At 33.1% G+C, this 72,089-nt stretch overlaps 2 protein-coding genes across 2 annotated transcripts; one reads left to right on the plus strand and one right to left on the minus strand.

Moving 5' to 3' along the window:
* Nucleotides 1–4,009: 4,009 nt before the first annotated feature.
* On the plus strand, nucleotides 4,010–23,687 carry LOC123562426 (uncharacterized). The gene is made up of 10 exons (XM_053550298.1): nucleotides 4,010–12,446; nucleotides 13,794–13,863; nucleotides 14,289–14,393; nucleotides 14,983–15,095; nucleotides 15,557–16,288; nucleotides 16,699–16,882; nucleotides 18,861–19,103; nucleotides 19,548–19,719; nucleotides 20,443–20,588; nucleotides 21,009–23,687. The coding sequence occupies exons 1-10, from the start codon at nucleotides 12,006–12,008 to the stop codon at nucleotides 21,221–21,223; spliced, it is 2,421 nt and encodes an 806-aa protein (XP_053406273.1). The 5' UTR covers nucleotides 4,010–12,005; the 3' UTR covers nucleotides 21,224–23,687.
* Nucleotides 23,688–24,134: 447 nt separating this feature from the next.
* Nucleotides 24,135–25,831, minus strand: LOC123562435 (P2X purinoceptor 7-like). The gene is made up of 2 exons (XM_045355075.2): nucleotides 24,774–25,831; nucleotides 24,135–24,387 (listed from the first exon to the last, which is right to left on the minus strand). The coding sequence occupies exons 1-2, from the start codon at nucleotides 25,016–25,018 to the stop codon at nucleotides 24,231–24,233; spliced, it is 402 nt and encodes a 133-aa protein (XP_045211010.2). The 5' UTR covers nucleotides 25,019–25,831; the 3' UTR covers nucleotides 24,135–24,230.
* Nucleotides 25,832–72,089: the final 46,258 nt, after the last annotated feature.

The following is a 72,089-nucleotide window of genomic DNA, read 5'->3' on the forward strand; positions in this document are numbered from 1 at the left end:
ACTAGGTCAAATTAAAGAAAAATCTTGTGTATGCGATAGAGGCTGTATTTTTCAGTTGATCTTCATGAATTTTGGTCAGAATGATTGCCTTGATAAAATCTAGGTCGAGTTTGAACATGGGTCATCTAGGGTCAAAAACTAGGTCATATCTAAGAAAATGCTTGTTTTATCGCAAGAGACCAAATTTTTGGTCCAATCTTAATGAAAATTGGTCAGAATATTTGTTTCCATGAAATCACTAGGTCAAACATGTTTTACACTGTTATGGAGTGTTTCTTAGGTGAGCGACCTAGGGCCATCTTGGCCCTCTTGTATCCAAATATTTCCTATTATTAACATCATGCCTTACTGCTGTATAAGCCAACGTGAAAAGATAGTGTGATACAGTTTATGAACATTATGGTAAAAACCTATGTACGTTTAAAAATACTTGCGAAATCCTTGATAAATTTAGAATCAATAATTACAAGGGTTTACAGTAGGTAGATGCGATGTATTTTCTACTTAGTATACCGTTTAAACACATAACCTAAGAACGGAATCAATTAACTGCCTTAATTCAAAAGACTTTTGCCTGAGAAAATGCTACATTTGTCATTTGCAATTTCGATAAAAGCATTTTTCACCTATCATATTAAAAAAAAAAAATTTGGACCTGTGATGAACTTTGTAAAGCCCTTGCCATTTTATTGGACAATATTTATGTCAGGTTTGGAAATGCAGTTTTCAGACAAGTCATTTGTATTCCCTTGGGAACAAAGTGTGCACCCTTTGTTGCACATTTAGTCTACATCCCATATACAGTTAGACGATAAGCTTTCCTTTTTGATGTTTGTATGGCGGAACAGACGAAGGACTCTATAGTTCTTTGTCTTCACCACAACTGGTTATTATAATATTTGTCTCTGGCCTGTTCATCGGGCCCTAATAAGTGGTTATTTACTTGTTGTCCTGTTTTCTTCAAAGGCAAAAGGTAAGGACGATTTGCATGGAAGTTCAGATTACAGCAAATACAGTCAGAGAGCCATGCATCGCAGAATAGACCCGAAACAAAAATAATCTATAACACATAGCAGAAGGATTGCTTAGGAAAACCAACAAGTACATATTAATGAAAGAAAATGATTTACCAAAATAACGTCTATCTTATAAATTATAATTTACCTTCAGGGTAACAAAATACTATTGAAAAAAATAACTTGTTTGATATATTAATATTGATTTGAAACGTAGACTATTCTATTTTAAACACAATTGCGTCATTTTGTAACATTTTCACTAGTATTCAACATTTTCAGCGTTATCAGTTCATTAACGAACAGTTGCCATGAAACACTGAAATTATATATAGTTCAAAAGAGATTTTCAATAGAGACATATATATTACACGTATATTATATTATTTTATATTATATTTAAGATATGCATTCCTTAAATAAAACGCTAATTCTGATACATTGGCAGGACCAAGGAATAAATAAATATATATATATATAATAAATAAAATGACTTCACATACCTTTCCAACAGTATTTTATTATAAAAATACAAACTAGTTTCGCCTATCGGCTCATCAGTGTACATACAATGTAATATGGTCCTGCCAAAAAAAAAAAAAGGTCAAAATAATGTAGAGGAAGGGTCCATGGTATATTTTTCTGGATATTATGTAGTTTACCATAAATTGGCAACGATTCAAATGTGAAAGGCAAGAAGGCTAGAATAAGGCTCCGTTTCCATGTGCATTTTCTGTGTATTTCTAGTAACTGTTTTATGTAATTTGATTTTCTTGTTGTCCAATATTCTTTCTTTTAATCGGTCTAAATAAACCAGTTGATATGTAAACAAAATTTATGCGATCAGTGATACACATAATGCTCATAAATACATTTTGGTAAATTTTCCAAAAGTACTGCGTTAATTAGTTCTTGATTTTGAAAGCATGCAATGCCATATAAATTTATTTTATACATATACATGAATTGCAAAAGTCGTTCGTTGTCATTAAACCGATGTTGAAAGGCAAGTATAATTTAATGAGTTTTATATTTTATAATGGATTCCTAAGATGTGAAAAGGTCTTTTATTTCGCCCTTTGTAATGCAAATGATTTTTCGAAAGAGTATATATATGTTAGTTTTGTTTAAAAAGTTTTAATACGTTTCAGTTATATGCATACTATATTCAATTGTAAAGGAAAAGCCCAGACTTGCGATTCTCTTTTTTTCTAAATTTGATTTGTACATGTCGTTTATTTTTTTTTTGCGCTTAAATTGTCACACTTATTTAAGATATGCAATCCTTATATAATGTTCTTTTCTGCTCATGTCATTCAATTCAAGGTATGTGTATGGTAATTGTTTGCCTCACCGCTAGACTTAACAATTCAACCATGATGTATTTTTTACAAAACTATGTTGTGGTATAAAACACAGATCCAAATGTATAGATGGAGGCATAGCCCTGCCGTATGCAATATAAAAAAATATGTTATATGAAGTTACACTTTACATACATTGTATTCCCATATTGGTGAATCTTGTAATTGTTAATCAAAAATACCGGAAAATTGCGCAAAACACAATATTTTTCATAGATATTTTGCAATCCAAGAATGTATGATATCAATATACTTTTATAATGTTTCTGCTAAAGCATGTCAGACATTCTTCTTGCAATGAAGCTATGAAAATGAGTGTAAAATGTCAGGTATGAAATACTATACATATCACAATTTAATTGCAGTGACACATCACTACCATATAATTAATAAAGTTGGATTTTTAATCTATAGAAAGACATTACATTAAGAACCTTAACAGAGAGAAACATGTGTAGTCATTCTGTGCTTCTAACCCGGGAACCATGGCTTTCAGAATTGGGCTCTTTTTACTGAGCTAACTGCATGTACTATAGCATCCTCTGTGATACATAGTCGAAGAAACGCGTTTTCGGATATTTTGATAAACAATTATGTTTAAATGTAAATTTAATTTTTGTCACAATTCAGTTTTTTCGACCTCTATATAAGCTACAAATCCTTGTTATTACTCAGACGAAATTAGCATATTCAGATCCAGACTGCTCATGATTTATGCTAGATATACATTTTATGTACATTTTGGTGGTACTGGAACATTTAAGCCATGTTGTTTGAAATGAACAAGTTCAAATATATCACAACGCCAAATCCCTCCTGTTGACTGTTTCAAAACATTTCAATGTGCAGGTCTATGTCAAAACATTTCAATGTGCAGGTGTATGAAATAGTGTCAAACTATCGAAAATACATCTATTGTTATGCATTTGCTTGATACTATATATCGGTTTCATTACTATAAACTGAGCATTTCCTGAAATCAAGAAGTATGTCGCGTATCGTATCTGTATGTCGTTTGGTCTTATGAGTAATGATATTATTCATGATATTGCTGCAACAAAATCAGTCATTCAACAGAAAAGGTTTTCTTTTACAAATCTGACATAAAAACATCAATGCATCACTGGTGTGCGCAAAACAAATATTGCATACCTCGTATGACGAACCTATCTGAATTGTAACTTTTCGCCAAATTTCAAACCTCAAATTTTGAGAGAACATTTCGTTTATTTGTTGTTCTTCTCGCGACATCTCACACATCAAGTGTTACTGTAAATTTCTGTCATAATTATTTTGTACATTGATGTTATAGGGTGGACGGATAGCTTAGTGGTGTGCACACTGGCCTTCCAATCCTGAGGTCGGGAGTTCGATCCCCGGCAGCTACTCGGGAATTTTCAGAAACGCTTTTCAGTGTTTCCCACCCAATTAGAGGTGTACTGGTCAGGAACCCAGGCAATCCTTGCGTGTATCAGTCCTATACACTGGGCACGTTAAAGAACCAGGCTGTGTATTAGCAACGAGCTAGGCTAAGTTAGCCGGACAAGCCTGTGTCTGATTTCTGATCTCTCTGTCGTGGGGTATTTGTTAATACCCATGTTGTACCTGAATATGTATAAAGGGCTATAAGAATACAGTTCGCAGTGTTTATTTACTTCTGGAATTACTTTAGCAACCGAACATATAATAATTGATATAAACCGATAATATCAGCAAAGAATATCATCCAAAACACAAACGCATTTAAAATGTAATAGCCATTGTCTTGAAGTCGCCACAGTGCAACAAAACCCGTACACTATCCTAGGTTTAATGTACTTAACGTTCTATTTAATCTTCTGAACTTATGTTTTATAACGTGTGTTTCATCTTTGTGATTCTGTATCAAATGACCGAGTAGGTTCTTTGCAATGTCATTTAGCATGATATGTGCATTAGTCAGGCAGAATAATATACGAGATATGGAATTGAATTGGTGACCTATAAAACCAACGTAACGTACGTGTAATTTTTAGAAAACCGCCTTTTTTTATGAAACTCGAATATATTTGGACTGCGAAATACTATACAAAATCTACAGGTAATTATTTGTATATACATTCTGTAAAAAGCACACCCAAATAAAAAATCGATAAACTACAATTTCTAACTGATGATATCTTTACAGTGATGCCGCAAGAGGCAGTTTCTCAACATCTGATACTTGGAATAGTAACAAGATTAAATCCAACAAAATTATAACGGTCATGCTTGCATGTTCAGTAAACATGCTTTATTCATATTAAAAGCATACCGATGCGATTGTTGGTGTTTTTTTCACTGAACATTGTTAGTTCTCCAAGATGGCATATATGAGTGGCGACAGTTACGTATGTCACATTTTAACTTTCCGTTGTCCACTAAAGGTCAAAATCATCAACATCTACAATAAAAGGAATCTATTGGAACCCAAAACATTTTTAGTGGAACATTAATTGGCTTGATTTATTGAGAAATATCATTTGATTTAAAAGTATTACATTTATACGTTTCGTGTCTATAGTCTGATATGTTTGCAAAAAAATCATATTTCCATCAAAATATATAAAATTAAAATTAAATTAATTAAAGTTGTTAACACAATTGGTTGATAATATCTTATCAGAAAAGAAATTTTTTTTACTAACTTTATAACTTATGAAAGCCGGTGGAAATGTAGCTAAGATAAGCTGGTTATCTTAGTCCCTTCATTTTGTATAAATCGTCATATCGGGAAAGAGTGTTACAGCAAGCCTTTTTTTACTTAGAACTGTTATATAAGGAAATGTCTAAAATCTGACAGTCAATATTGAAACATTTGAGTGCAATTTCATTCGAAGCCAATGATAGTTTCAAAGAGGGAGGGTTCCGTAATTTTCACGCACAAGGTTTATCAAATTGAGTTAGAAAGTGATATCCGTGCTTAAAGAATGAGTGCATTAAAGGCTTCAGTAGATGAAGCTTTGCCAAATTTCTGGAATACGAAATCGAAAAACAAAAAACTAGAGAGCTTACAGAAACTGGCCCAAATACAATTAGGTTAAGTATAATAAACAAAGAACATATAATACATTTACATAATTAATTAGACCTTACGTCATTTGATACAAAAACATCGCACTTTATTTCTATTCTCATACATTATGACAAGATGCCGTCTTACATCAGACTGAGAAACACTGGGCTTCTACTCTGTAATCATTTAAAGCTAATGGAAAGGTTGTTTGTAGATATTTAATCCATTTAAGTTCAGAGACATGTCTAAGTTTAGCCTTGAAACCAGGGGCCGTATTCATAAGCATCTTAAGTATACATTTTGACTTAAATTCAAGATTTTACTTAAGTTTGTTGTGATTTCAGCTTAAGGTATTGGACCCCTAATAGTAATGTTTAAAAAATGGCATTTGCTTGGTATATTCTTAAAGTTGCCCATGTTTCGCACTGTGTTGCAAATTTTAAACAACTTTTACCGTGCCGTTTTTTGTAAATTTTGTATAATTTATTGTATTTCGTCAAGCTCAAGTAGAGACAAATTTCAATGTGATGGCCACTATCTAAAACATTTGCCGAGAATTCATTACAGCATTAATTTTGATAAAAGAAACATCAAACTATTGTTAAACAATTATAAAACACAAAATAAAACTGTAAATATAATTTTTTTCTAGGGTGCCTCAAGTAAACAGATTTAATGAGACAGAATTCTAACTGCAACATTGAAACATTAAGGTCGAATCCTGTGGGTCTGTTTTGAATTTTGCTTAAAATGTAAAGGTATTTAAACTTATACTGAAAAGTAATTTATAATTATTTGTTCATTTTGTTTTACATTGTTAATTTTTAGTATTTTATACAGTAAATCATACAACGGTACTTTATCTTGTAACATTTTAATGAAAAATAAACAATAGTAACCGCATAATACACTTGTTTTGTCTTGATATTGTATATTATTGCATTTTATATCCGGGATGTAATTAATTACTTCTTTTGGCGGAGGAAGTCCAAATGGGTCAAAGTACAAAGTATTAAAGTAACAAACCCAGTGTGTTCCAGACCCAACAGAGTCGTCCAAATTTATAATTCCACATTCTTTATTTAATTTTGTTTTTGGTAAATTATTTCTACTAAATACACCCCTAAAGTTTTTAATTTTCAATTGTTTAACCCATTGTTCAATTTCAAAGTGAGAAATAGGTTTGTTTAAAAATTTTATTTTTTTTTACTATAGGAATTCGTCTGTAAGGTCTCCGTTGAGAATCAATATGTATACCTTTACCGCTTAACAAAGATGTAATCAAAGGTATTCCAAGACTAGCAGCCAACATGCCTAAAAACCCACCGTCTTGTTTTTGTTTTTGTGTTAATTTAATCACTCCAGATCCCACTAGTTGTTTTCTTTGATTAACTGTAAGATATGGTGTTATCATGTTATCATGTTTCTCTTATCATTAGCTACCGAAATCATACCATTTCCAAGTATTTTACTAACACTAGTACTGGCAAGTCCTGACAAAGCGCCGATGCCTAGAGGAGCTAATATTTTTGGAGCTATTTTTGCTGCCATTGGAAGAATTGTTTTTCCTATTAATCCAGCCAAAGCTCCTAAAAATCCTCCATTTTGACCTTGACTGGACATTTGCTTTTTGGAAATTGTAATTTCTAATCCCTTTTTGTTTTTAATAGATTTTTCAATTTGATTAATTTGTGTTTTTGTTAAAAGCAAAGGAAAGTTTCCACGTAATTGTTCATGTTTTAATCTAAAAGTATGTGGAATTTTGTCATTGTAAGCTTTTGCTAAGTTTTTCTTTTGCCCATCTGTTAAATTTACATTATATTCAATATAATTTGATACCATTATATATTAAATTTATATTTTATTTAAACAATAACAAGTTCATTTCTAACAGGATTTATTTCAACTGTTTCTTCGTACAATACAATTGCGTAAACACGGATATTAGCTGCTGGCGGAATATTTGATTTAACTGTTAATGTAATATGCTTAGGATCTTCTGCAGTTATTTCCTTTTTAAATTCTAAGTTAAAATGAACAAATCCAAACAAATTTTGAAAATTAAGTTACTTAAAGTCTATTTAAGAGTAGTTTCATTATTTTGTTTATAATAATAATTAAGAACATCTTCATAAATTCTAGGTATACTTGTATATTCCGTTTCGGGATAAAAACACCGTTATCAACTTCAAGACGGCAAGATTCCAACATACAATTATTATTTGCTGCATTAACTTTAAATGTATCTAATAAATGTGGGTTATGTTCTTGTGAATTACTTTTATCAGGTCGTTGTAAATAAACAAACACATGTTCGGGTTTTGTTACACCAACTGTTATTCTAAAAGTTATATTATTCTGTTGTGTATCTGTTGACTGTGTTATCATTTCTCGGAGATATTTCAACCCCTCGCATTCTTATATCTTTCAGAAATTAAATTAAGTCCATAATCATTAAAAATTAAACGTGGAACCCACAAAATTAATTTAGTTACAATTACCCTACCTGCATCAGCAGCATTAGCTCTGTAAATTAATTCATCATCATTTGTTAATTGTAATGTTATTTGTATTTGACTTGGTGGTAACATGTTTTGTTCCAAACCCTGAAAAAATGAATAATTATTTAATGGAATTTTAGCATTTACATTATTACCACCCTGGATTAATACCTTTCTTGATTGAAAAAACCTTTATTATATCCAGCTTGGTCATCCCTACTTTCAGCACTGGCGGTTTTATCTAAATAAATAAATTCGTTTGTTCCAGTTGATTCTGCATAAGCATTAGATAGTTCAACTAAATTTTTTACATTTATTACCTTATATAAATTATTACAATCATAGACAATTTTCCATTTTGTTTAACTATTAGCTGAACAATTATTGAAGCTGCATTATTAATTAACTCCTTGGGGCCGAAATGCGACTAAAGGCGCTATATTTTCTACCCCGGTAGCGTCGATATCCGACTATACGCGCGTTATCAGGACTCCCCAGGACGGCGATTGACGAGTATAGTCGCGGCACCGAGATCATGCTGATTGCGTCACATACTTTTTAATTTTTGATAATCTTGATAAAAGCAAAATTATTTTGCATACCGGCTATTATTTTTTAGATGTTATAATTATTAATTATGCAAATAATTAGTTTCCTTGTTAAAATAAATGTTTGTAAATATGCGGTAAAAGAAATAAAAAAGACGGACTCCTCTGTGTTTCGTTCATACTGTATTTCAAAAGATTAAAATAATGTCGGCTGCCAGAGATTTTTCTTACATTGAAGAAAATATTTATTATCATGCTGATTTTGACATATCAATTCCGTCGGATGATGATTCCGACGATGAAATTTCATTATCAGAGAAATGGATGGTCGGAAAATGTTAAGTTTTAGAAAGCTGAAAGATTCGTACACTTACATCGCATTAAATTCAAATGCATAAAAATAACACAGCAAAACATGTTTCATACATAAAAATGTGTGTAAATAAACGCTTTTTGCAAATTTAATAATTCTTCAAAGATGGGTGTAAATATTACAACTTAACTGTCTCAGTGCGTGTCACACAACGTTTGTGTACATAATTAGTAATTAATTTACATCAAAATAAACCATCGATATCACTCAAAAATTGGTGTTAATTTTGAGTAATGCCGATGTAAATACTCTGTGTTAATAATGTATTTCTATTTATTGGAATTTAATGTGTTTACATGTGAAAAAAAGTAATAAAATCGGAAATGTTCAAATATTTATTAAACGCAATAGGTGTTTAAAAAATGGTAAATGTTTCGAAGTGAAATTATTATTCTATTTGCCAGTATTTGGATATAAGTTACGGACGAAAGTGGATATATATAAATATGTATTCAAACTAGGAATATTTTATAAGTATAGTTTGATTTACACCCATGTTAATAATATTTCCGTACATGATTTCAATTGACTGCATGCGAGTGTGATTATGATAAGATCAGATAATGTTCTTCGACGTCAGGTGGTAATTCTTTTCTCGCCGCAGCATGTATATTGTGATATCGGCCTCAGGGAGTTAAAGCAATTTGATCTCCATCAGCATAATTATTACCATTAGCAAGTTTATTAACTTTAAAACTTACTTCAAAATAACCATTAAACCAATCAAAATATGAACTTCTATCATTAATTGTACAGTGATATCCACTTTTTTGTTGTTTAACAGTATTACCCAGGACGGATATTAAAGGTGTATCTAATTGAACAGGAGTTAGTTCGTATCTTTCACAATATTGTTTTGTTCTAAACATGTATATTATATATATTTTTTTATTTTTTATAAATTAATCTGTTAATACGTTTACGCGTTATTTGAATTTGTTTTTTGTAATTCCTTAGCAATTAAATTACCAACAGCAGTACGAGCCTGAGGCTCATAGGGAGGCTTGACCGGAGGAGCAGGTGTTACAGGTTTTTTTTTAAACTTTTGCTTTTTTTCTGTAATTTTATTAGCAGCTAAATTTCCGACTTCCGTTCCAATCTTTTTTGTTCCACTTTCAAGTGCAGCTTTTCCTGCTGTTTCCAGAGCTTTCTTTCCAGCAGATGCAACAGAAGATGAAAACAAATTTGTTAAAGTATCAAAGATGCCTGTGCCAGAGATGGAATCTCTACCAGTTTTTATTATTTCTTCTCCGGTTTGAGCATCAACATAAATAAATATTCCTTTATTTTTATCATAAACTTTCTTGTACATTATATATTAATTAATTTCTTTTAAAATTAATGTAAAACTTGTTTCAACCTCATTAAAATTGATTATTCTACCGAATACGTCTGTAATATATATTCTAATTGAATTTATAACATTTTTATTAATTTCAGAATATCCGACTCTGTTTGGTTCTTTTGTAAACGGATAAGCTCTTGTTAAATCTGCAGTACTTAAAGCATAGATAATATCACTAAAATTACCATCAACAAGTGAACTATTTATAAGATCACAATGAATGTAAATTGTATCCATAGAGTTAGTTATATTTGGTGTTGTATTTCCCCATTCAGTATTTCTCAAAGCTTTTTTCTCAAATCCAAGCAATGTATGAAAATTTGACATTCTTAAATCCAATATAAAATTATCTTTAATTGAAATTTATATCTGAAAACTACTTAAATCAAATTCCAAACTTATTGGGGCAATGTCTGATTTATCAAATTCAAAATCACCATTATTTTTTTAATGTTTCCCTTATATAATTATTAATGTCTGTATAACTGTAGGAACCATTTGTAAATATAATATCTTTCCAATCTTTACCATTATTATAACGAATTCTTGTATTATCATATTCATCACTAATATTATGCCAAGAATAAGTCATTGTATTTATACTATCCAAACCGATAACGTAAGTTTTATTTTTGTCTAAAATTAAACGGCGACTAAATCTGATTGTAAAATCACTCTGAGTATTTTTGTTATCATCTTTAACTGTTTCAGAACTTAAGACTATATTTTGTTCCATTTATATATTCAAGAAAAATAATTTTTATATAACATTTAATGTTTTTCTGGTAACAATTTATTTATTTTTAATAGTTCATCAATTATGCTAATACCTTCATTTTTCAGTTCTTCATTATTATTTCCAGCATCAGTTGAACCACAAATAAGTTCTAAGTCATTAACCAATTCTTCTGGATTACATGGACAAAGATTTGAATTAAAACCTTCTCCTCTAATTACATTTTTAAATTTCATAGATCTTTTATTGATAGGTAATCCTGATTTTTCTGTTAATTCTTTGAATATTTTTCTAGAAAGTATTGTATATTTTTATTATTGTTATATCTTTTATTAATCAAATCAATTAAATCATTATCTACCATAACATTAATAACTTCTTTTCCAGTGTTTTTATTTTTTGCAACCAATTTGTTTTGACTATAAAGTTTATTAAGATCAATAATTAAATTACCATATTGTCCATTTGGTAAAACTTTATATGGATTATGATATCTTATTCCCTTTCCAAATACCTCTGAGTCTTTAATCACTTTTGATAAACGTTCATTGTATTGTCTAAGATTTTCTCTGTCTGATTCTAACTCCGAAACATACTCGCCTGCAGCCATAGGTTCTGCATCTGTAAATTCAATTATTTCATCTGGTTCTTCTCCGCTATATTTATTTATATCATGAGTAAAGTTCTTTAAATTCTTGGTAACCTCTTTTTTTTGATAATACATCTTTATTGATATTTATATCTGAATTTGCCCCAAATTCTTCTGATTCATCATTTGTTGGTACCGGTTTTTCGGATATTCCCATCTTTTCTCTTCCATAATCTTCTAATTTCTGAAATTCATCCTGTTTAAAGGTCATAAGATCGAAAAAATGAAAAAAAACCTGATTTTAACATATTTTTTTGATCACGGCATGATAATGTAATAAAAAGCTTAATTCAGATCATGCGTTTTTATTTTTGTTGCTTTTAATGACATTTTTATTGCTGTCGTGCCCAGGTGCGAGAAATCCTGACTGACTTACTTCCCTTGACCATGCACAGATGACGTCATCTGTTCATACTCGTTGATTGGCTGAAAACGTATCATGCGACCTTTAACCCGCGCCATATTGTATTTTTTTACGGGAAACGCTATCGCTACTCATCGACTCTGTGGAAAAATTGGATTATTAAGGAAAGTAATGGCTAAATGTGTTGTTGAAGGCTGTGGGGCGACTCGCAGGAATGGAATTTCACTCCATTCGTTTCCTAAGGTGCCAGATCTAAGGACAAAGTGGTTGAATTTCATTGGGAAAAGTGAAGTTGCCAAGTCGGCAAGAATATGTGAACTTCATTTCGATGAAAAACAGTTTGAAAGGAGTCCGGCCCTACTTAAAGCAGTGGGACAGACCTCATGTCTTGTTAGACTAAGGAAAGAATCTGTACCTTCATTAGTGTCCTCTGTTTCGGAAGCAAAGCGGAAAGTTGACTCGCAAACCGTTGCGCATGATTCTGCACCAGAAGTAAAAAAGAGAAAATCATTGGAGGTAAATATTTTTTCTTCACAGTTCGTTAGATATTTAAGAAGTGTTACTGCTTCATTTTGATACATATGAACAATTGATTACCCTCTGAATAGCAGAGAATATTACCAGTCAAAAAAAAAGATTCGACGTTCAGATTGTTGAATATTAGTGACTGGCAATCTAAGTTTATCCCTCAACTAAAGGACCAAAATAATGGAGGATAAATCACAATACACAGTCATGTAAAATTATTGGTTTTATTGCTTGTGCATATTTTTGTGTATGCATGGTAAATGGAATTGAATCACCTTTTGATACACTTTAAATTTAATTGAATTGATGGCCAATTCGTGAAATAATCTGCATTTCAACATATTGCATGTTAAGCGTCAGCAGTGATGAAAATTTCATTGGAAATTGCTGCCACTATTTTTGTTTTTCAAGTATTTAACGCGAGTGGGGAAATTTCCCGTATGCAAAAATATCTCGATATATCGTAAGATCGGGTCAAATTAATTGGCCTATACTTTGAAGTGACCAGGTGTCTGGCAACAGGATCTCTGGCTCAAGACCCGGAGTCCTGAGGTCTGGTAATCAGTACACACATATGTCACCAGTGTGTAAAGTAATTACTGGTAAAAGCTTAGACTAGTTGTCTTGAAGTTGCTGGTACAAGTTTTATTTTATGATTTTATTTATTCGCGTTTATTTATAATCCAATGTAAATTTGAATATGAAATTTTAACAACAATTTATGGTAGTTGTTTACTCAAGCATTAAATTAATCCGACATTCCCGTGAAAAAAACTGGAATTTGATAAATGTTTCCAATTACGGGATGCAAATTGCTATTTATCATTTATGTATTGTATTTTTCCCGGGATTATTTCTGTAAAACGACAAACGATATATGAGAACAAAATTAATAAGATATCGTCTATCGTTTTTTTATTAGTTTAGTCTCCTCTTTGTAAATACCGTTTAATCCATATTGATTACCGGACTGCTAGCCACTGCCAATAATGTTTTCGGATGATATACATTCAAAAAAGGTCAGTACGGAAATTAAATGTTCCATGTCTACATGAATTTATTATCAAGGATGTGAATATAACATAGACATCGGTTTTTGTACATATACAAGAAAACGCTCCCAAATGATTCCCAATCAGAAATTTTTATGCATGTTTAAGTTCAGACATGACGGAAGTTCCAGAATAAATACTGTCAATTATGATCATGCTGGTTCAAATCAGAACATTTCAGCGAGCATGTAAGGATCCGATGAAAATAGTCGAGCAGATCTTACCTTTAGTTATTGTGGATTTTGATAACAAAATAAGACAGTTTGATGTTTATGGTTTTCAGGTTGAGTATGTGGCTCGAAAAACCGGAAATGACGAAGCTGTGAGTGAACATGGTTGTCAGAGTTCTCAAGGTATTTATTCACAATAATGAATATTAGTCTTTATAAAATTTATTTACCCGAATTAAAAAGTGACCCGCCAACTTTGATTCAATCACTTGAGATGCAGTCAGATAATAATCGTCTATTTTAAATCTTATTAGTTGTGTTGCATATTTCTCATTTATGACTAATGAGACAAATTCTGATGTTAAATTTGAAGAGGACATCTTTGGAATAAGCAGCTCATAGAGTAAAACAACAGGACTTTTCAAAATTAAAACCACAAAGTTTTCAACAGGGCAAAAAAAGACACTTCTTATCAATTTAAAGAGGACGTTTCCTATTGAAAATTGCAACAGAATGGAAATTTTACACTATCAAGATTTGTGCAAAAATGCTGATCAGTGCTGTATTTTCATTACAACACATGTACCTTTGTTCCTGAATAATTACAGATGTAGCAGCACAGGCTGAAGAAGATGATACAGATAGACTGTGTGAACCAGACATACCAGTATATGATACATCACCTGTGGACATTCAGTCTCTAATGACTCTAGGTAAGCCATATGCTGTAAAAAAAATCAACAATCACCAATATAAAATGAGTTGTTGATGGCGATAGTAAACTTGCTCTGACACAGACACATGTAACAAAACACTAAATATGTTGTCGCGCTGAAATATTGTGTATTATCATTATTTTTACATAGTATTGGTGTACATGTACCACTTACATGGAGACGACCCTGTACTTAAATTCGAATCACAAACTTTAAAAACGCTACCATAAATATACATAGAGAATTGTCTCACAGTATGTCCGGTTAGAAATATGAACAGATGTTCAAACAAATCTAAATAATTACGTGAAAATCAAATAGAATGTAAAATAGAATGTTAACTTGGTAAGAAAGGGTGGTTGGATTATTGACTACCCAAAACAAATATCACAATTATCCTTAAAAAAATAAAATTAGGCCACATTTAAAAAAGTCTTTGTTTGCTGTCTCCCAACTCTACTTTTTGAAGCAGCATTTTAAGTGGGTAGGTAGGGAGACAGCAAACAAACATATTTTTAATTTTGGCCTTATTTTCAAACATAATACATGTTTTATGATATAAGATGTCTTTTTTCTTTTTAAATAGCTGGCACTTCCAACGGACCAGTAGATGAGATATCATCGGGTGTGAGTACATGTAAGAGCAAAAAGAAGACTGAGATGTTTTCTGTGCAGTGCCAGGTTCCATATAACCTTGTTGTAAGTTGTACATTTTTATTCCCCTGCTTTTATGTGTCAGGGTGGGGCATACAGCATTGCTGCTGTCTGTGTAGCCCCATATCTTGTGTCACCCACCTCCCACACTATTAGCCGGATTTGATTCAAACATTCACAAATGAATAAGCTTGATGTGCAGATGACCATAAAAAAAGGATATATTCATTATTCTGCGACCATTTTTACCACAGTTACAGTTTTTGATAGTTTTGCTGTATATAGAAAGCTGTTCAACGCCCACCTCCTCCAACATTATTAGCCTGATTTACTTCACAGATAAAAATGCTTGATGAAGTACTATTGATAGAATATATGCTTGAATGTTTCTCAGATTAAGAACCTTCGTGAGAAAACAACCATAAATAATGTACTTTTCATTTGGCTACTATTTCGATAGTTATGACCATTAATTATTATTATTCTCTCTCTTTTTCTTTCAACAGAAACGCAAGCATGCAGCTGTCCAAGAAAATCCCAAAATGTGTACTAGAGAAGTACAGACTGATGTGGTTCTTTCGGTACCAGAAGCAGACAGGCGTGATATGGACTCTACATTACACAGTAGTATGTACTCCTACAAATCGAAGGAAGACCCAGAATGGCTGCCACTGGATGACAGTACTTTAAGTGAGCAAAGTTTTCAGCAAGAACATGTAAATGAAGCTAAGGAGAGAAAATTCATTGTGTTTGAAACAGAACTAGATAAGTTGTTCAGGCTTTGTAGGAAATGTAATAGAGAATTGATCATGGAAAAATATGTCAGTGGTACTTTTGTAAAAGTCACAACAACGTGTTCCACTTGTGTTGAGAATGAGGAGTGGTCAAGTCAGCCAATGTCTGGTAGCATGGCATTTGGGAATTTAATTCTAGGTGCCGCAATTCTGTTCTCGGGACTGAGCCCAGGTAAGGCCCTTAAAATGATGGCCTTTGCTGGAATACAGACTTTTTGTGAACGCGCATTCAGTGTATATCAGAGGATTTACTATGTGCCGAGTGTAATGTCAGTATGGACCTCACACCAAGCTCGTTTGGCTGACACAATTAGTAAAGCTGGTAGAACAGTTAAACTAGGTGGTGATGCACGGTGTGATTCGCCTGGACATACAGCAAAATATGGGTCATATAGTGTTATGGACTTAGAAACAAACAAGATACTGGATTGTCAGTTAGTGCAGGTAATCATATCGTTTGCATGTTTGTCTAGGTACATGTACATTTCACTTGATTAATCATAATCTGCTAAGTATTTCACTCCTGCTGTAATTTATATTTGTTTAATAAAAATTAATTTACCACAACTTTAAACAATTTTTAGAGATATGCTCTATTTTAAAGTCTGTTAAAAATGGCACTTAACAGAAACTTGTTCTTGACTGTCATTGTGATAAAATTGAGATTATAATTCATAGTGTAATAAAATATAACTGTATGCAATAACAGAGAGTCCTTAGTTGTACATATGTCAGAACATCTAAAAATCTGATTTATTTATTTCAGTTACTGCCTAAAGGTTGTAGGATAAAAGAGAGTGTAATTTATATTTGTTTCAATTTTTCAAGTTCTAACATTTCATTTTCTTTCATAGAGTAACGAAGTGAAGAACTCGTACTGGATGGAGTTGGAGGGATTAAAGCGTTGTTTACGTTATATGTCAGATGTGGGTATCCGTGTGTCTCACCTTGTTACAGATAGGCATGTGCAAGTGAAAAAGTACATGAGGGAACAGCCAACAATTAGACATTGGTTTGATGTGTGGCATGTCGCAAAAGGTAACTTGATTAATATTTTAAGGAGGTAGGTTACCTTCATATTTCTATGTGCGCATGTCCAACCGGAAGCTAACGTGACGATTTACGACGACGTTTACGACAAACTAAATGTGTTTGTATATTCATTCTTCTGAAAACAAATCATGAACTTGTCTTCGATCTGATGCTTTATGGTTTAATAATGCAGAAATAATGAATAAATTGCCGCAGAAACGCTTCAAAACAATGTTGTCTTAAAATGACGTCATTGACGTCATGACGTTACGTGTCAGTTACCGCGCAAAATTAATAGCTTTTATCTTGAAAGTACGTAATTCTGTACATTTTCTTTATTTTAACTATTTTCAAATAACCATTATTTGCTGAAATATTTTTTATGAGTCTTTTGCTCAGAATAATAATCAATATTTTGCTTCTTTTATGTAGTTATATTGAAATGTTATGCGGAATGTAAGAAAATGGATGATGGCAACCAATGTTATTTGGAATATAGTTGGGTGAAAGGTTACTTGTTACGGCCATTTTCAAATAAAAAGTCTAGCAGTTTGATTTGTAATACCTATTTTTCAGGTTCCATTGATAATTTGTTACTTACATACTAAAACTAAGATCTAAAATTGTTCAAATTTCAGTAGAAAATTGTGGTTTCTTGAAATGAATTGATGTTACCATGGAAACGAAGCCCGTGACCTATGTATCTAAATGTAAAATTCAAAAGCGTTGACACTGGTCTATTTAAGAAACACAGCTTCGGCTTTTTATTTTCATTTCAACAATATCCATGAGAATAATAGCAGCACGCTGAACGATTTTTCCATGAAAAATGGCAGACGAGGGGTACTGCTGTACGTATTCTAAGCTGTGAAATTTGTTTGAATAAATGCAAATAACACGAAAATGTAACCTACGTTAGAAATAATATGTTTTAAAGCTACATCAACTAGAAAGACAATCTTATTCAGTATTTTTTTTTAAGAAATTACGACAAACAGCAAGATATAAGCTATTTTAAACATCTCTGTTGCCATGGTTACTTTAAAATTTAAGAAAAATAGGGTACCATGTAAAGTGCTTGGTATTTTGCTAATAATATTACCCAAATATTTCATGTTGGTCATTAACAGAATGGCACTGAAGCCGTCGAAAACCCCTATTTTTATACATAGTTGTTTAAAAATGAGAGAAAATGCGTTACCATGGAAACACGAGCCCCGCGACATATACATTTTAAGCTTATATTAGGAAGATAACGTGCATACCAGTAAAATTATCAATTATGCAGACTTCTACGGATATCAATGAAACTAAAATACACTGAAAAGTGTTAAATATCCGTATTTTCCTTCTTCTTTCAATATGAAATACCTTTGGAGGGTCATGTTCTTCAAACCTGGATAAAAATTGAACTTGAAGGGACAGGGACAAACGAAATTTAGATTGTAGCAGTTAAACCTTCATATTACACGAAATACAAAAACATGCTGCGGTTCAACTAATTTGAATTTACCCTTGTAACAAGGTATCCTACCTCCTTAAAGTTAAATAACGTGTAAACAAGAATACTTCTATTCAATAGGAAAATAGATTTTTAAAGGTCACCGTATTCTGGGCAGAGTATAAAATCTGTGTAAACTCCATAACTGTTTATTATAAGCTGAACTGTTCAGGACATTTCTACATAAAACGTATCAGGGTTAATATCGCTGACAAAAATTTTGATGCCAACTTAAATCATTTAAAGGACATCACTACACCCAATTATGGTATTTGTACCGGAGCGGGCTTCCTAATAAAAAAAATCACAACTCGCATTGTAGTAAGACTGGAACCACAAGAATAATATTGGTACGACAGCACTTTGGACCATCTTGCTTGCAATGAGCAGTATTCACGCAACCTGTCCACATTATCATAAATGGCATTTCATACATCATAGTTGGATATCTCATAATAGTTCCTTTTATATGCACTTTTACAGGAATTTTCAAGAAGCTACAAGCTGTGGGGAAAAAGAAAGGCTGCGAGAAAGTTCAGCAATGGGCCCGCTCCATAAGTAACCACTTATACTGGTGTGCTGCTTCAAGTGATGGTGATGAGCAACTCCTAACAGACAAGTGGTTGTCCATACTAAATCATATACCAAATATCCATACTGGTCATGGGGAAAGATTTCCAGAGTGTTTACATGATATCCTAGAAGACAGGCTTTGGATGAAAAAAGGTTTTTTATAAAATCATTATATGTCATACAGATTTTGTAGTCGGTGCTGAAGAAAGTAGAATCTAGTTTTTCAGGCTAAAAATTGACATTGCCTAAGTACACTCATCTAGGTCATAAAGAGTACTGAAATAAATATTTTTTTTATTTGTATCTTTTGATTTATTAACACAACCTGTTTTATTTCCTGTCAAACAAAAATTGAAACTGTACCTTGTCGATATATGACGTTTTTGTGCCGATTTGCCGTAAAACACAACTTATTTATGAAATTGTGTACTACCATGCAATACATGCCCTGTTTATATGTCAAAAGTATTATGTCACCGAGTCAAAAGTGAAAGGGACCTGCTGGAAAAGAAAACTACACAAAACAGGCAGGTGCATTGAAGGCTTCTGCACCAACTTGATGTTTAAAGTTTCTTATTGCCTTCCTTTGTTTTTTAGGTTACAGACCCTATCAGGAGACATCAAAAATAGTTGCCAGTAAGCACTTGTTGAAAGATATAGGCAAATTGTCACCGGCTGAGCAGACATCATCTTTAGAAGCGTTCCATAAAGTTGTCTGTCAATTTGCTCACAAGTTTGTCCATTACGACCATCCACAGATGGAAGCAAGGTACCGTGGCTTTTAGAAAACTTAAAATATGTAATACATAGAGGATATTACATGAGTGTCTTTTCACATTGAATTTATAAAACAAGTTGAATAAAATATTGAAATGCGAGGCTCTGCCGAGCATTTTATCAATTTTATTCAATGAGTTTAATAAATTGAATGTGGAAAGTCACACGTTACATCCTATTTATCACACGTTAGCTTTCCTGTCAAGACATCAAAAAATCCACTTTCTTTAGTTTTACTACAAAAACAAGTCAGTCTGTCCAGCGTCTCCTATACTATAAGACGTTGATGTCGAAGCTTTATTACACCAGTGTTATTAAACTCCTGCGACGTCAAACATGTGATATCAGTAAAGAGTAGGATTTTTGATGCATTGCTGTTGTCAGTATTAAGCAACTCATGAAGGAAAGATGGGAATGGTTACATTTCTTTGACTGATCTACAAATTCTCTGCCAACTATAAAACAAGAGAGACTTTTAAAAAAATTCATATTAAGAGCTTAGGTCATATTTGTCAGCTAGGGGTATAAATGTTGTTTTGGTTCAGCAATGCTGAATGCATAGTTGCATCTAGAAATATAAATATGAGTTTTATTTTACTTCAATTTTCAAATAGTAAGCTCATAGATATGATGAAATTTTATATAAGGAAACATTAAAAAAGCCAAAGCAAAAACAGTTATAGTAGTATTGATACATGAGAATACCTTTTTACAGGTTGTGCATTGCCTCCCTACATTTCAATGAAAATGCCAACCGAGCACAAGCAACAAAGAAAGATGGATCACTGCAGTTTTCGGTATCATATCCTAGAGGTCGGGACACAGGTGTTGCTAAAGAGGTCAAGGTTGAAATGACTTATGGTATGTAAATTGATGTTTTAGCAGTACTACTATAAATCAGATAAAAGACTATGCATACACAGTAAACATGTATAGGGCATTAAAAAAGTAATGAAAGCATTGCAGAGACCATACACATTTTAAATCACCTTTTGTGAAACATAAATACTATTATTGTTGACTTTGGTTAAGCTTTGAAAGTATCATTAGTAGCAGTCTTGGAAGACCAAGAACCGTAACTCTTCCCATACATATTGCTTCACTTCAAGCACAGAAGACCGCTGTCACCCACATGCTATGACATTTTGACTAGCTTCTTTAACAACCAGAGCTGTCATTGCATTTTCAGTCTAAATATGGGAGTTCTTTTTATCAAATGCTATTCCTGTGATCATGTAAACATGTTTAGTGCGGATGTATTTATAATATCTTCTTTTACAGATTATGTAGATGAACTGATGGCAGAAGTTCTGTTCTGCAGGGAAACCGCAGAGACCCACAGTGTTGCACTAGAGCGTCGACTACAAGATGAAACTTCATGGCCCAGTGCAGGAGACGGAAGTAGGGTTTGCCCAGTTCCATTAGCACAGAGCACCCCGTACAAGCAATCAAAGACTGAGTTAATTCAAAACAGGATATCTAGATTTAATCATTAGTTATGTTAAATGCATAGTGCATACAGCTGAAAACAGACGTCATTTGCCTGTTGTCGCATTCTGGAGGGACTTACTTATAGTAGGAACTGTTAACTACCGGACTGTATTTCTGTAGTGTAACCATTTCACAGTTGTAAATGAAAATATTGTCATATAATATTGTCACATAAAATGTGTAGATCATTGATCATATTTTTCATATATTTCCCTCTGATTTATGAGCTCTGCCAGTTTTCATTAGATGCAATGTCATAGGAAATATTACAAGTGTCCACATTTTGTATGGACATACTTATGTCAAGGTTAGAAATTCATGTTGCTCTTGTGTAAATGAAAACACCAGATAATGTACAAAATATCATGCTTTACAAAGATTTGTTTTCCTTTCCATATGCCAGTTTTACCAATACTGTGTTTTCCTATAAATGATGCGGTGTTTATCAATCATGCAGAATTACAATGACTAGACTAAACAAAAATACTTGTTTTTGGTATCTATTGCATATATAATCACTATTTTCAATTAGACTTTCTTACATTTACAACAGTCTTGCTTATTTTTGTGACAGGTTTTATAGATAGTTGATTGCACTGCCTAGTAGCAGTATGTCTGTAACATGAGTCTAAATTTAAGTAGTATGATATGATTCTTGCTGTTGGAAAAGTCCAAAGCAATACATTTAGGAACCATTTACTGTAAATATTTTTCTCTAGTGTAAATTTTCATCTTTATATATGTTTGAATCATTTATTCTTATATGAATACTTTTGAACATGCCCTGTTGGTCACCTGTATTAAGCAGTCATTTGACTCAAGTAGCCTATTGGCAAACTGCCTGACATTTAGCTTTAAAACTTTTATCGCAAGCAAAAACCAGGTCAATATGTCTACGGTCACACATAGCAGCCAAAGTTCAAATTCAGGAATGACTTTGTCCGGAATATTTCTGAGGGATTTTGATGTTACTTGGCACAAATGTTCACAACAATGACGCAACCATGTTGTCAAACTTTCTTAATTTTGTTTTACTATAAATAGCTTATATTGTAACTTTTATTACTGACTGTAGCGAAAAATCAATACCACTTTCCTGTGTTGCAGCATGCATGTTAAAATGTTAAGCTGTATTTTGGACTTTTGTTCTTTAGAATAATTTTTTGTCGAGCCTGCTTGCGGAAGCGAAGACATAGTTGTTCAACTGGCTGTTCGGTGTATGTGCTTGCGTCCGTCCGGACCATAACTTTGACATGCATGGAGCAATCTTGTTTATTTTTGGCATGAATGTTAACCTCAGTGAGACGGAGTGTTGCGCAAACTGCAGGTTCCTATCCTTCAGGTCAAGGTCACACTTAGAGGTCAAAGGTTAAATTCAATAATGACTTTGTCCGGAGCATTTCTTCTTCATGCATGGAGGGATTTTGTTGTAACTTGGCACAAATGTTCACAACCATGTGACTGAGTGTCATGCACAATACCCTGCACCCTAGGTCAAAGGTCAAGGTCACACTTAGAGGTCAAAGGTCAGATACAAGAATGACTTTGTCCGGAGCATTTCTTTTTCATGCATGGAGGAATTTTGGTGTGACTTGGCACAATTGTTCACTGTCATGAGATGGAGTGTCATGTGCAACAGGCTAGAATAACTTCCCTTTGTTGTTATTATAAATAGCTTATTTTGTAACTTTTTTATTACTGGTCGTAGGGAAAAAATCAAGACCACTTTTCTGTAGTACAATATGCATGTTACAGCCAATTTTGAGGTGTTTTTTGACCTATCTCTACTGGAAAGGATTTTTGTGTGGCCTTAGACAGCTGGCGGGCTCGACATGTTGCCCGTGGGCATCTAGTTTAGGATTTAACTTCTCTTTGTTGGTACTATAAATAACTTGTATAACTTTTTACAATTGGATAGTGTAGGCCGGCATATATTGCGACATTCTTGTTGGACTTAATGTAGGCTGGCATAAACATAACATTCTGACACTCTTGTTGCATTTGATAAACAGTTAGAATTTTCATACCAGTCCATATTTTAATCATATGGCTTTGAAACTTTTACCACTTATTAACCTACATGACTATGACAAGGACATGAGCTCAGCTATGGCCCTTTTTGACATATAAATTAGTTAAATTTCGCATACCATTCCATATTTTGTCTGAAATTTTTGATATACTGCTCTGAAACTTCTAACACTTTACTAAAGGGTTACATAGCTGTTAATGTGGGTCACTAGATTTAAGTCTCATTTGTTTGGATCTTCTTGAAACTTTTTTGTTTATGTACATAGATAATCAATATTGGCCAAACTAACTCCCTTGTATATAATAATGGTACGTGTTTCAGAATGTTATTACCTTATTATCTTGTATATTTTATAACATTATATGTCAGACTGTGATTTATGGACACATATATATCTACAATATTGCTGTGATTTTGATGTAGTAAACTGTGAAATTTTTAAATGTGTTATTTCTCTTTATACTTGATGCAGATGTGTAATCCTGGCATGGACCCAGCTTATTTCAAAGGATGATTTGACACATTTTGATAGCAATACCCCCACAAAACTGGTGTGGGGGGTATATAGGAGTGAGCTTCTTGGTCCGTTGGTTTTCAAGGTTTCCAGACGATAACTCATGAAAGGCTTTACCAATTTAAATAATTTTTGGTACACAGTGCTGGTCTACGGATGGTAGAGTCACGAGTTCGATCCCAGGTCAGGGCATATGTTCTCCGTGATAATTTGATAAAAGACATTGTGTCTGAAATCATTCGTCCTCAACGTCTGATTTATTTGGGGAAGTTGGTATTTTTATGTATTCAGTATAAAATGACATCAATGATCATGGCCTTTTGTCCTTTAAAAAAAGGACAATGATGAGAGATAACAACAGAAATCTGTGCTGATCTGTATTTGTAATGGCTTTGAAAAACAATTCAATAATAGATAAATAACTGAAATAAATCCAAAGTAAATCACAAACTGACACTGAAAAGTTCTACATCGTAGGGTATTTGAAACCACAGTACGTCTCCGATGGAAATTTTGTCCTTATGCTGGTAACCACACAAGCTGGTAGAACTTTCCGCATCTTCTTTGGCAATGTGTGAAAAATCCATCTCACAAACCTTCTGTAGGCCAGATAGCGGTACGTCCTGAAACAGATAACATGTTTGATAACTATTTCATACTGTACAATATAGTGGTTGGTTATGAATTTGTAATGAGGTAGTTAACAACCTGTATAGAATATTGTTGTGCTTGTGCTTAGACAACATTGTCCAAAATGCAATTAGTAAATTCAACTTTTGAAAGTTAATACATGTATCAGAAATTACCTAATTTCACCTGATATCAGGAGAATCGAAAAGAAGTCGATATACTCTTACTTGTCACACATATCAATTACAGCTTGATGTAAACAACCTGGGTCGAAACAACCAGGGCAGGCACAGATTATAAGCTTTTAAAAATTTATGTGGTTGAGGGACTTCAATTGTATTCCACCTTGACACCAGTGCATGGTTTCAAATTTACTTACTCATGTATGAGTTGGCCTTCCAAAGGGTAACCCTCATTCTCCACAAACTCGTAATACGAGGCCTCTAAGTCATGAATGTTGAGACAATTTGCAATAAAGCCTTCATGCTCAGTAATACAGTGTAGATCTTCCATTTTTGACTTCACTATGTCATTCTCCTGACAGCATCCTGATTCCAAGAATGTTGGCATTCGAGAACAGAGACCACATGTGCACCTAAAAATGCCAAGCAAAAAGATATGCATTTTACAACGATGTTAATATGCCAGTCAAATAATTGTTCTATTGTAGATTCAGCCAGGAAAATACAATACGAAAATGAATTTAGCTGTTATTATATAGTCATTTATTAAAGAATATATGCAATGCATTTTTAATTCAAAATTTAAAAGTATACATTACTTTGAAAAAAAAGCTTGACTAAATTGTTATGTAAATGCCGCCATGTAATTCGTCATACGGTAACGATAGTTTCGAAAGTGGGTGGGGTAATACGTTTTCTCTCTATAAAGGCTGAGATTTGTAATGATGAAAAGAATTAATAATTCATTTAAAATCTTAAGAAAGAGCTCACCATTCGTTAGGATCTGTGCCAGAACGTTCTAGGGGATCAACATCGCTCTCTGATTCAGTGTCAGTTGAATCAGTTTCGGCCGTAACAGGTACCGCCGGTTCGTACATGTATGGCCGTACAGAATCAACATCAGTATGATCAATCTCCTCAATGCCGTCTAATTCCTCATCAAACTCAATATCCATTATAATTATTTAATTGGTACTCCTTATTTTTTAGTTTGCAAGTTACAAGTTCCGGACGTGTGATAATCGGTGATAATCGCTTGTGAAAATTACAATATGTAGATAAAACGCACACCTTTTCGAGAGTATTCAGGGGAAGTAAGCCATGTAATTTTTTTGGGAAGGCACTATTTTTGTTGGTATAAAACATATAATAAAAAGATAAACAAACATAAATTAATACTTTTATATTGTTTTTTAGACATAGAAAGGTGATATGTAAAGAAAAATGTCAAAAATAAAAACCATTCCTATGACCTTTAAACATCTCTCGAACAGGTTCATCTCCCCAATCTATTGGTGTATAGGGAGCCGGTTTTGATGGTAATAATGGTTGCGATTCTTGAAATAGCTGTGGTAAACCTTGATATGTTCGTATGTCTTTTATTTCACCACCGAGTGATTCTAATTGTTGTTTTATTGCAGGTAATGCTTTTAATTCCTTTGATAATTGTTCTTTTTGACTTTCTATTCCTTCCGTCATTGGTTTACTATACATTTCTCAACCAGTAGCTTTTTTTTATTTTTTCTCTGATTATTTCATCTCTAAGAGCTCTTACCTTTTGCCCGACTAAGTTTTTTCGTATTCTTATTTCATTAAGTTTTGATTGCATTTATATAATAATGTAAGATATTGTAAAATAATGTAAAATAATGTAAGATAATGTAATATTATTATATAATGGAAATTCCTAATTATGATACAAAAAGTGATGAATCTAATAACTTTAAGCAATTTTATCCTTTTATGCCAGATTCATGTTTTAGAATGTTAACACTGCGGAAAATGGTTCCGTGTACTCCTAATATACGGGCGTATACTGAAACATTTTTTCCGTATATGGAACATTCCATATACGGGAATCCCGTATTCTTTAACTGGACATTCATGTTTTTCTCACATGGATCCGTTCATTCATACTTAGCTCAACAGTTTATGTCAGTATTCAAAGTTAGGGATTGTCAAGGTCCAAAAGTATGTTTAATGCGTAGGTTTTGATCATACTTTCAGGAACGATACCTTATATATGATATTCGTATGTTAGAAATATACGGGACCGTATACTCCCATATACGCACATGTTTTTCGCAGTGTAATATGTGGATCTTCTGGATCAGAAAAAACAAATACACTAATGCATATGTAAAACCTCTTATATATTATGATAAATTATACCTATATGCTAAAATCCTAGAACAATCTAAATATCAAGATGTATTTAATTTTTTAAATGAAATTGCCAAAAGAATTAAAGTAGATCCAAATGAAATACTTGAATATTCTAATAATGAAATAATTGATGTTAATGATCTTGAATCAGAAAAACAAAAAGTAGTAATATTTGATGATTTTATATGTGAAGAAAACAAGGTTCAAAATGAAATAACAAAATACTTTATTCAAGGACGTCTTAAAAACTGTTCTGTTATTTATTTAAGTCAGTCTTACTATAAAACACCAAAAGATATTCGAATTAACTGTTCACACTATATCTTGTTTGAAAGTCCAGGTAAAAGAGAAAATGATATGATTTGTAATGAACAAAATACAGATTACAAGTCTTTTGCTAATGCAACAAAACAAAAATATGATTTCTTATATGTTGACAAACCAAGGAAGTTTTTAAGAAAAAACTTTACAGGAATTATATAGATGGGAGTTTTTAATGATGTAAAACAAATAAGTGAACCCGACAGTATAAGTAAAGTTAAATTTGATATTGATTTAAGTGATTATGCTACAAAAAAAACAATTAAAAAATCTTAAAAAGGAATCGGAATCGTATCTTCATAAAAATAAGGAACTTGATAACACAATGTACAGAGCATTAGATATGGGACGTAATGAAATAAAAAACCTAGGAAATCCAGATAAACCCGGTGATGCAGTTTCAAAACGGTTTGTGTTTAAAAAAGTTCAAAGTGTAATAGAAGACTATAAACTTGAAGATATTAAAAGTATAAAACAGACAGTAGAAGAAGAAGTAAAGAATATTGAAGAATTATAAAAAAAATTTTTTTAAAACAATTCATTATTAATAGTTCAATTACAAGGAAAACTTGAAGAAGAAATGAAAGCTATGGTTGATTCTATTAAAGAACTTGAAGAGAAATCTGTTTTGACAGATGACAACATAAAAAAAGTATTTAGAACCAATTTTGAAAAGTTATACAATCAAGTTCAAGAATTAAAAGATAGTATGATTAAACATGAAGAACTAAAAGACAAGATTATTGAAGCTGAGAAAAAGTTACAAAATATGTATCAGTTAGAAATCAGAACAGAAATAAATAAACTAAATACTGACTTTTCAAATAAATTTGCAGAATATAAATCTGAAATGGAAAAGGCAGCTTCACAAAGAGGTGATGACCATGACACAGCATTAGATAACCTTAAAAAAGAGCTTAATTCTAAAATAGAAAATTTTAAGAAACAACTTCGGATCTTGATTAGTAATGTTGACACACGTCACAATTTAAAGTATGCGGAATTAAGTACACTTACAGGTCTGTTACAAAAAGATATTAATGAATTTAATGATAAATTAAAAAAATAATAAATGATCTGGACTTTGTAGTTGAAATATCAGCTAAACAAGGAGAATCAATTACTGCTAATACCCAAGCAATTTCTACTAATGCTGAAGAAATTACAAAAGTAAAAAATGTTTTTTTTTTTTAAAAAACAAGAAACACGATTAGCTAGAACAAAGAGTGTTGTTGACAATTTGTCTGCTTCTGAAGTTGCTACAACAAAACGACTTGGTGATTTAGCTGAAGTAATTCTTGAACTTAATGCAAATTATAAAGCAATAGAAGACGAACTAGAAAAAGTAAAACGTGAAGTGTTTCTTTTTGAATACTACAATAACAAACAACTACATGTATTGATTCCTGATGCAGTATTTGATATTGAAGATAAGCAGTTGCAACAAAAAGTGACAGATACCTCCGACTTTTTTTGCATTACTTGGATTACGAGCTAATAGGGTTGCAGATTATATGAGTTTTATTAAAATAATTTCCATCGTCCTCCGAGAACGAAAATTAAAAACTATTTCATTTCATATCCAACAAGATGGAGATTACATAATTGAAACGAATATTATCATTGATTACTCTGATTAGTGATTACTATGGTCACATTGATCACTCTGATAAAGATAATCGTTTTATTTTTAGCAGGCAAAATGATTACACAAATGGAATAGAATATATAACATCTGAGGTTAAAAATACAACACTGGTTTTTAAGAAAAAGATCGAAATTAATTTTAAAAAAGGAGCGTCGTTTAAAATTTATCCAAATTTTAGATACGATAGATATGATAGATTTACTATAGAACCAGGAAGTTTTGTCAGATTCTATTTGGTTAATTAATTAATTAATTTCTATTTTTCATATAATGGGAATTTTCAATAATATAAATGAAAAAGTAAGTAAAATAGAAAGATGGACGTCAACACAAATTAAAAGAAAACCTCCTTTGTTTTTAACATCTGCAACAGAAGATACCGATAGAGGATTATTTCAATGGAAAATTGAAAATGCTAGTCCTGGTTTGGTTCAAAATGGTAATAATGTAACAATTAAACAAAATTGCATCTTAATTATTCTTAATGATGCAATTAAATCAGATAAAGGAGAAGCTAAATTGGAATTGGAAAATAAAGCAAATAAAACTCTTCAAAGTTACAATGCAAAAAATAACAGAAAAAAATGAATATATTTCTATTAATTATGCTAATGAATTTAAAATGAATGATGTTATCTATAATAATTCTTTAAACGTTATGAATATTCAATTAACAATTTATGGTTCTAGTTAAAAATTTATGGTTCTGTATAACCAAGCTGAGCGTGAAGCTCATAAGGAGCTGAAGCTCCGTAAGCTAATGTATCAATACCTTTATCAAGAATATATCTTTTATCATCATAACATGACAAAGACGTTTTATTTATAACATAACTGGAAAGATTATGCTTATCAGAACGAATAACTGTAAAGGTGTGATTACTTTGGGTTGAATTGAACAAAGTATCTTTGTAATTTTTATGAACTATTGTCTTCTTAACAACACGTTTTTTTAATTCCTTTACATTTTTTAATGTTAACTTCATTTTCTAATAAATATGAATACATTTTACTTCTTAATCCGACAGCTTCATCTTTGTAATCAAAATAAAACTCTGATTTTGGGTTGTAATCACTATTATCAAATAACTCGTTGTCCTTATAAAAATCCTTATATGCATCTTTGGTTTTTATTTCATAACATAATGAATCTGTGTCTGTAAAAAAAAAGCTTTGCTTAGCTTCCATACTTTTCCTTTATGTAATTATAATGAAAATCATACATTAAATATTTTGATAAATCAAGAATGCACATTCCAACATAACAAGGTCTATTTAATAACAAACTTTCTTTTATTCTATGAATACCAAACAAATTCTTATTAAACATTGTTGAACTAACAAATGAAGGTTTTGCTATATACTTTAATAAAATATTTTCATTATGCGTTAATTGAATATTGATTCTTTTGGGCAAATTCTCCATCGTCTTACCGAATACAGAGTTGTTCGTGAGTTTAAAAAAGTCTTTTTCAAATGAATTATTTGCTTTAGATCTTTTTTGAGTATTAAAATCAATATATCCTTTTAACCAAGGACTTTCGTCAAAAGTTAATATTCTATGTATTTTTGTTAATTTTAATCCTTATTGTGTATAAAGTTCTAGGTTTTTATAATGAACTACGTAATTTTGTTTTTTCATTAAAGTTGGAACTAATTTTTTTACATTACTTTTTCCTATTTCAAATTCTGTTTTAATATTTTTACTATAATGTGAAAGCCATTCGTCTGGTATTTTTCAGGAGCTAAAGGATAATCATTATGGGTTTTATGTAATTCTTTTGGATATTCAAGATCACATTCAATTATAAAGTTAGTTTTATCTTTTGCAATCAATTTCCTTATATTGTTTTTCGGTGACCCATTAAAAATTTCCAGAGGGTAAATGTTGGCACATAGCCCAACCGTAAAGGTTATTGGCGTCGAGGTACATAATGTATTTAGTTTCTAATTTAGGATCATAGGTTTTTATATATTTGTTGTTTGCTTTGCTGTAACGGTTTGATTATAACTTATTCCTCCTCTCAGTCCCTTTTCAATAAAAAGATACATATCAATATCAAATCAAATCCAGATTTATTCCAGTCATTTTTAACATTGCATCCCAAGCTAACCCAGGACTACTAAAATAATGACAAGGGTCAAGTTTATAATATTCCAAACATAGTTTTCTAAAATTTTCGAGTGTATCAGCTAAAAGTAATACGTCAGTTTTTAAATATAGATCATGATATTCTCCCATTGTTTTTATTTTAAATTTATTCCAAACATTTTTAGCATGCTCATATTCTTCATCACTAATTTCAGTTTCATTTAAAATTGAATAGAACTCTTCATTAGAAGGTAATTTTGTTTCTTTGAATTTTTTAAATGAATCCATGTAATCATATGGATAAATACCTTTTGTTTTTAATAATTCAAGTTTACTTTTATCAAATTCTTGAGATAAATATTTAAATTCTGGAATATTTTTTACTAAGTTTTCCAATGATTGAGACATAAATTGAAAATATCTATAAAAATCAAATGACTTACCATAAATGCCATATATCTTTCCATATTGTTAGGAATTACATTAATTTCTTTTTTAAATGTTCCTATTTGTTGCATAATAAAGTGGGAATCATATCCTCTTAAATTATGAAAAATGACAGGAATTTTGTGTGTTAGTCTAAAATTAATATTACAGTCTTGATGAGCACTTCCTCTAAATTTTCCTGTTATGTGACAATGGTCTCTTATTCTAGTTTCATTTTCCTTATATTCTTTTTCACAGATATGACAAAACTTTTGTTTTTTAAATTCAATTTCGTCTTTTTTAGACATTCTTAATTCTTTGTTAAAATGTTCTTTAAATATTTCCTTACAATATTCCTCTTCCTCAAGCATTTTTTCAATAAATTTATAAACTGCATTAGGACCTCTATAAATATGGGTTGGTTTAGTATATTTATCGTCATAACAACAAACAACTTTATAACCGTAACCACAATATATATGTTTTTGATATGGAGCAGTAAATGAAGGTTCAGGTGATGGTAAAGCAGTTGATATTTTTTCAGGGATTGATTCAAAATCAGCATAAATTACAAAAGGTACTGCTAAACCTCTATGATAATTTTTAAAATGTACTTTAGATCCCTCTTTTGGCATTTTTACAGCTTGAACACCATTAATAGCTAAACAATTTGGTATATGTTCATTTAATATTCTTTCTTGAGAAAAATTTTGTAAGCAAGACTTACAAAAATGTTTTTTATGTTGGTGTTTTGTTTTTTGAAACATTAATCTATTAAACTCTTTTATCCAAACATAATGGTTTATCTTATCTTTATTAATTAGCAACATGTCACACCATTCGGAATAATGATATTTTGAAATATACAATGGATAAATACCTGTAGGTTCTTCATAACCAAATATATTAAATGAAATATCATTCAGAGTTTCTATTTTAGGTATTTGGTTTATTGTAATAGGAAATTTTATTCCTTTATAATTGAGTTCTTTTATATGCTTTTTATAATTTGAAACTCTTTGAGGTTTTTTTTTTTCCACAGGAAATTTGTAAGCTAAATGACACCATCTAAAACATTCATTATCGTCATTCTTTATATTTGTCAATCCTTTTCTATGATGTTGTAATGGTTTTGGTAATTCTAAATAACTTGAAGCAGCTAATGGATTATAATCATATCTATTTATATAATGAGCATCAACTGACTCTATTCTCCAGCCACTTCCTTCTGAAATCCAATTACCAATCCTATTTATTATGTCATCTAAGGCTTGACGTAAAGTGTTTTTTTATTTCGTTTGTGTTAATAATTTCTAAAGCCTTTGATTGAAAATAAGCTGATTTATATATTGTATCAGTTTTATCCATTTTCGCAAAAGTTATTTTTAAAACAACATTTATTTTTATACCTTTTAAAGTTTTAAGTTCAGATTTAAGAATACTAAATGAGTCTTCTATATTTAAATATAATTGATTTTTCGGATCTTGTCTATATGTAATTTTAATTTCAAATTTCTTATAATATTGCTTTGTAGATTTCTCAATTTCTCTAACAACCATCTATATATTATATTTAGAAAAAAAATTCGTTAAGCAAAAAAACATAAAATTAAGAAGAAACAAAATATTTAAATTTATATCTTTTTCCATTAGGTTTTGATATTCCACTTTTTACTCTGTTTTTCCCTTCACAGCACATTTTTATTAACCCAGAATTAATATCATGATCTTTAGATGCTGCATAAATGCTTTTATATGTTTTTTCTTCATTAATGTCACAATCGGTTGCAATAACTTTTTGGGGTTTGTTTCGATGATTATTTGGTCTGGGACAATCACATAATCTTACATTATTTTCCTCTTCTAACATTCAACAACCACAGTCCCATTCAAATAAATTCTTTTTTAAAAGATAAGGATCTATAACATTTTGTAATTTATCAATCACAGGTTTTTTATATTCATCGCTAACTATTTGATCAAGTTTTGATTTAATAACGTTTCTTCTTTTTAGTACTTTTTTATATGAATTTCTATCTTCATTCATTAATTCTCCTAAAGTGCTAGATAATTTTGGCATAATCATTCTGTCTACTTTTCTATTAACCATTATATAATATACTTAAAGAAAAAATATCTTTAACAACGCACCTAAAGAACATTTAAAAAAAGGGAATATTATCTATATCTTTTGAATAAGGTTTTAAAGTTATTTTTTCTAAATTATCAACTGTTAAAATTTTAATGCCTTCTTGAGACATTCTGTTTAACCATTCTTCATGTAATTTGTGTAGATTTTCTAAATAATCTAAACCAACTCTGTTTTCTTCAGTTCTGTTTCTTTTTTGAAGTCTTTTAAGACATATTTCTGGGTCGGTTTTAACATTAACAAATCCATCAGTTGGTTTTTTTCCGTATGTTTTTATAATATGATCAGTTAAGAAAAGATTGTATACTGCCCACTCGGGGTCATTTATAACACCGTTGTCGTGATGTTGTTTTGTAAAAACGTTACTGTTAGTTAAATAACACCGTTCGAGGACAGAAACACCATCAAACTGTTTAGCAGAAGATAACATTTTTATATGACTGTTTAAAGTTGTTAGCTGAAAAAGAAATAAATACTTGGAAGGTTCTTGAGCAGCAAGTTCAAAAAGGTTATATGAATTTCCACTTGGGTCCATAACATTTTGCCATTCATGAATTGGAGCCCACCCGCTTAGCTCAGTAGGTAAGAGCGTTGGTCTACGGATCGATCCTCGGGCGGGGCGTATGTTCTCCGTGACTATTTGATAAACGACATTGTGTCTGAAATCATTAGTCCTCCACCTCTGATAATTCATGTGGGGAAGTTGGCAGTTACTTGCGGAGAACAGGTTTGTACTGGTACAGAATCCAGGAACACTGGTTAGGTTAACTGCCCGCCGTTACATGACTGAAATACTGTTGAAAAACGGCGTTAAACCCAAAACAAACAAACAAATTCATGAATTGGTACTGGAATTATATTAAAATTAGGATTATATTCTTTAATAATATCTAAAAACGTACTTTTTCCCGAAGCAATATTACCTTCGACTGATATAATTTTTCTCATTTATATAAAATACTTATAGAAAAAAATCTTTAATATAACTTCTTCTTCATTTTTATTGCGAAGTTAACGTATGTAGTTGAAGTTCGATTAAAATTTCTTGAGATTTCAAACTTTAGAATGAACATTACTTCTTTAAATCCGATCATTCAATTTATCCGTAATCACGATAGTTCCTTTTTTTTCATTTTTCGTTCATGTTGATATCAGTTGTCCGAAAGGTCAGTGCTTTTACTTCTCGCGCACGGTAATTGTAACAATAACATGTTAATGTTATCATTGAGAAAAGGGGAATCGGGTAGTGAAACAATTATCCGTGACAAAATAGTTGTACTTCTTTTGAATCGTATTGACTATAAAGAAAACCCTGATTAACCATGAAGTAAATCCTGAATTACCTATAAAGAAATAATCGACTGTTCCGATAATGTTTTCGACATCGTTTTCTATTTATACAAGAGATTTTAAAATAAATGAAAATTAAAACAAAACATTTCAATTAATGCAATCATCGCATGGATATTAGTGCGATTACGATAAAAAAAAAGACGAAACGATGTGAACAATGTAAAAACTCGTCGGTGTTGCTCCGAATATTTAGGTTTTATATAAAATAATGTAAATAATACATAAGAGGAAATAAAGATGATAATCATATCAACGTACTTTAAGTGGCAGGGGCCAGATTCGCATTTGGCCCGGGTATGTTTTTTAAATAAAATAGACAGATGCACTTTAAAGGCATTTATATTCAACGGTTATTTATGATGCTTATAAAAACTGAGGTTTTCCTTAGTTAGGGGTAGTTATTGTGTACAGCAAATATGTGCTTGAATCGATTTTCCTAGCTTCGTGTAGACGACCGGGTCAAAAGTCTAACCTGAGGTAACGGAATTCAGACGAAATGGAAACGGTCATCCATCCATCCAGATTGAGCTCAAAATTGCGCAAAAGGTAAATGGTAATGAGAAACTTTTCTTCTCACCATTATTTTCGTATGGCCACATGTATACATGTGTTTTAGGTCAGTCATTTGCAGATAATACGGAAAAGGTCGCGGAAGGCGTGCATTTTGTGCCATTTTGGCCTCAAAATTTAGTGTCCTGAAACCTGCGTTTCACTCATTTTTTATCACAGAAGCAGCAAAATCGGCAGGCTACATATTTTTCATAATGAAGTGTTAAGTCTGTGCAAAACATTTGCTTAACACTTGCCTTGAATTTATCACAATTGGATTTTTCATGATTTTTTTCGCACTGGTGTCAGCGCAGATTTGTGGAATTTACAAATCTACTGTCCCTTGCCCCCATAATTGTTGATGGTGTTCCTGGAAGATAATACAGATTGGTTAATATTTTTAAACAAAAACATTAGACACCAACTATTACAAATGCATTTCTTGATGTACTTTGAAGTTAAGTGAAATATATGCGATGAAGCAAACACAAAAGGCATGACCATAAAATATAAAGGACAGATTCATCCGTCATACTGTAGTACCATTTTATGTTTATAATTAGAACGCAATTGTCATATTAAGTGTCCGACAGAAACAGATTGCTTTTATTTGGAAGTGAAAATAAAATGTTCCACCAAATGATAATCGCGCGTTATTATTCATTTTTCAAGTAAAATGACTGACATGCCATTTGCCTCCATTTTCAGTCTTTAATGCCGAGTATGTAGACAGAGTAGATGTAAAAAGACTGAAGTTTTGACTTTCGTGATACCACATCTTCGAACGTTCAAAACTTCACTTCATACGACAAAAAGGCCCATCTGGTATAATCGATATCACCTGGGGACACAAATGTGCCGTAAAAGTTAAAGTTTTAAAACTAAATATAAAAAGTTTCTAAAATCAGTTATCCCTTCTTTCCTTCCAGTTTCAACAATGTTTTGGGTTAAAAAAACCCCATTAGCCCTACAAAATTTTCCTTTCTTATTTTTGATTGATGTTTTTCCCCGGCTTTAAAATTTAGTTAATTATCATTGGAAATGGGAATAATTTAAAAAACGAAATCTGAAACAAAGGGCTTTTTATTTAAAAATATAATAAAGAACATCTAAGGCTTACTTTGAAATTCCCTGGAAAACTTTAGAAAAAACGTCTGATATAAATGAAATCACGCATATCCGTGACTTTTTCCCCCCCCAAATTTATAAAAAACTTTTAAAGGGGGAAGGGCAAAGGTTTAAATCCAAACCCCTCTATTAACAAGTTCCTTAAATCTTTGGGGGCTACCCGTTTTAACAAAAACCCTAAATGGGTTTCCAAAATTTTACAAAAAATTCATTTTTGGTTTTCAAAAATTTTAAATTTTTTTTAAAAGAAAATTTAAAACCGAAACTCCTTTTTATAAAGGGTTTTTTTTAGAAAAAAATATTTGAAAAATAATGTTTTTTTTCCTGCATTTTCTAATTGTATTTTGGAAGATTTAAAAAAACGCTGCTTCCCTAAACTTTTACCCCAGCACATGCCCAAACCCCACAACTTACACGCCCCCCAAAACCATACGCCCCACGCCACCCCACACACACACACACGTGTTTTTTGGAAAAAGTCACTAAACCAACTTCAAACCCGGGAATAGATTACAGAACCTTCCTTAAACGTAGACTATAAAAAAAAAAATTCAACACTGCACTAAAAAAACATTACATGTAACCATTGGGGCGATTCGTCTTGAAAATGACAATAAAAGTTTTAAAATTTTCACCCCTGAATATCACTATCCATGGTCCGTGATAAATTTTGAAACACAAAACAAAATCACACCTGGCCTTAAAAAACACTCACAGGAAAATCAACTACTTCTTGAATTACACACGGGGAAATCACTATTTCCCTTGTTTGATGGGACACAAACTACTAACAAGGGAGAATGCTGAAATGTCTAAAGGGCTTCTTTTTATCATATGTTGTGCAGCTTTGAAGAAATATCTCTGTCTTGCCAAAATAAGGAATAAAAGAATTGAAGATGAAATTCAACGACTTTGAAAAAAACGGGGGCTGATTTTTTGGGCTCATAAAAGAAAAAACGGGAAAAAGTTTTACACGGTCCCCTTTTTTCCCTTTTTTGGGATAGTTGTGCCCAGTGACATGGCTCCCTACCTTTTTTTTTTTCATAGTGATGAGCTTAAAAGGCTTGACAAATGTTGTTTTTTTTTGGGGACTCAACGGTAAAAACCCTTTTTTCCATAAGGGTTTCCAAGGGTTATGGAAAAAAAAACCCCCACGCCTTTTGGGTTGGCCTGATTTTTGAATGAAGACTTTGGGTATTACAAAATTCCAAAAAAGTGATAGGGAACTTGAACATGCCCAAGATTTTCAAAAGGGGGGTTCCCCCTTTATGGGGAAAGTAAGAAAAATGAATGCAAAAATAAAAAATTTGGGTATCATATGAATGGACTACATCGACTCATTTTTCGAGGACCGCCCATAAAATTGTTTGTATTGTTGAAACGAGATAGGTGGGAAAAATTGAATTTTAAAATTCTTCCTGTGTTTGGAAAAATATTCAAAAAAAAATTTAAAACATACATAAATATGCGTAAATTTTTTAAAATTTTGTACTCAAAATCCTTTTGGACACACGGAAATATTTTTTAAAAAAATTCCTGTCTTTCGAAACTCTAGCGCGAAACCGGGAAAAAATACCCCCTTTTTCGCTTGAACGTTATGTTGCATATACTTTCACGAAAAACACGCCCTAAACTTTTAAACCCCGGATTTAATATGGTACTGTTTCGTAAGTGTCAGTTTCGTAAGGCCACTTTTTACAAATGACGAACACTTTTAAAAGCACAGCTGGTATATTTTGCATCATGATAACAAAGTCATATTGCTGATGCCACATTTAATTAAAACAAACAAAAACGCTATAAATTTTTTTTCCCTTTGGGGGGGAAAAAGGGAGAAAGATGGATCAAGCTGGTAAATAAAATGCCCAAGATTTGTTTTCAAAATTTTCCCGATGAATTGAAAAAACCCGATTGAAATTCAAGACAAACCCCCAAAAACCCGATATAAATGTTAAAACTGATTAGTTTTTTCAATAGCCAATTGATTACCTGAACCGAGCAAAAACAGCCATGAAAAAGATTTGGGAAAGAAGCACATGAAATATTTTCTGCCTCGACATTGGACCTTTGCCCATTTAAAGGGTTTTTTGGATATATGCATCATTAAATACACAGAACCCTTAAAATCACCTAAAACAAATTCAGGGTGTTTTTTCCCACTATTTTTTGCCCTGAATTTTTTTCAATTTTTTAAAATATCAAACAGTTTTTTAAACCAAACGGTTACCCCTTTAAAGCGAAGTTATCACCAGAGTAACAAAAACAAGCCGTTGTATCTTGATAAATCATCTGATTTTGAAACTACCTTACCTATTTCTACAGGACTACCTGGAGGACTGTTTTTCCCCCCCAATCTGGGTTTTCTTTTTGTCTATCTTCAATCTAAAAAACAAAAACCAAAATCATTGTGTGGCAATGTTAAATTTTGGGACATATCTGGGAACCACATGCTTTGATACGACCTTTCCCCAAATTTCCACTACATATTTCATTTTGGGCACTTCTTATTGTCCCCATCTTACTTTGGGAGTACAAGACGTCCAACACTCCCTTTGATTGAACAAAACCTATGTAGAACAAAGGGATACAGTTTAATTCGAACTCTATCATCTAATTTTTAAAAAATTTATGGGAAAGGCACCCAAAAGTGAATGGGCTCTTTGTATGTCGGCCCCTTTTTTTAATCAATTTGGGGTCTAAGGAAAGAAGTGCCCTCAGTGAAAACCCATTGAACAAGAAGATCGGCCCTTTTGGGTTCAAAGCAATTTAGTATCAAAAATTCTCAGTAAAGGGCAAGCCCATCATCTTACATGAAGGGGTCTTACTGACCCCCTTTAAAACACTTAGATGGGGACTTTCATTTCAAGCACATGTATTTGTCTCATTTTGTCAATAAAGCAAGCATTTTAAACTAAGAAGAAGTGTCCCCCATTGTAAAGATCTGACGTTTCTATCAAATCACTTTCCCTTGACTCAAAATCTCACCACTTAGAATTAAAGGGGGCCCTCAAAATAAAATTTCCCTCAGAAAGCACATCTTTTTTCTCAAAATTGTAAAAAAAACCAACGCATAAAGTGTCTCAATTGAACAAGTTTAGATGGGACGTTCATTAAAAGGGCATTTTGTAGTACTTAAAATATCCAGTCAAAAAGGGACATCATCTTACATAAAGTATCTCGAGAAACCCTTAAACCCAGATAGACGGACGATCATTAAAAGAACATAGGGGCGTTTTCCTAAAACTGGGTAAAGAAAGCACATAAATTTTACATAAGAGTCCCCTAAAAGTTTGGGACGGGCAAAATAATTCCCCGGGCCCCGGGTTTCCCATTGCCTACCAGTTTCAATCGGGCCGATCTAAAATGTAAAATCAAAGAAAACCCTTCGGTTCCCGTTGGGTTCCTTTTAATTTTTAGTTTTCTTTTTAAGATAAAAAGAGATTTTTTTTGCCGAATTTCTAAATTTTTTGATATGATTTACCAAAAAATCGAGCTTTTTTTGGTTTTTGATTTTAAATAACAAAGCAGGCATTTCATAGGCAGGAATCCAATGCTACTTACATCACCCAACTATAGCACAAACCGGGTCAAAACGCCATCTCCTTTACCTCTACTTTCCTTTTTTTCCCTAAACTTAAACCCAAACCCCAGCAATTCGGTCGCCGTTCGGTCAAATCCGTTCTTTTTTGGAAGAGAGAAAAGAAGTGTGGCACAGTTTTTTTTTAATAAAAACAAGCTGAAACCAAAATGAAATTTTTGTTTTTTTGATGTAATTTTAAAACAAAAATCGAGCGTTTTTTTTTTTTTTTTACTGGGATAACGATCATTTTTGCCCGTTATGGGCATTTTTAAAAGGCATACAAAACAGGTATGTAACCCGATCTAGCAATTTTAAAAGCGGACACAACAAGGCCAAGGGTTTGCCCACGGGACGGAAAAATTTTTCCCAAATTTTAAACCAAGCCTGAAACGTTTCGTGATGGCCAAAGGGTTTCCTAATCTACTTTTCATCACCTCCCTAAACCCATTAAGCGGGTCTAACAAACAACCCCATACTTCTATGCCCTTATTCCAAAATTTTGGAACCAGACCCTATTAAAAAATCGCTACCCCATTCGGTGCTTTTTTGAAGAGAGAAAGTGATTTTGAAATTTTGATGGTCTTACACTGGAGTGGGAGGGGGGTGTTTTTGTACTGGGAAAAACCTGCGGGGCTTGTCAAAAGGGTTGGCCCCCTTTTAAGGAAATACAGATTTTTTTATTTAAAACCCGATCTAGCCTTTTTAAACGGCCCCTAACAAGGCCAGACCCTGTAAACTAAGGGCGAATCTCCTACTTTACCAATTTGAAAACTTTTTTCCCTTAGGGCCCAGAAGGGGTTCCTCCTGCTGCATCACCCCTACTATAGCATTAAGCGGGCACTGGTTTTACACACATCCAAATTTCCAGCTGTCCTTACCCCTAAACTTCAACCCGACCCTGAACTTTTTTACAAACACTAAATAAAAAAAGCAAACGCGGAAAAGCCTTGAAATTCTAATGGTGAAAGCCCCCCCGACGGGAAACAACGAGCTTTTGCAGCTACATTTAAGGCCCCGCCCAAAAAAAAACAAAAATCCCAAAAACGTTTACAAAAAGTTTTTAATGGCTGTGGTTTTAAATTTTTTTTTCGCCCCAAAAGGGCGATCACACCGAAAAAAACCCACCAATCAAATCGAGCATTTTTTCTTCAAGTTGTTTTGTGATCACAAAGACCAATTGGGCAGCTGAAGAGAGCGGACGGTTTCCCCCCACATATATCAGCCCATCAAATTAAAATTTTCGCATAATCATTTTATAAGGAGGATACCCTTGTCCATTTAAATTTATTTTGGACGGTAAATTGGTAACAAACTGGATAAAAAATTGGGGGGGGGGGGGGGGGCAGACGGGGGATGATATAAAACTTTTCAAACATAAAAGTTTTGCAAAAAAACTTATCTCGGATATTGCTATTACTTTTTTCAAAAAAGATAAAATTAAGCAATAGTCCCTTTTAAAGGGCAGACCCTCTTCTAGGGGGTGATATCATAAGAGAAACAATTCGGGAAATAAAAGGACTAAATAAAGTTTGTGTGATTTTTTAATGGGAACAAAAAGTCGTCTCTTCAAAAATAAAATTCACAAACCACTTTGAAAATTATCCCTTTTCATCTTTCTCTTCTCATCTGCCTGTAATGGAAAAAAAATAAGACTGAAAAAAATTTCCCAAAAGAGTTGGGGGGCCCAGTTAGGGGTCTGCGCAAAAAGTTTTTTTGATTTTATTTTTACTTTTGGGGGGAATATACCCTACATGTATTACGTTTCATTAACAAATTTTTCTGTTACCATTTTTACACATTTTATAGATATTCACTTTTAAAAACAGTTGGGGGAAACTGACATTTTGACCAAAAGGAAACACATTTTCCGTTATTTTTTTTTTTAAATGGTTGTTTAAAATTTTTTCCTGAAACCCTTTTAGATTTAAAAAAACTATGCAAAAGGCCCTTTACAACCCCTTTCTTTTTTAAAATTTTACTGAATCTTTTTCCTCACAGAGCCAAAATTGATTTTCAAAATTTTCTGATTTTCAAAAAGGAAAGAACTTCACCCCAATGCTAAACTTTTTTTTTTAGTTTTTGATATTAGGTGTTATTTTCAGCGATTTGTAAAACTAAATAAAATAAAATTCAGTATAAGTATCTCTTTATTAAAATTTGGGAAAAGTGGGGGACACCCCCTCAAACTGGGTAAAAGTGGGGAGGTAAATAAAAATTCGAAGCCAAAACCGGGAAAAAATTGGGGCATTGTTAAAAATTCCCCCAGGGGTTTTCTATTACTATCTTATTCTTATTAAAAAACTGAATGGGTTATAAATGTTAACAAAAAATTTCCTCTTTTTTACATTTTGTCCCCTTGGGCCCAAACATGGAACCTTTAACCCTGAAGTTTGACAAACAAATTTTAAACCCCAAAAACTCAAAGATTTAACAAGGGTTTGGCCTGAGGAGTATAATTTTTTTAAAGGGAAAACTATTGTTTTAAAATTTAAAAGGTTTAAAGCTGATTGGGGGACTAAAATAAGACCCCAAAAAAGTTTTGGTCCAATTTAAAAACCTTTTTTCAAGAGGAAAAAAGTGAATCTTATTTCTAGAGCAAACTCAGGCCCTGTTAAAAACGACTCGACGGGCCCTATCCAGTTGCAGATTCCGACTAATAAAATTTTTGGGGACTAGATGCTTTTTATTTTATAGTCCCTTTAACCCTTTTTATAATTAAAACAAATAATACATAAATGATTGAAATAGTAATTTAAAGGAAAACTAAATTAATAAGGTACATTTTTAAATTTTATTACAATAATGGGTTTCCAAATATTTTTTAGAAAGCTTTTTTTTTGATTTAAAGGGCACTCTATCATGGGAGGGGGAAAACACATCCCAAAAGGAACTTTTCCAGACCCTTTGCCGGCATTTTGGGCTTTGTTCCCCCAAAATTTATGGTTTTTTTATTTAGGGGGAAAGTGTCCCAAAAAAATGTTTTTTCGGGAGTTTACCATATTTTAAATACAAGTCAAAACGCCACAAATTTAAAAGAGTGGGTGTTTGCCTGTTTTTTTACAATCTAATAACTACCTCAAAATCAGGGGACATCTCAACACCACTTGCAATGTTAAAAAACAGCCTTGATGGGCAAATTGCAGGGGAAAAAGGATCAATGAAAATGCCACTTTCCAAATAAAACCAAAATATTTTTAAGGGTGTATTGTAAATTGTTTATAAAAAGGTGTCAGTGTGGTGTTTTGTTTTGAACAGGGCATTTAAATTATGAATAAGCCATGGCTAATTTGATGTTTTTTGGTCCCAACGAGAAACAGCGGTGCGCATAAACATTAATTTGGGGTTTTCCCTTTTTATGCCACCCGGGACTTCAAAGCCCTTTTTTTCTTGTTCACTCTAGTAAGTAGTCCCAAACCCCACAGAATTAAAACAATCCCTTTTTAATTTAAACAACCCAAAATTTTCCCCTTTTCCCCCAACTTTTTTTACTATCTTTAGCCCGGGAAAACCCGTAAATTTTTTTAAAATAAGTAAAGGGAGATCTTGAATAAAATGTTCTGTTGGAAGAAACAAAAGGGCAACAAAATTTCTTTTTTCCCTAATGGTTTTGCTTGCTATAATACATTTCGGGAATATGCCAAATAGACTTCATTGGTAAAGAAACTTCTGTAAATAAACCCGAAAATTTCCCAAAAAGGGAAAATTTCTGAGTCTACTCATGTAAAAAACTTGCACTTCCTTTCTTTTTTAAAATAAGGGCCCCGCTAATGGGTTTTTAAATTTCTAGCATGACATGAAATCGGTTTTGAAAAAAGATTCAGCCCCTTGAAGGGAAATTTTTTAAAAATCTTAGGTTTAAACTTCATCAACCCCGATAAAACTAAAGGGAAAGCTCTGTCAAAAACTTTCCTGAAAAAAAATGTTCACAATAACACCACAATACTAATATCTTCTTAAACCTGCATCCCCATAAATATTTCAAAACCACAAAAACAGACATCATAAAGTTCAGGGCCCCCCCAAGTGGATAAAACCTTCAAATTCACTCGGATTTTTCCCCCCAAAAATTTCCCCAAAACCCCTTTTATAGCAGGCCCCCTATCAAAAAAAATTGGGAAAACACTTTTTTTGTCGCAAACATTCACCCGCTCCTTTTACTTTGAGAAAAGTATAAACTTATTAAAAACATTTGGAGGGCCATGATTAAACGGATTAAAAAGGCCCCCAAAAATTAACATTTTTTAAATAAAAAGCATTTTGAACAACATTTGGGAAAAAAAAAAATTTGGGATTCTTTTCCACAACTACTTTTCAGATACTTGAAAATTTTAACAAGCATAATTTCATTTTTACTTCATATTTTTTTCATTTAGTAACTGCCCCAAATACTCGCTTAGGCCCTTAGTGTCAAAATACTCTAGATAAGGGGCCCTTTTTACTTTCAATTTTGAAAGGGGTGGGGGGCCCAGTTAGGTGTCTGCGCAAAATTTGGGTTTTTTAAATTTTTTTTTTATTTTTTGGCAATTAAACCCACAAGTATTAAATTACATTAACAAGTATAAATGTTACGAGTTTTTTAAATTTACTTTTATAGATTTCAAATTTTTAAATGGGTTTGGGGAATCTGTCATGTAACCAGCCAGGAAAACCCCTTTATGTTTTAATTTTTTTTTTTAAAAATGGGGTTTTTAACCCTTTTACCTGAAAATTTCAGAAAAAAAACTAAAAAAATGGACATTCACACAGCATGTTGCATTTTTAAAAGTACCTTTAAAACTTTTTTCCTTACAGAAACCACAAAGTGGTCAAATCAAATTTTAAATGATTTACAATTTGGGCAACTTTTCCCCAAAAAACTAAAACATTCCCTTGGGTATTAGATATTCAGGTTTATTTTCAGAGAATTGTAACCTAAAAAAACATAAAAATGACGTATATCATAAACCCTAATTTAAAATTGGAAGAAATGTTAAAACCCCCAAACCCGGGAAAAGGGGTTTTGGGGGGGGTAAAAAAAAATAAATTTGGGAAACAACCTCAAAAATTGTTTCATTTTTAAGAAATGGGCCCCAATTTGGGCTATTTTATTTTAAATTTTTTTAAATACACATTGTTGGGTAAATTTTAACAAAAAAATTTTCCCCCTTTTTACCCGTGTGTCAAAGGGAAAAAACCGGACCTTAAAACCCTGACCGAAAACAAAACCAAAATTTAAACCCCAAAAGCTCAAAGTATTTAAAAAAAGGTTTTTTTCCCGGTCAGTCTATTTTGAGAAAAATTTTTTGTTTTTAAAATTTTTTTTAAATTTTAAAACCCCTTTGCAAGGGCAATGAATTAAGATATAAAAGGAATAAAAGGTCTTCTATCCCGGGGAGCTTTTACATTCTTTCAGGGAGCCTAGTTTAGGTATTTTTTTAAATTCCATCTCGTTTTTTCAGAGCTGGGGTGTCAAATTTGTACAAACACAAAAATTATCATTTTATAGGGAGAAACATAAAACTGCACCAAACCTCAAGTCTTTTGTTCAAAAGAGGGGAAAAAATACTTATACATTAATTGCAATTAATTTTTGTACTTTTACACGGTTTAGTTCCCAGGAAGGGAAACCCCCCATGTAGGGTTTCAGGAAGGAAAAACCCATTATTTTAAAACGTTTTCCAAAAGGAAGGAACATACACAAAACTAGGTATTGTTAGTTCCCCGGTATCATTATTGCAAAAGGGGGAAATTTACACCCCCCTAAAATCAAGTTTTCACCAGCCTTTTTGTGGAACCCCGAAAAAAAGAAAAATACACATATTTCAGAATTAAATTTCAAATTCTTGATAGTGTATTTTTGGGGTGTAAACATATTTTTAAAAAGGAAAAAAAACCCCGGGAAATTCGGAAAAAAAACATAAAAAAGATAGTATTTCTAAAGGGGGGTAGAACACGTACCCCATCAAGGGATTTCTCAGAAACTCATTGGGTTGAGAATAAATTAAGTTCTATGACAAAAGAAATGGCTCCCTTACTGGTACTTTAAAAAAGTAACCCCCATCAAATGCAGAAAAAATGGAATCATTGGGCCGGGCTTGGGACAGGGTACATGGGAAAAAAATTTAGGAAAGGAAAACCCCCCAGATCCGGAAGTTAATTTTAACTTCAGATATAATAATTCAAATGGTATGAATACTGATTAAAGGCCAAGACAAAATTATTCTATGCCAGAATTACAAAATACAGAAATATAAGCAGTAAATAAAATGTACAATCCAGTTATTCTGTAAATGATGTAAATAATCTTAAAATGAAACCGCAGGTGTATGATGGGCCCACAGATATTTCGGAATATTTGACACAGTTTAACATAGTTTCAGAGATAGATAATTGACATTATCAAGCAAAGTCTCTATATTTGGCAGGCAGTGTGACAGGAAATGCTAGGTCACTTTGAGTGAAATGTGAGAATTACAGAAAAGGGATTATGATAGTCTAGTTGAGGTATTGAAGGCAAGATTTGGTACTAGAAATAAGGTGGACATGAGAAAGATAGGCATAAAACATCATTTTCATTTCCAGGTGGTGAGCAATGGCAATGGAAATGTCTTGCGTTTGGTCTTTGCAATGCCCCTGCAACATTTACTCGCCTTATGCAGTCAGTCTTCTCAGGTCTGTTGTGGAGCATAGTGATGATTTATCTTGATGATATCATTTGTCACTTAAACTTTCTCCGAACAACTGAAAAATCTAGAACTTGTGTTTCAGAGGTTAACTACTGCCAATTTGAAATTTTATCCTAAAAAGTGTGTTTTGTTTCAAAAAGAGGTCACTTTTGTAGGTCACACAATAAGTGAAAATTGTGTTGGCACTGACTCAAGAAAGATTGAGAATTGGCCAACCCCTAGGAATGCTAAGGAAACCAGGAGTTTCATTTCTCTTGCAGGTTACTACAGGAACTAGAGGCTTGTTTTATTTTGCCTATTTAGGACAAAGTTATAACTTGGGTCTTATATGTTTCACGACTACAGTAAACCTCGCTTATAAGGAACAGCTGGGGACTTCTAAAAATTGTTCCTTATAACCGAGATTCCCTATATCCGTATAGCGAACTAATTCCTTGTAACCGATGTTTGTATAACGAACACAATTTGTACAGTGAACACTATTTGACTGACGTTTGAAAAGGGCTCCGGGTCGACCATTAATCTTTATGTGAGATGGTTGTGAGTCTAGAACCGGTCCTGTCCTACAGAGATTGAAATAGTGTTGAAACACGGCGTTTAAACCTAAACTAAGCCAAAATGGGCAAGAATGACGTGATTTGTGTTTATTTTGTGTCGGCTATTTCTATCTTCTTTTTTAGGAGAGCACTACATTATGATTATAAGATATGTTGCAGCCCTTACCTTGCTCGACAGCATTTTATGTGAATAGGCATCAATACTAATATAAAATAAATGTTCAAATAATTAATACAAAATGTTAAATTAACCTACCAATTCAAATCAAGTAGGGTGATTATGACATACAGTGTATTACGACTAGACAACGGCGCCATACAAACGGACTAAAATGTAAATTATATCTATAGTTTTGCTATTGTCCATTTTAGCACCTGCTATAATTTTTACAATTGAAAATTGTGTAAACTTGACTGTTTGTCATTGTTAATCACGCGTAATTAACACATTTATTTAGGTTAGTATGACATGACCGTGTCCACGACTGATTTTCGTTCACTATTGTTAACATGAAATACCTAATACATGTAGCTCTCAAACATAATCTCGAGTAAATATAAGTTAATTATGATATTATTTATTTTCTTTTTATCATATCTGTGAAATAACAAACTAAAGACCATAGAAATGAAATAATATGTGTTTATTCATGTGCATAAAAGCGCGTGAAAGTGCCGACGTTACTCTGACGTCATCCTGTTTATTTCCAGTTTTCAATAACTTTTATTATTTATATCTGTTCGCTATAACCGAGGTGTTTTCTATTGAATTTCGAACTTTGGGACTAGAAAAAAGTGTTCCTTATAACCGAGTTCCCTATAACCGAGGATTTTTACATTGAATAAAGAAGGAATTAGATCGGGGAATTGAAAACTGTTCCTTATAACCGAGTGTTCGTGGATTTTCATGTGATTGTAACTGTACTTACGGTAGTGTATAAAAAAAGGGTATGTTTTAAAAGAATAATTTCAGCTTGATCTAAAAAAAATCATTTATATTAACTCTTTGAAAGAATGATGGAAACTGGAAAGCTGCTTCAGATATATGTCACAGTATCATACTATCCTAAGATACTAAAAGACAGGTAAATCGTCAGAAAAGCACTGATTGCATTTTTCCCACAAAGTTAGCTGTGGAGAATGTGCTCTTTTGTTGATTTGACATTTCCCTGACCGGTTTCGTTTTTTATCCATACGGTCAAGTCCTCTGAAGAAGTTCAGCAATATCCCATTACTGTTACCTGGTCATGAAAATACCACAAACCATAGAACTGGCAATTTTCAAGAGAAATACTAACTTCAATAGATTTAAATATATATCTTTTGAGTGTCAAAAATTCTGATAGCTACAAGATGCATCAGACTATTGGACTGACGCTACAAATCTTAGTCAGACCTTGCATAAAATTACCACATCAGGTGTCTTTCACCATGCCTGTTTTGCATACAATTACAAACATCACCAGTTCATCACAAATGTACACAAAATTTTGCAAGCAGGAATGTTTTACTTTGTTCAAATCAACATCTGATATGCTGTGTATGACAATTTTAATGTAGTGACAACCATGTGTGTTTAGGATGAAGTGGATTTCATGTGTTCTTAAAAGATCTGTAACTGATACTTACTGGTAGTGTATAACAAAGGTACCAGTATGTTTTAAAAATATAATTTTATAAGGAAATTCAGCTTGATCTAAAACAAGAGCGCCGCCAAGCGGGGCAATATACACCCGAAGGCTTACATCATAGGATTGGAGCAAAATTTTAAGAACTTGACTGTTGTAGCCCCAAAGGACTGGAACAACAAAAGGAAAACTTCAAAAAACAAATCTAAGTCCACAAAAAAAAATCAAAGTCTACAAAAAAATCCTTATCAGGTATAGGTATGTAAAAATACACCTTAAAATTGGAGGTACCATCCATGTTGTACCACAGAAAAGTGTCTCGGTTTTTTCCCTACGGCCAATAATAAAAAAAGTTTCAAAAATAAGCTATTTATAGTAACATAAAAGGGAAGTAATTCAAAAAAAAAGTTTTTGTAATTACAAACAAGAGCACCCCCCTTGGGGGTCTGACCCATCTATTTTTTTTGTAAAATAAAATATTGTCCACCCATGATTTTCTAAGTCTAAAAGGGCCACACTTTTCCCAAAAACAGGAAGAGTTGTTTCTTGAGTAAGGTCCACTTATGATGTGAAAAACTTTGCAAGTTTTTAAAGCAAAGCTTGAAGTTTATGAGAAAATTTGACTTAACAAAATATTCAACCCAAAGAAAAGATTTTTCAAGTCCAAAAGGGGCAAGATTTTTGCAAAAGCGGATGGATTTTATGTTCTTGCGTACAGGGTCGCTTAAAAAGGTGAACAAGAGTTGCAATTTTAAAGCAATACTTTGATAATTTAAGAAAAAAAAGTTACCTAAAATAAAAACTTAACCAAGAAATTTGTATTTTCTAACCCAAAAGGGGGGCCTAAATCTTGCAAAAAGCGTGGATTTAAAGTTTTTGCTGACGGGGTCAGTTTTTAGATGTGAACAAGTTTAAAGGAATAGCTTTGATATTTAGGATAAAACTTGCCTAAACATAAAACTAACCAAAAAAGTTTTTCAAATCCAAAAGGGCAAAAATTTCTTGAAAAAAGCAAGATGGGTTTTTCTTGATGTACGGGTCTGCTTTTTTGGGTGAAAAAGTTTTCCCAATTTTCAAAGCAAAGCTTTGATAGTTTAGGAAAAAAAGTTGCCCAAAACAAAAAACTTAACCAAGAAATCTATATTTTCAAAGAAAAAAAAAGGGGGCCCTAAATCTTGCAAAAAGCAGATGGAGTTATGTTTCTTGCTAACGGGGTCAGCTTATGATGTGAACAAGTTTTCCAATTTTCAAGCAAAGCTTTGAAGTTTGGGAGAAAAGCGACCTAAACATAAAACAAACCAGGCAACGCCGACGCGACGCGACGCCGACCCGCCCCACCGCTAAAGGATGACATAATCACATTTTTTTTCAAAAATCAGATAAAAAAAAAAGAATCTGCCAAATTAAAACAAAACCACTGAAAGCAGACAATATACACAAAGCAAAGTCAAACAGCCCTTTTGGGCCCTTTAAGTGTGACCTGAAGCGAGTCACCGGGAAACTGCCTTGCACGTCGTTTTGGGTGTGGTGAACATTTGGCAAGTTTCTTTAAAAACCTTAAAGGGGTTTCAAGAGATACAGAGGACCGAAAAAAAACGATATGACCTTTGACTCCTAAGTGTGACCTTGACCTTGAAGGAGACACCAAAACATGCGGTCTTACTCGTCTCGGTGGGGGAAACCATTTTTAAATTTTCCCTTTTAAACCTTCAAGGGGTTTCCCAAGGTTTACAGAGGGGCACAAAAATTGCTAACGACAGAGGGGACGGACGGACGACGGACAGACACACCAGGTCTAACATAATACCCCCCTCGGGGTAAAAACATAAAAACAACTCTTTAAAGGTCATGTTTAAAAAGGGAAAGCTCATCAGAAAAATTGTTCACAGATAGCTAAATACTAAAAAGGTGAAAAAGTTTAAACTTCTCAGAAAAGCACAATGACAGACAGACCCTTTTGGTTACATTACGGCTCTAAAAAAAAACTAAGAATCAGAATTTAAAATTCTCCCTTTTTAAACGTCTATGTTATTTTAATGACCCCCAAAATTTTTGACACAATCCCCACCTTACTTTTTTTAAGAAGTGACATCCTTGGAATTTTTATTTTTCGACCCCTCTTGTTTCGTAATTGCTGGTTAATGGTAAACTTGTATTCAAAACCAAATACTTTTTTTCAAATGACTAAAATAAAACCCATATATGACAGGCATAGTTTTGGGGCCCCAAAGAAATTTTTGGGTCAAAAAGGGGTTTTGGGCTAATTGACAGACTGCCCGTTCTGAGTATAAATCGTAAATTTGACAACAAAAATCAGTCTTGCAGGAGATATTACCCTTTTCGGACACCTTTTTTGTCAAACTATACAAAATTGAGACAGATATTTAAAAAATAACCCCATATTTAAAAATATCAAAAAAAAAATGAAAAATAAAAAAAACAAAAGCAATAAGGGAAATTTTTCTTTTTGTCTTTCTTTCATTTGATAAAAATATTTATTTTCTAAAAACTTTTATAGCAAACTTTTTTAAAAACCTTTTTTTTAACGTCTTTTGATGAATCAAGCAATAAATTACATAAAAGTGAAAAAAAATACACAATTAATTTTTTTCTAGTGTGCAAACAGTTTACAGACAACTTTTTTAAAAGACTTTCTTTTGAACAAAAAACAAATTATTTGATATAAATTAGCAACATCCAAAAACACGACAAAAACTTATTATTATAGAACCTATCAATTAAACAGAAAAATTAAATCAGGCAAAAGAAAAATTTTTAAACTTTTATTAAAACGTTTTGCTAAAATTTCAAAGACTTAGATATACGACAGTAAAATCTTACCGGGAAACGTTGGTATTTTCTAAAAAAATACACATACCAGGCAACAATGGGGTATTTTTACAAAAATATTAACATTTTGGAAAACTTGTAATAATTGAATATTGGATGTTTTTTTCTATAATGTACACAGAAGCTGTCTGTTTTTTATTTAAAAGAAAGAAGTAGACATCATTCTAGAAAAAAAATGTAATTGGTTTGAAAAAACTAATTTTTCAGTTACCCCTCTCCATTAAAAACTATTCCATTTTAAGGGCAGGCGTGTAATAACATGTGCTTTTTGATGAAATTTGCAAAATAGAAAAAAAAAATTACTAACATAAACGTTTAACATATAAACAAAAACAAAAAGATTTGTTACAAAAAGGATATCCAAAAAAATTTTAAAATTAAAAATTTAAAGTTACCATGGCAAACAGTGCACTTTTTTCTTAAAATATATTTTTTTTTGTAAATTTTTTGAAATAAACAAACACATTTGCACTTTCGATACAGACACCACAAAGGCAATTTTAAAATTTTATAAAAAAAAAAACCCATTCATGTTTTAATTGTCTTTTTAGAACAAATTTCCTGAAAAACCTCGCATTACAGCCTGCCCTTTTTTTGCGATTTGTTAAACAAGTATTTTGTGGTTACACATAAAGATATTTTCTTGGGGAGAAAATGTCGATTACGAATATAAACAACACACTGTTTACTAATCAACAAATCTTTAAAAAAAGTCAAAATTTTTGTTCCAAGGCAACTCACAATGTTTTCAAAAAAAACTATTTTTTTTCAAAGGTCAGTCATTAAAATACTTTTAAACAATTTTTAAACCTGGATTAACATTAAAAAACTTGAAAAAAAATAATTAATTTTAGCCATTAAAAATTTTCTGCTATATTGGGAATTTTCTCCATTTTTTTGGAAAAAAACCTTTCCCACCTCACACGGCAAGCAAGGCATTTTTTTTTGTAAAAAAGTTTCCTCCAAAGGGTTTTCTTTAACGCAACAGTTTTAGTTTTTAAAAACAGATTTATTTAACAGCATTCTTAGTATTTCTTGCATGCATTTTTTAAAATTTATAAGTTTTAAATTTCTGTATTGTTTAGGGTAAAGTTCTCAAACACTCACACTGCTGACCAAAACACTACTTTTTACCCAAAATTTCATATTGACTTATTTTTTTTTTTCTTGGAACACATTTGTTATTTGAACTAGAAAATTTTAAACTTTTACAGGTCATGGGGCAGGGAAACATGACCTTATTTGTGCAATATGGATTATTTCTCATATCGTATCTGTGACATGATTTTATTTCCCAGGCAATTTTTAGGGGGGTATCAGTTAAACAATTAATCCTTTTTTTTATTCCCATTTAATATTATAGTTCTTTCATCATGCAAAAAAAAAATTCAAACATTGAACTTCATTTAATAAGAATGATAAGGGGTTAATACAGAAATAAGACGTAAAGCATCTTTTTAAGCTTAAGAGATCTTTTTGTTAAAAACTGAAAGAAAGGTTGTAAGTATAACCACCAAAAACTTTCAGAATAAGCGAAAAAAAATTTTTTCAAGAATACTAAACTACTAAAATTCCTACAGACTAGACAAAAAATTCATGCAATCAAACTTAAAGTAAACCAAATACGTAAAAAAAAATTTTGAAAAAATGAAAAAATACATACATTTATATTCAATTTTGTATTCCCCTTTCTTATCACTTCTTAATATATTACACATTTGTTTAATTGGTTTTAATCAAAATCATTTTCTCTTAAAAGTTAGAAAGAAAAAGTCATTAGTTTTTTTGCTACTTTAATGTCTTTTTTCTTTTTTAGAATGAATATAGTAACTGTAAAAATGTATGAAGAAATTTACAAAACCCCCCTAAAATCCAGCTTGTTGTGTATGACCTTCCTGGGAAAACATGTCACTGTTTAAGGCATTGATCAAGCCAAAAAAATCCTCATGGTTTTATTTAAAATAAAAAAATACTCAAAAAAGGGTGAAATGTAAGAAAAAATGCCCTGGGGAGTTACTCATAATATTTTCACAAAGACTTTTTGAAAAAAAAATTTAAAAGGTTTTAATTCCCGCAAGGCTTTTAAAAAAAAATTACTAAAGTTTTTTTATTTTACTAAGTGGTTTTTAGTCACTTGCCAAGAACGTACAAATGGTGAGGAATCCAAAAATAAGGCCAAGTGAACATATCAAATTTAACAGAAAAGCTTTTTAAAAAAAAAAAGTCTCTTTTCCAAAAAAAAACAAATTTTTGCCTTTTAAAATTTTATAATACATGTAAAAATTAGTGGTTGAAGCTGACAAAAAAATGTGTTTCAACTATATCTAATCATCACTTTCATGGGATGGGGATTTATAAAAAAGTCAGGGTTTAAATTTAATAGTAACTAAAAAAATATGACTGGGGGTTGTAATTTTTTTCTGGGACCCGAGTCACAAGGCTTAATATAATTGTCTTGCATCTGATTCTACGAATATTTTTGAATTTTCTTGCATCAGATTCAGGAAAAAAAGCAAAACCGTTTAAAAAAAAAGTTTAATTCAAAAAAAATTTAGTAATTTAAAAAAAAAGTCAAAAATAATAACCTTTTTAAAAAAAAGTGAACTCCTAAATCACCTCGAATCTGTTTAGTGTCAAATCCGGCTATTTTTTTAAAAAAAATCGGGCAAAACTGTCGTTTAACTCAAAAAATTTTTTTAAAAACAATCGCTTAAATACTTACTTACCTTTAGATTCCTAACTTCATTTTAACAATCGAAAAAATCTCACATAATTGTTTTTTGGTTTTTTCATTTTTTTTCCGCGACCCTTTGATGTTTACAAAAAGGCGGTCGATTCAAAGGGCGAAAAAATTTCAATCTTTAAAATTTTTTAAAGGGAAAAAAGAAAGCAAAACAGGGAAAGGTTTATAAATGTCACTTCATTTTTTTCTTGTGGCAAGGTAGAGTATTATTGAAAACAAGAAATGCTTTTAATTGCCGCGAACACGTGGTAACGCCCCACCATTTTTTTTGTGACGAAAACTTTAATCGATGTTTTCTCAAATTTGGACGTAACGCGGAATTTGGACCCAAAATGTCATGGTGCGTCACATATATCCTTAAGATACCTGGAACTAGTGTGGTGACAGATAGGGGGCGGGAGGGGGTTTACAACTTCACATATTGATAATCATGGAAGGTTTGAACAATTAAACAAGAGGACTATGATGGCCCTATATCGCTCACCAGACCCGAGTATCATATGTAACAGCCTCTTGAAAGGGCAAAAATTGCCTATTTTGGCCCCTTGTCTGGCATGATAGCAGTTTCATTTTATGATTTGATTTTAACCAAACTTGCACACAACTTGTACCAAAAAAACACTTAATTTCATTATAAATTAAATTTTCAAACTTAACTTTGACTTCCCCCCACCCGTCATTTTTATTTATATGTATCCTGTCCTTTTTCATTTAGAGCCATCATACTCAGGTGAGCGATAGAGGGCCATCATGGCCTCTTGTATATTAACTGGGTATGAGGAATTTTAACTAGGTTTTGGTACGCACACTATGAATTCGATTGGGTTTAATGCATAAATATACAAATACCAGCATACCTGGGCTCGTCAAGTCTATATTAACCATGTGACCCAAAGGGTGGAGCCATATTTTACCCGAGGGGTTTAATAAATTTAACAATCTTGGTACAGGATACTAGATGATACTACATTGACGTCCTAGGCTATAGGGGTTTGGGAAACAAGGATTTTCAAAGGTTTCCCTATATAAGTCTATATGCACCATGTGACCCAGGGCAAAGCCATATTTGACCCTAGGGTATAATTTGAACAATTGCTTGCACTTGGGAAGCATTAAAATAAGATTTTAATGCGTGTTTCTTAATGAAGAATGATTAACGTTATGATACAATGCTATACAAGAGGGCCATGATGGCCCTATATCGCTCACCTGAGTACCATTGCTTTAAAAAAACAAAAAGAAAAAACTCTTACAAGGTACAGATATGTCAAAATACACCAAAAAAATTGGAGGTACATCCATGTTGTACCACAGTTTTTACCTACGGCAAATAATAAAAAGTTACTAAATAAGCTATTTAGTAACTAAAAGGGAAGTAAAAAAAAAAAAATATTGTAAGCAAAAAAAAGAAGGATCTGCCAAATAAAAACAAGAGCACTGCAATGAAACGCAAATGAAAGAACAATATCACATAAACAAAGTCATATGACCTTAGACCCCTAAGTGTGACCTTGACATTGAATTTAGCCATCCGAAACATGCGCTCTGCACATCCTTTCAATGAGTGAACATTTGTGTCAGGTTCTTAAATCCATAAAGTGGTTCAAGAGTTACAGAGTGGAAGGAAATTGCTAATCAACACACAGACAGACGGACACTGAGGCGATAACATAATACGTCCCTGCAGGCATATAAAAAGAATTGAGATCTTATGGTGATACCAGTTGTGTGCAAGTTTGGTTAAAATCAAATCTAAATGAAGCTGCTATTGTGCAGACAAGGTAAAAATACCCAAATTTTTTGGCCCTTTCAGGAGCCAAAAACTCTGGAACCATTATAAGATCTGGCCGGTTCAAGAATGGAACCAAGATCTTTTGGTGACACAAGTTTTGTGCAAGTTTGATTAAATTCAAATCATAAATGAAGCTGCTATTGTGCAGATAGGGTCAAAATAGCTAGTTTTGACCCCTTCAGGGGCCAAACTCTGGAACCCAAATGGAATCTTGCCAGTTCCAAAAAGGAACCAAGATCTTAGGTGATACAAGTTGTGTGCAAGTTTGGTAAAAATCAAATCATAAATAAAGCTGCTATTGTGCAGACAAGGTCAAAATAGCTATTTGGCCTTTCAGGGGCCATAACTCTAGAACCCATAATGGAATCTGGCAGGTTCCAAAAAGGAACCAAGATCTTATGGTGATACTTGTTTTTGTGCAAGTTTGGTAAAAATCAAATCATAAATAAAGCTGCTATTGTGCAGACAAGGTCAAAAAAAGCAATTCTGGCCATTTCAGGGGCCATAACTCTGGAACCCATAATGGAATCTGGCCATTCCAAAAAGGGAAAACCAAGATCTTATGGTGATACAAGTTGTGTGCAAGTTTGGTAAAAATCAAATCATTAATAAAGCTGCTTTGGCAGACAAGGTCAAAATAGCTAATTTTTGGGCCTTTCGGGACCATAACTCTGGAACCCATAAAGGAATCTGGCCAGTTCTAGAAAGGAACCAAGATCTTATGGTGATACAATTTGTTTGTAAGTTTGGTAAAAATCAAATCATAAATAAAGCTGCTATTGTGCAGACAATCTCAAAATAGCTAATTTTGGACCTTTCAGGGGCCATAACTCTAGAACCCATAAAGGAATATGGCCAGTTCCAGAATGGAACCAAGATCTGTTGTGATACAAGTTGTGTGCAAGTTTTGGTAAAAATCAAATCATAAAAAGTTTGCTATTGTGCAGACAAGCACAAAATAGCTAATTTTGGCCCTTTCAGGGGCCATAACTCTGGAACCTATAATGGTTTCTGGCCAGTTCAAAAAAAGAACCCAGATCTTATGGTGATACAAGTTGTGTGCAAGTTTGGTTAAAATAAAATCATAAATGAAACCACTATTATGCAGACAAGAAATTGTTGACGGACGGACGGACGGACGCCCATACGATTCATGTATTAGGTGGTCATTCCATTGTTTGAAAACAATAGAATGACCACTTAAGGAACAAAAGAATTTAAGGGGTTTAAAGGAATGAATAAAAGGATTTCTATTGTCCTAGGCCACACCTCCTACCACCTAAGGTCCCAAATTTCGTATAGCGGACTGACGAGGGACGAAGGGTGTCACAAAAGCTCACCTTGTCAGTATGTGACAGGTGAGCTAAAAACTCATGACTTGTAAATGAATGCACCCCAAAAACACACATACATTGTACAGGCCCTATTTTGCAGTATAAGGAGTATAATAAACATATCCAGTGGTGTCATAATTGTTCAAGATAAATAAAATATAAAATTTCACCTCCCCCTTCTTAATTTCAAAAAAGTCTGATGAGAATCTTGTAATTATAATGGCCTATTTTCCGTATGAAGAGCATAGTTCATGCAATAGGTAAAATAATATTACCAAAGGGGCTTTCCATCAAAATTGAAGAAAAACATGAAGGAGCCATTGTTTTGTTTCTCCAGTCGTTGTTCGCCTTCGTCTTTCGACACCAATTTCCTTTGTAGAGACAACAAGTTCGTTCTTTTTAATTTTTTCCCCTTGCAAAAACCCCGTGCCCTAGGGACATTATAAATACAGTTAAAGGTTGGTAATTCGAAACAAGGGGGTCATTGAGCCTAAAGAGCTCACTTGTGTACAAGCATCAAGTTTTTTTGTATAGTACATGTACAGAGTTCTAAAGGTTAAATTTCTTCTATGTTATTTTTAGCTGGGATTGTGATGAAACCCTAAAGTTTATTGAACCACTTCTGGAAAAACAATTACCATTAAAATGTCATACACATTTTTAAATCTGGGCAACAATTTGAACTACTTTACTTTAAGCTGAAAATGCAAACCATTGTTTAAAATTTTTGCTTGCTTTAAGATATTAGTCATTAAATGTGGCCTCTAGAGGTTACCCTTTTTTTTTGTTTGATTCACCTGGTGACCTAGTTTTTGACCCCACATAACCAGGGACTAGCTAGGTCCAATTTTTTGGAAGAAGTCACTTCTTCCTCAAGCTGATTTAGGGAGAAGTGGGGAGACCAGTGACTATTCAAACTACAGCAGTGTCACACACATGTTAAAGCAATTGGGGTGGCTCCCTTGCAAACAGAAGGAATGATGCCAGGCTACTGATGTTTTACAAGTTTGTCCATTGGACTGGTTGCTGTGCCATGCCATCTTATATTTTCCCTCCTACCCGGCTCACTAGACACATGCTTTCCCCTATCTTTCCGGAAAATTCAAACACCCTGTAATTATTACAAGTTTCTTTCAAACCGGCTACCATTATTCTCTGGAATTCTTTGCCGGCTGACATTGCTCAGGCACCTACCCTGGACCAGTTTAGGCAAGGGGTAACCAAACTGGGCCAGGACTTCTGAGTGACCAGGCTGTTTGTAATCCTTTTACTGTACATTTCGCCTTTTTATTAGCACTATCAGCTTTGTCTCAAATACTTTATGTATTACTTTATTTCCTGTACTTTCCCTGTTTTTTAAAAACTCTTATGCACTGACGCGCACCTGCATAAAATACTCGCAAGGGTGTCATGCAGTATTTATAGATAGATAGACTTTAGGGAGAAGTGGTAAGACTTTTTCTACCGCAATGATGTTGAGTGATTCAAAAGGTGGCTGTAATTTTCTTGTTTCTTGATAAAAAACATTGATGTGACCATTCATTTTCTTAGTTAGATCATTTCCTATACAGTGGTTATTGTTTCGTTACAAAATTCTGAAAAAAAGTCGTTTTCAAAATTCAAGCTGATTCTGTAAATGTAACCCGCCGAATTTTGGTTATATCTTTTATGAAGTGTTATTGTTAACACAGAGTCATTCACCGAGGAATGTCTATCCACTCGAATAAAACTGAAAGTAAACTGTGTAAAACTAGAAAACATATTCAAAAAAATTTATCGATGGAAGTCAATTTAACGTAGTTAATACATTACATGTCGTTATTTTATCATAGATAACAAATAATTGTGTACCATATTCCAATTAATCGCATGGTTAATCAGCAGTTTCTTTATAAACCATGGTTTTTTGTTGACAATTAAACGCGAAGTGTCAAAGACATAAACGCGGCGTTAATTGGCTGAACACAATCGACTCTCGTGTATCGGATAATTTGATTCGCTCTCACCACTTCTCGGGGAAAATCTCGCAAGTACCTGAAGTAGGCGGAGCTTAAATTATGCTACCGGCGTGTGTTTGTGTATTCGACACTCGTTATGACCCGTGTAAATTTGTCAACAGTCTGGATAGCAGTAATTAAACGATGCCGAAATCAAAGAAATCGGGGGGACTTGCATTTCGCTTTGAGGTAAGATTGAGCGAAGTTTGAAGTTCTATTGCGCCATTTCGCTCAAAGTCGCCCACTCGCGAGAGCCCTGTTAAACCAATATTAAAAAAAATAAAAATTGACATACAGTAGATGTCATCACGACAAACATTTTGACTAAATCTCATGAGTTTTCAAACTTAGGTTTGGTCTCTAGACTGTAAAAAAGATTTCCCTTTGATTTGACCTAGTAATCTGTTTTTGACCCTCCTGACCCAGATTAGAACATGACCTAAATTTCATCAAGATAACATTCTGACCAGGGTTTTATGAAGATATGGTCATAAATGTAGCCTCCAAGTGTTTAAAAGCTTTTTTTTGTACTTGACCTGTTGACCTAGGTTTTTACCCCACATGACCCAGGTTCGAACTTGATTTGGAAGTCACCAAGAAAAACATTCTGACCCAAACTCATGAGTCTCCCAAACTTAAAACAAGTTATTTTCTTTATATTTGACTGGTGACCTACTTTTGATTCCACATCACCCAATTCAAACTCGACTTGGAAGTCATTAAGACAACATTCTGACCAGTTCTCATGATTTCATACTAAAATGTGGTCTCTAGTGTGTTAACAAGCTTTTCTTTGATTTAACCCGATGACCTAGTTTTTGAACCCCGTCGAATGACCTAATTTTCAGGGTTTGTCCAAGATTTAATTGAGGGTAACATTTTGACAAAGTTTTATTAAGACTGGGCAAAATCTAAAATGTCAAGAGTGTTAACAAGCTGTCCCTATGAATTGACCTAGTGACCTAGTTTTTGACCTCAATGACCAAATATCGAACTTGTCCAAAATTTTATGGAGGGTAACATTCTGACCCAGTTTCATAAAAGGTTGGGCCAAATTAGACCTCTACGAGTGTTAACAGTCAAATTGTGAACGGACAGACGACGGATAAAAGGCGATCGCAAAAGTTCAAAGGTGAGCTAAAAATTTACATACCTATGTAGGAATCAATAAAACAGACTCTTAAAAGTCCCCTCTCCTCAGCACTTTTTAGTTCTTCCTGGTTGTGGTTGCTCCTTAAGCTGCAAAATATTAACAATGCTTATGAAAATGCAAATTAAGGAATATAAATCTTATTTAACGATCATAGAAAATTAAACAATTTTATATATCAAACCCAAAAATTGTCTCTTTTTCCTGCACCTTTACTTTCAAATTCAACTCCAAAGACGACTCTAGTATAAACTCAAAAAAACAAGGGAGGCAATCTATAAAAGTTGCACCGATTAATCAGCCATGGGTGCATGCGGTTCTACTTTAACTTTACAAGTATTCAGTAGAAGTGGCAAGTTTTATCGATCGACTTTATACTACATTTGATTTTATTTTGCGTTTTAAAGACACTTGTTTAAAATTCATTCTGTGTATATCGCGTTTGTTCTTGCTGGAGGATTATATTATCTGGAGGTACCAGAGTTTGTTAGCCATTGTTGACAGTGGAGAAAATAAGAAGAGGCAATTTTTTAGTAGTGATAAAATATTCTGTAGAATATATAATTAATTTGGTGACCCTTAATCAATAAATATAATTCTAACACGACCACCTCAGTTTTTAAAAATCTATAGACAAGAAAAAACCGAGCAGTGTGTAAATAAACGTTAACACACGGCTTTTAAAGTAGTCCACTGTTAATTTTCTTCCCTCGTGATAATTTTTTATGAATGAAAGTGATGTCACGCCCCGACTTATGAATGAAAATGACGTCACTTAAAGACGTCAATAGAGGCCTGGGCATATTTCTCGTCCAGACCAGGCAACCATCATTCTCCCGCCCAACTGGTGCTTATTATATTTACTGTTACTACTGTTTCCTGCAGACCATGAAAGGGGCATGGTGCTTCCCAAGAAAAAGGGCATTTTTAACACACGCCTTGGCACTGTAAGGGCATTTTCAAGGCGCACTTCGCAAGTCAATTTTCATACCATTTTCACATTGCACAATGAGAATCCTTTGTATCTCAAAATGTTTGGGCATTTTACAGAATTTTGTCTATTAGCGGTAGATTTAGAAAATCTGTAGACAGTGATACAATATCTCGATGATTTTAAAAAAATCAGGAGTTTACATTTTCTGTTCTTATTCATATTTGCAATTTAGCATAACTTAAATAGTGCTTTACTTTCAAACACTATGATTTTAGGCAAACCGAAAGTAGAAAAATCAAAATGGATCAGCATTAATTTACGGTGGGAATTTTCTATACTTCCACATTTATTCCTCGTTATTAAACTAAGAATTTACAGCTTATGTTCCGTTCATTGAAAATTTAATACTGAGACACGCTGTAAGAATTTATACAGGTTATCGGACCCAAAATTTTTTTCAGATCAGCAGCCGAGAATGAAAAAAAATTGTGATTTTGAACTTATTTTTATGGGATTTTGGGGAAATTAGGATTTTATAATGAGCACAATGAAAACGCGTGAAAACCAGCGTACCACCAATTATCTAACAATAACAGTACAATTAATTGACTATCTTCCACATTTTAGTTTCACCGGCGACATGCTAAAAACAACCTTCTTACGGCTAGTGTGCTATTGTTTTTTAATTAAAGTAAAGATTTCAAAACAGCTTGATGACATAATCCTATCGGTGGTGGAAGGGGGGGGGGGGGGGGGGTTTTTTTTCAAAGATGTCCAAAAGATCACTATGCGCGGTTGATGTATCGCGTGTCAACCTTTAGATCACGGCCGTGAATCGATGGTAATACACAGAACATGCCCCGCAGACATTCGCTTTGAAAGGACACATGTCCCCAAATAAATACACAAGGCTAATAAGGGGCACATGGCGCAAAAATGCGGGTTTGATGGGCAGCATGGTATATATGCACAGGCTTCCGACGTGTGGCTTTTATTGTGGGGGAGGGGGCCCCTTTACTAAAACTAATATACATAGAAAGGTGAACAACTGGCCATTGTTGGAAATCATGGAAAAATACACACACCTTATTTGACAAGATGCTGTGGGCACATTCGGGTTTCTCAACCGATTTTGTAAAACCTGGTTTTGATAAACGCAAATTGAATTCTCTGACATATTCATGCTTCATATGGCTCAAAATAGAGTGTTTTGGTCGCCACGAGCCCTCAAAGTGGAAAAGTCTTGAAGACGATATGACCGAGGGGAAATGACCGGGTGCGAAAAACCTTATGTACCAGTCACTTTAAGTACCCGACACTTTATGTACCACTTTGACATTTTTGTGTTTCCACCTATATTATATAGTTAATTGTATTCATTGTGTAGCACTGTCAATATGTGATAATTACCTGTGAAAACAACTTTGATTTAATCGATCAGCTTAAGTCCATCTAGAATGTTTTTAACATTTCTATGTGCATTTAAAATTTTTCCTTTTAATCATGACAATTTTCATTTAAATTTAGTAAAAAAAAAAACATTTCAAGTAACATAAAATATAACATTTTCATCAAATCAAAACAAAATGATCATCCAAAAATATCATATAGTGGTACATAAGGTGTCCAAAGTGGTACATAAAGTGCTGGTACATAAAGTGTCTGGTAAATAAAGTGACACATTCTAAATATTACCACCGATCATTTGATGAGACACTAGTTTCAACGCATATTTTATTGTACCGTCGTAATTTTCAACCATTGGTGGCAAAAGTGAAAAGAAAAACAAAAACCAAATACGTACATACGAAGATTTTATTCCAAAACGATCCGACATCAATGGACACGGTGATTTTTTTTCTTATCAACGCTTGTTTTCGAATCATTGACGCCATTTTGAGCGGGTAAGAACAAATAACGTCCAACCCGTCCCACTGCCGGGCGTACGGATAAAGTGAAGAACAACACAAATTCTAGGCGACTTATTGCGTAGTCTACAAAAAAAGTTTCCAGAATTAATGTTACCCCTTTCGAACTTCTCATGCTCTTACCTTCTGCGTGTAGGCCTACAATCCGCCATTTTGGTTATGAATTGTGTGACTTCCGCCTCAATGCGCATGCGCGGAATCTTCGCAGGCGTAAAGTGTGTGAAGAACGTTTTGGCATTGAAAAATATGTGTAAAAAATAGTGACCACACACGGGAAAAAATCACTGGATGATTTTTTTCGTTTTTATGATAAAATATTATAAAAAAGTCGATTTACAATATTTTTTCAAATCACTACATGGTTTCATGTAGTGATTTGTGAAAATGTAGTTAATTTATTGGTATGTTTACAAAGATATGTAGCGATATTGCAGCACAAACAAACCCACACACACTCACACAGACACACACACACACACACACACACGTGTTTATGGAGAAAAGTCACTACACCAACTTCTGACCGGAATATGGTTACAGTACCTTCCGATCAACGTAGACGTGTATAAATTCAACACTGCACTGAATAAGCATTAAATGTAACCATTGTGGGTGATTCGTCTTGAAAATGATCAATAGAAAGATTTTAATTTTCACCTGAATATCACTACATGGTCACGTGATAAATATTGCACACACACGAAAATCACTACCTGGACTTTAATAAGACACTCACAGGAAAATCACTACTTCTTGAATTACACACAGGGAAATCACTACTTCTTGTTTGATATGACACATACTACTAACAATGAGAATACTGACATGTCTAAACGCTTCATTCTTATCATATGTTGTGCATGCATTGAAGAAATTATCTCAGTTTTGCTCAGAAGATGAAGGAATCAAAGAATTGAAGATGAAATTCAACGACTTTGACAAAAACGGAGCTGACTTTTTTGCTCATGAAAGAAGAAAACTGTACAAAGTTTTACACGGTGCCACATTTTCTTCTCGGATAGATGTGCCAGTGACATGGCTGCTACTGCTTTTTTCCTAGTGATGAGCTATGAAAGGCTTGACTAATGTTGTTTCTTTTTGGACTCAACGGTGAATAAGCTGTGTTCCATAATGGTCCAACGTTATGGAAAGAATCTCACGCCTTTGAGCTTGCCTGATTTCTTGAATGAAGAGCTTTGGGTATTACGAAAGTCCAAAATACGTGATATGAAGCTTGAACATGACATAGAGTTCAAGAATGGGTCAACCCATGTGTGCGTAAGAGAAATGAATGTGAAAATAAGATAATTGTATCATGAGGAATGGACGTACATCGACTCATATTTTGATGGACACGTCTTCAAATTGCTGTATCGAAATAGGATAAGAAAATTGAATATTATGCGTTGCCGATGTGTTTGGTCATATTTAAAAAAAATAGTTATAACATACATATATATGCGTAACATTGTTTATTTTGTACTCACATCCTTGTTGAACACACGTGAAATATGTTGTACAAAATTCCTGTCTTTCGTAACTCTAGCAGCGATACACTGGAAACAACAGCCCGATCTTCGCTTGAACGTTATGTTGCATATACATGCACAGAAAAACACGACCTGAATCTTTTGAAAGCCGGATTTAATATGGTACTTGTTTCGTAAGTGTGCAAGTGTCGTAAGGCCACTGTTACGGATGGACGAAAAATCTTAGAAAATGACACAGCTGGTATAGTGTTGCATCATGATAACAAAGTCATATTGCTGATGCGCACAGTATTAGACAAACTCTACGCATATAATGTGCTGCCCTTCTTGGGACTTAAAGGAGAAAAATGAATCATAGCTGGTAAATATAAGTGTCAGATGTTGCTTTCTACTTACCGAGGAAGTGAAACAACCGATTGTAATTCAAGACGAAGCCCAAAGCGATGATGACTGTTAAAACTGATAAGTTTTTTCAATATGCCAATCGATTACCTGAGACACGAGCAAAAGACAGCCATGAAGAGAAGATTGAGGAAAGAAGCACATGAAATATTTTCTGCCTCGACTATTGGATCCTTTGTCATGTTCAAGGTTGGTGATAAATGCGATCACTTCAAGTACAAAGTAATCTTAAAATCACCTACAACAAAGTTCAATGTGTTTATTCACCATGTATTTGATTGTACTTTTTTCAAGGGTTATAATATCTACAGATTTTGAACAAACTGTTACACCTTAAACGAAGTTATCATCAGAGTAACAATGAACAAGCCGTTGTATCTTGATAAATCATCTGATATTGACAAGCTACCATTACCTGATCTTCTAAAGGACTACCTGGAGGACTGTTTCAGCCCAATCTAGGTTCTGATTTGTCTGATCGTCAATCAATAAATAACTAAAACCAAAATCATTGTGTGTGCAAGTGTTAATTTGACATATCTAGGACCGACATGCTTTGATACGACCTTTCACTAATACACTACATATCTTCATATTGGGCACTTTCGTTATGTGTCCACATCTTACTTTTGGAGTACAAGACGTCCAACACTACATTTGATATGATACACAACTATGTAGAACAAAGGATACAGATTTGAATTCGAACTCTAACGTCTAATTTTTAAACAATGATATCGGCTTTTTGTGAGTCTGGTCCTTGTTTGAGATTATTTTGTTTAAGGCATGTAGTGTCTCAGTGACACCACTGAACAAGATAGATCGGACGCTTGTTCAAAGCACATTTAGTATCATATATCTCAGTCAAGCAAGCCATCATCTAAGCATGAAGTGTCTCAATTGTACAAGATCTGACGTTCTATCAAATCACATTCATTGACTCATATATCTCAGTCAAGCGAGCACACCATCTTAGAATGGACAGGCTCGAAATATAATAATTGTAAAAAGAACCAACAGGCATGAAGTGTCTCAATTGAACAAATCGAATGAGAAGCTTCGGTTGCCGTTCGGTCCATTAATGTTTTTAGTTTTCTTTTTGAAGAGAGAAAGAGATTGTGTTTGCCGAAGTTCTGAAATTTTGATGTGACTTACACAAGAATCGAGCGTTTTTGTTTTTGTACTTGATAACGAAGCAGGCATTTCATAGGCAGGCATCCTAATGCTACTGTACATCACCCCACTATAGCACTAAGCTGGTCTAACGACACCTCCATACCTCTAGCTGTCCCTATTCCCTAAACTTGAACCCGACCCAAGCAATATCGGTCGCCGTTCGGTCTATCCGTTCATTTTTGAGAGAGAAAGAGAAGTGTCGTGCACAGTTTTTCTAATCAAAACAAGCTGTACCATGAACGCAAGTTTTGAAATTTTGATGTGACTTACACAAGAATCGAGCGTTTTTATTTACTAGGATAACGATGTAAGTTTGTCGTTAGTAGGCACCTTTAAGGCATACAGAATCGAGCGTTTTTGTTTTTGTACTTGAATAAAGAAGCAGGCATTTCATAGGCAGGAATACTAATGCTACTGTACATCACCCCACTATAGCACTAAGCTGGTCTAACGACACCTCCATACCTCTAGCTGTCCTTATTCCCTAAACTTGAACCCGACCCCAGCAATATCGGTCGCCGTTCGGTCTATCCGTTCATTTTTGAGAGAGAAAGAGAAGTGTCGTGCACAGTTTTTCTAATCGAAACAAGCTGTACCATGAACGCAAGTTTTGAAATTTTGATGTGACTTACACAAGAATTGAGCGTTTTTTTTTTAACTAGGATAACGATGCAAGTTTGTCGTTAGTAGGCACCTTTAAGGCATACAGAACTGGTATGTATACCCGATCTAGCAATCTTAGCGGACACAACAAGGCCAGATGTTGTCACTAGACGGAGAATCTTTTAATTTACCAAGCCTGTAACGTTTTGTGATAGCCAGAAACGGTTCCTAATGCTACTGTGCATCACCTCACTATAGCATTAAGCTGGTCTATCTACAACTCCATATTTCTAGCTGTCCTTATTCCCTAAATTTGAACCAGACCCTAGTAATATCGCTTGCCATTCGGTCCATTTTTGAAGAGAGAAAGAAAAGAGTCGTGCACAGCTGTTCAAATCCAAATTTGCTGTAAACTAAATGTTTTGAAATTTTGATGTGACTAACACAGGAGTCGAGCGTTGTTTTTGTACTAGGATAACGATGCAGGCTTGTCGTAAGTTGGCACCCTTAAGGCATACAGAGCTGGTATGTATACCCGATCTAGCAATTTTAGCGGACATAACAAGGCCAGATCCTGTCACTAGATGGCGAATCTCCTACTTTACCAAGCATGTAACGTTTCTTGATGGCCAGAAGCGGTTCTTCATGCTGCATCACTCACCCTACTATAGCATTAAGCTGGTCTAGCTGGTCTTACGACACATCCATAATGCTAGCTGTCCTTATTCCCTAAACTTCAACCCGACCCTTGAACATTTTACAAACACTAAATAAAAAAAAGCTAACGTGGAAAAGCCTTGAAATTCTAATGGTGAAAGCCGCCCGACTGAACAACTGAGCTTGTGCAGCTACTTTTATAGGCCTACAAAAAAATAACAAAACTCAATAACGTCACAAAACGTTTTGATTGGCTGATGGTTTTAAATTTTGTCTCGCCCAAAAGGACGAGTCTACACTGAAAGAAACCGACCAATCAGAATCGAGCATTTTTTCTTCAAGTTGTTAGTGATCACATGACCAATTGTGCAGCTGAAGAGAGCGGACGTGTTTCTCCCACATATATCGACTATAAAAATTAACTTATCGCATAATCATTCATATAGGAGAATACTCTTGTCTGATTTATTCATTAGGGCAGCGTACTTGGTATACAAACTGGCATAGAAAAATTGCGAACAGACGGGACATGATATAGACTTATCAAACATAAAAATTAGCAAAAAAACTTATCTCGGATATTGCTATTACTTGTCAATAAAAGATAACATTAAGCAATAGTGCCTTTTTACGTGCAGACGCCTCTTCTATGGGATGATATCATAATGAGAAACAATACGTGTAAATATGGACTAAATAAGAGTTTGTGTGATTTTGAATGGTGAAAACAAGTCTGTCTCTGTTCATTTAAAATGCACACACCACTTTGAACTTAGTCATTTGCATCTTGTCTCTGCTCTATCTGCCTGTAATGGAAAAAAATATAAGACTGAAAAACATTTCAAAGAGGGGTGGGGGTCCCAGTTAGGTGTCTGCGCAAAATGTTTTTTTGATTTTATTTATACTTTGTGGTAATATACCTACATGTATTAAGTTTAAAATAACTATGCAATGGACATTCACACAACATGTTGCTTTTTAAATTGTACTGAATACTTTTTTCATCACAGAGCAACAAAGTGGTCTAATCAAATTTACTGATTTTCAATGGACGAACTTCACCCAAAAGCTAAAACATTTTTTATTAGTTGAGATATTAACTTCCTGAGGCCGATATCATAATATACATGCTGCGGCGAGATAAGAATTACCACCTGACGTCGAAGTACATAATCTGATTTTCTCATAATCACACTCGCAGGCACTCAATGAAATCATGCATGGAAATATTATTAACATGGATTTAAATTAAACTATACTTATAAAATCTTCCAAGTTTGAACAAATATTTATATTTACCCACTTTCGTCCGTAAGTTATATCCAAGTAGAATTATAACTTCACTTCGAAACATTCATCATTTTTACACACCTATTGCGTTTAAAATTTTTTTTAACATTTCCGATTTTATTACTTTTTCAAATGTAAACACATTGGATTCCAATAAATAGAAATACATTATTAACACAGAGTATTTACATCAACATTACTCAAAATTAACACCCATATTTGAGTGAATATCGATGGTTTATTTTGTTGTATAATTTATTTCTAAACATGTACACAAACGTTGTGTGACACGCACTGAGACATTTAAGTTGTAATATTTGCACCTATCTTTGAAGAATTATTAAATTTACAAAAAGCGTTTATTTACACACATTTTTATGTATGTAACATTTTTTGCTGTGTTATTTTTATCCATTTGGATTTAATGCGATGTAAGTGTACGGATATTTCAGCTTTCTAAAAGTTAACATTTTCTGACCATCAATTTCTCTCATAATGAAATTTCATCGCCGGAATCATCATCCGACGGACTGATACGTCAAAAAATCAGCATGATAATGAATATTTTCTTCAATTTAGGAAAGTTCTCGGGTAGCCGACATTATTTTAATTTTTAGAAATACAGTATGAACGAAACACAGCGTAGTTCGTCTTTTTTATTTCCTTTTAATACCGAAAATTTACAAACATTTATTTTAACAAGGAAACTAATTATTAGCAATAATTAATAATTATAACATCTAAGGAATATAGCCGGTATGCAAAATAATTTTGCTTTTATCAGGATTATCAAGCATTAACAAGTATGTGATGCAATCAGCATGATCTCGGTGCCGCGACTATACTCGTCAATCGCCGTCCTGGGGAGTCCTGATTAAGCGCGTATAGTCAGATATCGACGCTACAGGGTTAGAAAATATAGCGCCTTTAGTCGCATTTCGGCCCCAAGGAGTTAAGGTGTTATTTTCAGCAGATATTGTAAACTAAATAAACATAAAAATGACAGCATATCAGTATACTCTGATTAATATTGGAAGAGTGGTACACTCTCAAACTGGGTAAAAGTTGGTGGGGTAAATATATATTCGAAGCAACACAACAAAAATTGTGCAGTTGTTAAGAAATGGCCTCAGATAGTCTATTACTATCTTATTTTTATTAAATACAGACTGGGTTGATAAATGTTAACAAAAAATTTTCCTCTTTATACATGTGTGCCATGGAACAATCATGGACCTTGAACATGACATGTAGTCAAACAAATTAACCCTAAAAGCTCAAAGTATTTAACAGGAGGTATTGCCTGAGGCAGTATATTTTGAGGAAAGCTATTGTTTAAATTAAGAGGTTTTGAAGGCAAGATTTGGTACTAGAAATAAGACTGAATTGTTTAGGACACAATTCAAACCTTTATCAAGAGGAAAATGTGAATCTATTCCAGGAGTTTCATTTCTCTTGCAGGTTACTACAGGAACTATGTTTATCAGTTTGCTACTATTGCAAAACCCATTTATGAGTTAGCAGAAAATGGTTAAAAGTTTGTTTTGGACAGACGAGTTTGAGAATGCTTTACAAATTGTAAAAACAGCAATAACTAATGCCCCCATTTTAACATTTCCTTCGGAAAATGATTACTTTCTTCTGGATGCGGACGCTTCCTTGGTGGGCCAAGGCGGGGTATTATCAAAAGTTGTAATTGGTAAGGATCAGGTCATTGGCTATTTTAGCAAATGCTTCGCAAATACAGAACGGCGATATTGTGTTGCCTGAAGAGAACTGTTAGCTGTAATCAATTCAATAAACATTTTCACCATTACATTTATGGTCGATGTTATTAATAACGCCGCCCCGTAAACCATCTTTTTGTTGATGATTAACGTACTGTTTTGTAGCTGATTTTAGAATTTTGTCCAGTGAAAAATCTATTTGGTGCACTAGAAATGTGTATCAACAGAGTACAATTCAGTTTCTTGATTATCATTCAATAATTCAGATTAGAGGCTGGTTTTATGTTGCCTATTTAGGACAAAGTTATAACTTGGGTCTTATATGTTTCACGACTACAGTAAACCTCGCTTATAAGGAACAGCTGGGGACTTCTAAAAATTGTTCCTTATAACCGAGGTTCCCTATATCCGTATAGCGGACTAATTCCTTGTAACGGATGTTTGTATAACGAACACAATTTGTACAGCGAACACTATTTCACTGACGTTTGAAAAGGGCTCAGGGTCGACCATGAATCTTTATGTGAGAAAGTCTAGTACCGGTCCTTTCCTACAGAGATTGAAATAGTGTTGAAACACGGCGTTTAAACATAAACTAAGCCAAAATCGGTAAGAATGACGTAATTTGTGTTTATTTTTTGTCGGCTATTTCTATCTTTTGTTTTAGGAGAGCATTACATTATGGTTATAAGATATGTTGCAGCCCTTACCTTGCTCGACTGCATTTTATGTGAATAGGCATCAATACTAATATAAAATAAATGTTCAAATAATTAATACAAAATGTTAAATTAGCCTACCAATACAAATCAAGTAGGGTGTTTATGACATACAGTGCATTACGACTAGACAACGGCGCCATACAAACGGACTAAAATGTAAATTAAATCTATAGTTTTGCTATTGTCCATTTTAGCACCTGCTATAATTTTTACAATTGAAAATTGGCTAAACTGGACTGTTTGTCATTGTTAATCACGCGTAATTAACACATTCATTTAGGATAGTATGACATGACCGTGTCCACGACTGATTTTCGTTCACTATTGTTAACATGAAATACCTAATACATGTAGCTCTCAAACATAATCTCGAGTAAATATAAGTTAATTATGATATTATTTATTTTCTTTTTATCATATCCGTGAAATAACAAACTAACACCATAGAAATGAAAT

The sequence above is a fragment of the Mercenaria mercenaria genome, chromosome 8 (assembly GCF_021730395.1).
Source record: "Mercenaria mercenaria strain notata chromosome 8, MADL_Memer_1, whole genome shotgun sequence".
NCBI classification, from domain to species: domain Eukaryota; kingdom Metazoa; phylum Mollusca; class Bivalvia; order Venerida; family Veneridae; genus Mercenaria; species Mercenaria mercenaria.

Bases quoted from the DNA above. Each gene is read 5' to 3' on its own strand.
- LOC123562426 (XM_053550298.1), top strand. From the start codon at position 12,006: ATGCGACCTTTAACCCGCGCCATATTGTATTTTTTTACGGGAAACGCT. The intron at 13,864-14,288 runs GTATTTATTCAC...GAATAATTACAG, and splicing joins TGGTTGTCAGAGTTCTCAAG to ATGTAGCAGCACAGGCTGAA. The intron at 14,394-14,982 runs GTAAGCCATATG...CTTTTTAAATAG, and splicing joins TCAGTCTCTAATGACTCTAG to CTGGCACTTCCAACGGACCA.
- LOC123562435 (XM_045355075.2), bottom strand. From the start codon at position 25,018: ATGCATATCTTTTTGCTTGGCATTTTTAGGTGCACATGTGGTCTCTGT. The intron at 24,388-24,773 runs GTAAGTAAATTT...TATCTGTTTCAG, and splicing joins GAAGGCCAACTCATACATGA to GACGTACCGCTATCTGGCCT.